Source organism: Balaenoptera musculus, chromosome 3 (assembly GCF_009873245.2).
Source record: "Balaenoptera musculus isolate JJ_BM4_2016_0621 chromosome 3, mBalMus1.pri.v3, whole genome shotgun sequence".
NCBI lineage: Eukaryota > Metazoa > Chordata > Mammalia > Artiodactyla > Balaenopteridae > Balaenoptera > Balaenoptera musculus.
In genome coordinates, this window is record NC_045787.1 from 43,701,272 (window position 1) to 43,773,360 (window position 72,089).

The 72,089-nt window shown below is 38.9% G+C and overlaps 1 long non-coding RNA gene across 2 annotated transcripts; it reads right to left on the reverse strand.

Annotated features, from left to right (window-relative positions):
* Positions 1 to 1,041: 1,041 nt before the first annotated feature.
* LOC118892959 lies at positions 1,042 to 11,675 on the reverse strand. Of its 2 annotated transcripts, none has more exons than XR_005019379.1 (4): positions 11,594 to 11,675; positions 10,251 to 10,392; positions 4,622 to 4,792; positions 1,042 to 1,667 (listed from the first exon to the last, which is right to left on the reverse strand). It is a non-coding gene; the product is annotated as an uncharacterized LOC118892959 (long non-coding RNA). The 2 variants fall into 2 exon arrangements; XR_005019378.1 differs by lacking the exon at positions 1,042 to 1,667 and adding an exon at positions 3,339 to 3,877.
* Between the last annotated feature and the right edge of the window lie 60,414 nt (positions 11,676 to 72,089).

Below are 72,089 nucleotides of genomic sequence, written 5' to 3' on the forward strand. Positions count from 1 at the left end.
ATGTCCAGCCATAGCCTTTCTGGGCTGATCAGCCTCATAGCCTGTTGACTGTTGAACAGGGGCCAATCCCCCTGCAATAGGCCCAGTCAGATATTGTCAAAGCATAAAACAAAGGACATGCCACTGGCATTGGCTCTGGGGCTGGAATTAGATCAGGAAGGGCACTTCCTCTGTGATCTGAGGTAGAATAAGACTTGAGTTTGAGTATACAGTTGTGTCCAGAGGTGATGGTTAACATCGGAGAATGTATCCAAGAGATACGTACGTGTATGGGGCCAAAATTCTGTAATAAATCCAGGGTCCTCAAGTCAGGCGAATGCAAGACCAGTGTAGGTGTGAGGGTCAAGGCAGAAATGAAGCCAAGGCTCCCAGGACACTGACCATGAATCGACCTGTGTTGTCTAGACTTGTTTTTATTTGGCCACAGAATAAGCTGGCCAGAGTTAAAGGCATAGGGTTTGTGTAAATAAATTACAGCTATTACAGTTCTGAGATCCTCTGATCTGCTCCAAGTAGTACCTTATCCTCGGTGCTGGGGGACCAGCTCCATTATGGTAATAGTCTCCTGCAATGAATTTTCTTTCCTTATTGGAAATATGATTTATTCTGAAAATGTTAAGACTTTGGTGATAGGCGATAAGAATGTCTTATCAGGACTTCAAAGGATCCAGACGGCCATTGTTTAATGGTACGATAAATGTAAGGTAAGGTTAAAGAAGAAGACTGCTTTGAAAAGTAGTTAGATGGTCATGAATTGTTTGTGATTGAAGCTGAGGTAGAGTAGGTAGAGAGATTCTTTCCTTTTCCATTAGTATAGAAGCAATTTTTCCCTTCGTGAGCCTTGAACACAGCAAGAAACATCAAGGCATTTCTAGACTGGTAAAGACTAAGAATTATCTTCCTGACTTCCTTCACACCAAAAAACACATCAAAACATAATATATGGTTGTTTCTGTAGGGCCATGCTATCTTAAAAAGCTGCAAAGAGCTGGAATGGTAGGGAATGACAGTGCTATGCAGTCATTTATTGGTGGCGGTAAATACATTTCTACATATTTCTGATATTACAGATATTCTGTGCTAATTCCAAAAGCCATAAGAGAACTCAGTAGTGTGGAAAGACTGGAAAGAAAGTGCACTTCTCCTTCTGATAAGGGCATAGGGAGGCATAAGCACCATCTTTGCTTCACCAGTGGATTTGCAAATAAGACATTTTCCCAAAAGTAGATAATCGAAGAGGAAAATATGAGAATTTAATTCCCCAATTCTTCCAGTGAAGTGCAATAGCAAAGTCATTGTATAAATGGCAGTCCAAAGGTTGTGATAAAGAATTCAGGTATATTAGGGTACTTAAAAATAAATAAACTGAGTCCTTTACTGGTGAAGAAATTGAAGCTCCACAATGTCAAATGGTTTGCCCAAAGCTACTGATGGCCTGAAGTGGTCCCCAATGCTGTAACACTTAATGGGCTGTCAGGCTGATTGTTTCATAGAACAGAGGTCCTTCTAATCAAGAAGGGTCGCGTAGAACAAAGCATCCTCCTCATTCACCGCAGGAAAGCTGTTTCCTTCTGAGGACTATTACTTATTCTTGATTATTCAGGTGATCAGTTATCTCATGGCTCCTCCCATTCACTGCTGGTTTCTTTCCCTGTTCGTAGTCAGTTCTTGGGAGGAGAGAAAAATAAAGGGGGTAAAACACATAGTCATTCTTCTACCTATTAGTGGTTTGGTAGGGAGCTTGTGGGGAGAGAGCGTTGGTGGAAAGATTAAAATAATTTGTGATGATTACCTGTGGATTTTATTTGTTCTTAAATATTAATGACAGAACAGAAAAATTGAGAGTTTAACTAAAAATACATTGGTACTCATGTTGCAAAACCTCCAGTGTTTCATGACTAAAAATTTAAATGTTGAATCTTATTCAATCACATAAATCACTAATTTTTAGTCTGATTTTAGTTCATGATTTATACTCAAGTTGGAAACAGTGTTTTAGACGTTAAGTTTTGTATTTGTAAACGTGTATAGGAGTGTGAGTGAGTGAAAGAAGGTAAGTTCCCAGGCTTTACTAAGCTGAGAATATCAACCTATGTGTGAACAAATGCCTTCCTAGCCGATACTGGGTGTAAACCACTTGAAATTTTGGAGGAAGGCCAACATTTCATCATCTTGGCTGATCTTTCTGCACACAGTATAATGCTCTTGAGTGCCATACCAGGGCAATAAAATGCCAAAGGCTTGTCCAAAATGCCAATGATAATACACCTATTTTCATCTAGCACAGCCACTGTAGTTCACGAAGTTACTTTCCCAGCTGAAAAATGCTGGTGAACCAGCATGGTGAGGCCCAGATAAGTACCTGCTTCCAGTTACTGGCGAACAGCAAAGACAATTAAACTTCAGTATTGAGTCACTTGTCAGCTGGGTAGGCTGACTTCAACTCCTACCACTGCGTTTTCAAGCTGCTTAGGATTTTGCCATATTGAGCTTAACATATTAACTCTATGTTAATAGAGTTGTGCTGTTAAATTCTAGAAAAACTAAATGCTTTTAATAGAGGCTGAATGCCTGTATTCTGGAGCATGTACAATACTTATCATTCTAGTTTCTGAACTGAAATTGGGTTGTCAATGCAAGGAGGGGAGATTATTACATGCATTGATGCATTGTGAGCAGACAAAATGCAATTCCTCCTTGTTGGTTAAGAACCTTTGCAAATACCAAGTCAGTCTCCCACACGCATGAGTCTTCTCCATCACTTCAGTGGGAGTTTTATGTGGGAATTAAGAAGAGAAAAATGTCACTCAGGGTGTGTGTCTGATCATGATTTAATATCTAAGCCAAGAAGTCCTCAGAGAGTGAAAGCTCCTACCCACGTAACAGTAAATCATGAACACATGCAGCAACGGGTCTTAGAAGAAGCCTCTGCAGTGTTTGGATGGAATGAGCTATAAGCTTTGTCATTTTATATTTGATAAACCTAAATGGACATTTACAAGAAAGCTTCATATTAGGATATTTAATTGAGTACAAATGATAGAATGGTCAATCCTTTGTTCTCCCTTTGTAGGAGGACCGTAAAAGTCCCAGTTGATATTTGCTGAGAGAAAAAAAAAAAGCCTAAAATAATTTAAATGCCTTCATGGCCTAAAATAGCAGAGTGGGAGGAAATGAGGGAGACAAGAGGGGCAGAATGTATGTGAGAACTGAAGGCTTCCTTGACTAACCAATTAATTATACCTTTCTGTATGATTAAGATGCATTCATTGAAAATTAGAGTCCATATAATTTTGATTACTGTTAAAACAAATACAAACACTAAACAAGCACAACCGTGTTTTATTAAAATAAATAATGGAGCTTACAGGATCTGTTCATGGTATTTAAATGCAGTACCATCTTCGTGGGGCTGTTTCCCATGGGGTAATTACATGACTCAGTCCACCGGACACCCAGCTGAGCCGAAGCAGATTTACAGGGAGCGAGGAGAGGTTGGCCTGTGATTCCTTCTGCTTGGCTTTTGAGTTGCTGAGTTAGTGTAGACCTGGGTGTGATCTCCAGCCTGCACCACTAAGCAGTCTCCTCAACAGGAAGGGGACGTTTGTAACTAAAGAGGCAGTCATGCTGTGACTCTGGCCCTATTCATGTTTGAAAACTAAAGAAATGAGAGAAACACTAAGAATGAAGCTTTATGTAACTTTATCCAAGAGACCTGGGGAGGCCATATTGACTCTACAAGGGCTGGAGCCAAGGATGCCCCTCTGTAGGGCATGCTGTGGTCCCACCAGGATGGATTCCACCATTGTTCTTTAATGGAAACGCATTCCAACTGTGCCCCTGGCTCCTCACACTACAATATGGTAGGTTTCATCACCTGCAAGGAGAGATATCTTGACTTATAACTTTTAAATATCTTAGCTGTAGCTCCCAGAAGCAGTCCATGCAACATTTTGCAGGTAGAACAGATCATGTTTAAGACTTTACATGAGGGCCCTTAAAATTATATTGGGGTAACTTTTTCAGGCAGATAAATAGAACAGAACATCATGTTTCACATAGGACTTTACCAACACAGCAGCATGCTTGTGCTGATTTTATCTAGCATGGCACTTTTTGGTTTCTTACCATCATAACTGTGGACTGAGTTCTGGCTTTTATATATGCTGCTCTCAACCACTGGATTCTCTAACTTTAAACTGGATAAGTATGCATGCACATGAGTGTGTGTGCATGTGTATGTTTTTAGAGACTTTTGTTTTCTTCAGAAGAGTTTTAGGTTCACAGCAAAATTGAGAGGAAGGTACGGAGATTTTCCATGTACTCCATTCCTCCACACGTGCACCGCCTCCCCTATCATCAATATCCCTCACCAGAGCAGTGCCTACAAATACAACAATGCAACTGATGAACCTACACTGACACATCCTAAGCACCTGAAGTCTGTAGTTTACCTTAGGGTTCAGTATTGGTGGTGTACATTTTATGGGTTTAAAGAAAATGTATATTGACATGTATTCCTCATTATAGTAGCATAGAGAGTATTTTTGCTGCCCTAAAGATCCTCTGTGTTCTGCCTAGTCATCCCTCCCTTCACCCACAAGCCCTGGAAACCACTGACCTTTTTATTGTCTCCATAGTTTTACCTTTTCCAGAATGTCATATGGTTGGAATCATACAGTATATAGCCTTTTAAAATTGGCTTCTTCTGTTTAGTAATATGCGTTTCAGTTCCCTCTTTTTCATGGCTTTATAGCTTATTTCTTTTTAGCACTGAATAATATTCCTTTGTCTAGAATGAAATGTACCACAGTTAATTTATCCATTTACCTATTGAAGGACATATTAATTGCTTCCAAGTTTTGGCAATTATGAATAAAACTGCTATAAACATCTGTGTGTAGGTTTTTGTATAGATATAAGTTTTCAACTCCTTTGGTAAATACCAAGGAGCCATAATTGCTGGCTTGTCTGGTAAGATATATTTAGTTTTACAAGAAACTGCAAAACTGTCTTCCAAAGTGGCTATACCATTTTTTATTCCCATGAGCAGTGAATGAGCATTCCTGTTGCTCCCCATCCTCACTATCATTTGGTGTTGTCAATGTTCCGGATTTTGGCTGTCCTAATAAGTCTTAGTGGTATCTCATTGTTTTAATTTGCATTTCCCTGATGACGTATGATGCAGAGCATCTTTTCATATGCTTATTTGCCATCTGTATATTTTCTTTGGTGAGATGTCTGTTGAGGTATTTGGGCCATTTTTCAATTGGGTTCTCTGTTTTCTTATTGTTGAGTTTTAAAAGTTCTTTGTATATTTTGGATAACAGTTTTCAGATGTGTCTATTGCAAATATTTTCTCCCAGTGTGTGGCTTATTTTCTCACTGTTTTTGCAGAGTAGAAGTTTTTAATTTTAATGAATCCAGCTTATTATTTCTTTCACAAATCATGACTATGATGTTATATCTAAAAAAATCACCACCATACCCAATGTCATCTAGTTTTTCTCCTATAAGTTGTGTTTTTAAATTGGGTCTCTCCACAAGTATAATATTTTTCCTCTGCAGATGTAGGCATTGCCATTCTCCCTTCCCTCACCCCAAGATGGAATTATGAGTGGGAAGGAAATCTAACTGGCGTGGACATTGTTACAGAAAAATCCAAAGCAATGCCAATTGGCAGAGGGAAGGAAGATTCTTAGTGTTTGGCAATTAATTCTTATCCTTTTGGCCAAGAAAATTTATCCATGGAAACATTTTTTTAAAAGCCTACAGTGCTATACCTTTCCTAGGTTCCTGAATATTGTTGGGAAAATCCAAGTCACATGAAGATACTTTTTACTTATCTCCAGGGAAATCAAGCTATTGGATTATTAACTCTGAGTTATATCATAACTACACTGTTTGATGATGTGTCTGGGCATTAGAGGAAGAACTGTTGCAGACTAGTGTGGGTGCTGGTTTATTTTGAAGCTGGGTTTATTTGAAAAGAACTCTTTACAAGTTTCTGTGTGTTGTATTGTTTGGCCCAGAGAGTTGATACAAGTCTTGAAGCTGGAGGTTATGAGATAAATAATGCAGGGTAGAAACTTGCCCCACTAATTAATCAGAATCTTGTGAATCCAAGTGGAGTGAGTCACAGACAGCCAACCAGGTAAAATAGGACTGTAAGACTGTTCTAGATCAAAGACAACAACAATTTTGGATCTAGTTGCTAAACAAAGAAGGGAAAAGAAATGAAAAAAGAAGATTCAGAAGTTTGTAACTGATTCCTGGTGAAAGACATTGCCACTCATCACAATTTTATTCACAGGTTTATTCAATAATAAATGCCAATTAAATCATAATTAAATAGAAGGAATTATAAGAGTTATTATTTGCATCAACTTGCAAGTGTGTAAACACATCCTTAATGTGACAATTTCTTAGACCTTATCAAATCCCTCATCAATTAATTTTTTTCTCAAACAAGTGTGTTTGACCATATTAGAGAAGTTTTTCATATACTGTTTTTCTGATCGGTTTTCAATAAGTTGGCACTTTTTGCTTCCTCTCTTTTTTCATCCATTGTCTTTATAGTTTATGTATTTTCTGAGTCTCTACAGGAAACAATTTACAGTATGCCTTTATTAAAAGAAAGAGCAGGGTGGAATGCCTTAAACGTAAAAATATCACATCAGTGAGAAATACTTGTCCAATATGCAGAAATATCATCAAAGTGTTATTAATAAGCAAAGTGATGGATAAGCAAAGTGATGGATCCTAATTACATAAAAGACTTCTGCTAACAACCCCAGTCAAGTTAACATAAAATAAAAACTGATAATGGCATTTTTGACAGTTGAATGGTCTCAGATATTCTAAGACACTCAAGTCTAATATCAATGGTATTTCTCCCACATTCTATATCTTGTAAGTTTGGGTGAAAATTGTATTTAGGATGTTTATGAAGCCAAAAAGTAGACGTATGTGGAAAGAGAGTTTTAAGATCTGAATTATCTGAGGTGAGTACATACTGATGCTTCCCGAGACTTAGGCTGGAATCAAACATTTTGAAAACTTCCTGATATGAAATAAATGACTTACTAAACATGTTCTAAAGTTCAATCACCCTCTGCAGGAGGCTATTTTTTCCCCAGTGTCCTGAAATGCACCTTAAAAAATAAAACTCCTTTGAAATATGCACCATCAGTGATGGAAATAGAAATTGCAGTAATTAAACAGTGGAATAAGAAGTATGCTTTACAAGGTACTGTTAAACTAGGAGAGACCTACTCAACCTCGCTAAGAACGTCTAAGCATTAATGGAGCTTTTATTTAGATACTGCAGAGGATTCTTTTGTAAGATGCCTTTATCCTCACACTATACCCATTTATTTGAGGAGAGGTAACATCAGACAATTATTAGATACAAAACATCTGAGTTCTAGTCTCAGCCCCCATCTCTAGCAAACTCTTTGACCTGGTCCAGGAAAAGGACAGCCTAAATCCTCCTGCTAGCAATGGACTCGGTGACTTTGGGCAAGCCACTTAGTCACTAAGTCTCCATCTATTCATCTTTAAATTGGACTCCTCTTTGCTGTCTTCCTTATGCGGATTAAGGAGATAATATTGGTAAATTGCTTTGAGTTTCTAAGAAGAAAAGCACACTTCAGCTACAAGCACCATTATATTGTTTTGGAATCAAGCTATATCTTTGTTTCCTTCAAACATCCCTTCTGCTGTTGTGTTTACTTCAACTGTCAGGTGTGTCTACTATAACTGGTCAAGCCAATACTTACCTGTTATGCCTTTCCCTATTCCTGTTAGTTATCCTATTTTGCATATTATTCCCAATTCGATTTCTTTGGGAATAATCTATGAATGAGCAAGTCATATCGACCATAAGAGCATGGTTTTCAGAAACAGGCTTGTGCTATAATATATGTTAAGTGATGGTAAAACAACATCCAATAGCTTCTTGTATTTTGAAATGGTTATATACAATAAAAATAATAATGTCGTAAATTTCAAGTACACCTTTCATCTGATCATCTCACAGTATTTTAGAAACACTAATTAAACTCCACAACACCCCTGTACCATACATATTATTATTTCCATTTTGCAAGTGAAGAAACTGAGGTTCAACAAGGTTATGTGACTAGTGCAGGACACAAAATGAGTCAGTGTCAGGAAGGGGATTTAGTGTTTCCAACGCCCAGTCAATGAGCTAATTATTGCTCTGATTTCAAAGATGGAAGGTATGACTGACTCGCAGGATTCAGGAGTGGCATTTCAGTGCTTAGGTTATCTGGTGCCTTCGTTCTCCCATTGATTTCTGTTCTTAACTTTTGGAAGGTTTTCTGGCTTCTCAAACTCATGCATCAGTGAATAAAATAGAGCTTGGCATAGGCTATAAAGCTCAAATTAGTTAATGTTGTAATATCTTTAGCCTAGCAAAAATATCTAGTGGGAACGAATGTTGAAAGTTAGTACTAACCTGATGGGGTGAATTACCTGTTGGTTTTCTTATCCTGCTGTTCCCCATGCAATGCTGTAGCAGAAAGGTTTAGTACACTAAGTAGCATTTTATCACTAGAGAAAGAATGGTCTGTAGTGTTGATTTAATTTGCTTTAAATAATAAGAATTAGAAATTGACTACCTAGCATTAATAACCTATATCCTATGAACTGGCTCAGAGAGTTGGGGTAGACTGCAGTCCGTAACCTTAGCTAGGTCACATCTGTTTCTCAGTTTGGGTAGGTCAGTCTCACCTCAGAACTGCCTCTCTAGGTTACTTTGGGGTTGTTTTGAAGATTCTAACTCAAATGACTTTTTCTTCAAAGTGTAGCAACATTTTTCTTCTCACGAATAAGTTTCCAAAACTTTTCTTGTCTAATTTATGGAATCATTTAATAAAATCCTTATTAGGAGTGAACAGTTTCAGCCCAGACACTTGAATTTATCCCTGTGGTCAGATCGGCACCATAAGTACAGAAAATCCTGGTGATTTCCATAGGCAAGTGAGGCAAAATAGCTCAGTACTTCAGAGTCCTAGTTTGGATTTAATCCCGGCTAGGTTTCTCACTAGTTGTAGGACCTTGGGCATATTACTAAATCTCTTTGAGCCTGTTTTATCATTTGTAAAATGGAAATACTATTTCTATATCCTGGGTTTATTGTGCAGATAAATTGAGATAGTGTAGGAAAATCCTGAACATGATACCTGGCATATGATGGGCAGTCAGTAAATGGTATTAATATTAATATTAGTACTAGTCTTTTAATTACTCCCTGAATTTACAAGGAAATGATCCTAACAAAGACTGATGATAAATATGGAGATTTGGAAAGAATAAAAAGACAGAGTATGTCCAAAATAAAATAGGTGCTAAGCTGAACCCTCCGGCATTTGTGTCTGGAGAAACAAGGTGAAAAGGTGTTGAGTGTGTGACCAGATGGCTCTTAGGGACTGAAGCAGGAAGGGATGGCACATTAATTACAGAAGAAAGCAGGGTATATAAATTGGCACAGAATATTATCGTGCTCTTTCTCTCACAAAAATGTTATTGTTACTTTGGGGTATTACAATGGAAAATTGTTCTCAGTAAGTCCAGCTTTTCCTTTGATGTTTCCTAGGGAATTGCACTTGGCTAACGCCTCAAGCATTTAACGTTATTTTCAAAGAAGTTTTGAAAATGTTTGTGAAAATAATTAGACCAAAGTTAAAGCTAATGTAAAATAAAGAATCATTCCAGGTGGGGCTGGGAGTGAAATACAAATAGCTTTTCGCTTAATAAAAAAAAAAAGACTGATTCATTCAATACATATTTGCCATTTAGATATAAAAGTACTTGGGAAGGAGAGGGGAAGATGCTTTCCTTTTGGTCTAAGGACAGCAGATAGTTAGGAGACATGAAGCCATTTTCTCTCTTCCTAACCTTGCAGGAAGATCCATACAGTCTGAATTAAGTCCACGAGACAGAAAATCTCATTGAAATTTATAATCCAGGATTCCAGAATAATGCACAAAAATGAAATTTGTGATAGTTACAAGCACTAGAATACTAATTTATCAATCAATACATAGTCTGCAGCTCACATCAAAATCTTTATTTATTTTCAGATGATTATCCCACCTGATTTATCAGTCTGTCCCTTCACTATTTACATGCTTACTGCACTTCAGTACCTGCCTTTAGATGGGTCATTGGAGAATTTTAATTCTTCTCTCACTAATTCTGTAGATTATTTATTTCAGGGTTACCTCTTCACTGGTTTTCCTATTTCTAGTTTCTTCCTTATTCAATCTATTCGTCACAATTGCTGCCCAAAATGATCAAAGATGAAAATCCCAGAATATAATGATATCATTGCTCAAATTAAAAGCCTTCAGAATCTCCTTAGATCTGCAAAGGAAAAAAAAGTTTGAACTTATTACCATGGCCTTCATATCCCTTCAAAATAAGCACCCAACCTAGTTTTCAGATTTGATCACAGATTATCCCCCCCACCTAAAAACACTTTCTACTTCGTGCCATTCAAGCAGTCAACATTAGTATTGATGTGGCAAAACCAAACCAGTTTGAGAGGTGATGAAAGAGAAAAGTCTGTGTGGCACACCAGGTTCTAGAACGTAACAAGAAAAGAGACTGAGGACAAAAATCAAACCCAGAGCCCACATGGCTTGATGAAGAGACTAGGCCAAAAGATGAGGAAGAATACATGGCAGGTTAAGAATTTGCATGGACTTACGATTATTGTTATTATTGTTACTGCCACAATTCTAATTGATTTTTTATTCTATTAGCTGGTCTCAGTAGAATACAAGCCTGAAAGCAACTTTATGCTTTCTCACCCACTCCTTAATGTAGACTGCGTAAAGCCCTTGTTCCCCATGCCTGGATGAAATAGCTTTCCCAGTCACTCTTAAATAATAAAAAGACTCCAGTTAGTTTCAAGAATTAAAGAGTTCAGTCCAGTTTTAAAGGAGGTCTTGGCCATGGAGGTATCAGAAAGGGCAGTTAGCAAGTAGAGGGAAGGTAAGCGAGGCTAGTCTAGTTGTCACCTGTGTTTCAACCCTCTGGATGAGGGACTCATGACTGTTGAATTTTTCTTTGGGGGATACATTTGTGGGATCCTTGGAGTTCCTTTGCTCATGATCTCAGGCTGCAGTAAATTTTATGAGTAATAATTATCAGTTGCTGGTCACTTTCAATTGTCTACCGCATCCCTTGGGCTTCTCAAGGGCCACTTTACTACGGGGAACACGATGTCCTCTTGGAGAGGGTCTGTTTTGGATTGAGTCAGAATGCTTTTTTTTCCCCCCCATGGGATTCACATCTAGAAACAGAGAAGTAAACCCCTTTGCCAAGTTATGGATGAAGAAACACTGCCATCCCACACAGCTCTCCTTTTCTTTGTTATGAAAGAGCAAAGTCTTTCTTCCCTCTTTTTCACTGTCCAGTCTTTCACCTTTAAATGTTTTCTAAACCCCAAACACCAGTCCCTATGTCCCCCAGAATCCTGGAGGTGAATGTCAAGCTCTCCCATTAGTCACTTTTCAACCTGTTACGCTAAGTTTGAAGTGAGGCTGCAGCTCTTCCCTACCTTCATCCAAGGAGAAGTAAAATACTCAGCATTTTTTTCCAAAGAAATTTTCTCTTTTGATTTTTTTCAACCTCAGTCTTTTATATAGCTGGAGGAAGTGATCACCTGATCCTGGTAGCACTGGCTTGGAGCCAGTTCTCTTCTAATCTTTTGGAGATAGTTTAGCACCCTACTTTAGACTTTGCAGATAATGTGGTATCTGCTATTTTGTTCTTGGCCTTTGCATCTCTACCAAAATTCCAGGGCAACAGAAAGAGTTACATTCAACATTCAACATCCCATGACTCTCTGGTGGTAGCTGTGGCAGTTTTTTTTTTTTTTTTCTTATTGAAGTATAGTTGATTTACAATGTTTCAAGTGTACAGCAAAGTGCTTCAGTTATATATGTATATATATATGTATATATATATATATATATATATATATATATTCTTTTTCAGATTCTTTTCCATTATATGTTATTAAAAGATATTGAATATAGTTCCCTGTGCTATATGGTAGGTCCTTGTTATTGATATTTATCTATTTTATATATAGTAGTGTGTATCTGTTAATCCCAAACTCCTAATTTATCTCTCCTTCCACACCGCCCCCCCCTTTCCCCTTTGGTAACCATAAGTTTGTTTTCTATGTCTGTGAATCTGTTTCTGTTTTGTATATAGATTCATTTGTATTATTTTTTAGATTCCACATATAAGTGATATCAATGATACTTGTCTTTCGCTGTCTGAATTACTTCACTCAGTATGATAATCTCTAGATCCATTCATGTTGCTGCAAATGGCATTATTTTATTCTTTTTTATGGTCATTTGGCTGGGGCACTTCTTTTGAAGGCCCATGTTTCTACTCCCTCTGATGGGCCCAGACCTCCACGGCTGGCCCATGCTAAATACGTTCAGGCCTTTGTTAGTTGCTTAGATAGTTCTTTCTGCCTGGAATGCCCTTCCCCACCTTGCAAAGGTCTCCATCCTCTAAGATTCTGCTCAAATACCGTCTCTTTCGTACAACATTTCTGAGCTCCCTTGGTCAGAAGCAATACTAATCCAAGTTGTGTTTACCTACTATTTAGGGATCACATAATGAAAATTCTAGGCTTTAGAGTAAGACAGACCTGGGTTTAAATTTGAGCTCAGCATCTTACTAGCTCTGTGTGACCTCAAACAAGTCCCTTCATCTCTCTGAGTTCATCTGAACACACAAAGGGAAAGTAACCTCTTATTATTTGTGGTTGTAGAAATAATAAATCATTTATATAAAGCACAGAGTACAACATCTCAATATGGTCAGTACTCAATATGATAGGTAAGTACGTAATGTAACAGTTAGACTGTTAATACTAGGAATAGTAAGTACTGCTCCTATGACCACTTCTAGTACTGGTACTTCTGCTCTCACGTCAGAAGTAAAATAATCTGAACACAGCAAAATGGAAGACTGTTGCTACACATCTAGTTTGACTTTTTATTCACTGCCATCTGCCAACCACTAGACCAGGTTCTCTATATATGCTGCACAATTTAATTCTCCCAACCTCCCTATGAGGTAAGTGTAATAATCTCTTTTTGATGGTTGAGGAAACTGAGGTTCAAAGAGAAGACGTAACTTGCCCAAGTTCCCACAGCTAACAAGGGACAGAGCCGAAATGGAAAACCTGGGTCTGCCTCACATCAAAGCTTGTGTGAGTAACGACCACGTTGCACCGTGGAGTCCGAAGGCTCTTCTTGTGTATTTGCTCAATGCCCAGGTTATACAAAGCAGCATCACCTACTTTAGTGCTTTCTGGGCCTGTTAATTCCAGCACAGCTCTACCTCTAATGTGATTTCAATTCTGCAAAAATTTCCTGGTATAAAATGACACCTAGAGGGGTGGGATAGGGAGGGTGAGAGGGAGGCTCAAGAGGGAGGGGATACGGGGATATATGTATGCTTACGGCTGATTCACTTTGTTGTACAACAGAAACTAACACAGTATTGTAAAGCAGTTATACTCCAATAAAGACCTATAAAAAAAATAACACTCAAAATTCCCATGAGTGCCCTTTGAGTGTATGGTGGGAGAATCTTTGTAAGCCTTCCTGATTTTAGGCTGAGAGTTCCTTAAAAGAGCAGCTTGCTCCATCTCCCCTCTTCCCAGAAGCCTTTACAGTGGCTACCTGGGTCTCCCTATCAGATGGACTCTTCCCTACAGTACCTGGAACTTTAAATGAACAGCCGGAGCTCAGCCAGGCTGTGCTGTTAAATTGTGTCATGCTTGCTTAATATGTATGGCGCATCCTCCCAGGAAACTGCAAGTGCCAAGCGTTATTAATTTCCCCTCAGTGTTCCAGTTTTGTCACTGGCATAGCTTTCCTTTCCAACTGTGAAAGATACTGCATTTTCAAGTGCAAAGACTGAGCGAGAACGTGTGAGGGCGGAGGCATCAAACGTCCCATCTCCCCCCTTCTTGCCCTGTACGGTCTTGCTACCAGATTGCCTCCAGAGCCATCCCAAACTCCTTGGTGCTCCATGTGATCTGGCAGATGGGAGACCCTGCTCTTCATCTGAGCCCCCTGTTTCTCCACAAACATGCGAGTTGCACTTTCATGTTGTTGTTTTTCCTTAACGAGGATGTTGCTTGCTGACAGCTTGAAGGGGCCCCCAAATTCCCAAAGACTGCAGTTCAGTTTAATTTCAGGTAGATGAAAATGTTTGGCAAGGACACTTTCCCTCTCCATATGTAGATCAACTGAGGGACTCAGAGGAATGACAAATGGTTCCGCTGAGTTCTCAACAAAACTTTTCTTAAGATTTATTGGTGGATTTCAAATAAATGCAGGGGCTGGCTTTTTGGTGGGTGACCCTGAGATGTACCAACTTAAAAGCTACAAATGCTTTATGCTTCCTGCTAAACATTTTGGTATAGAATACTCCCATTACTAAGGAGCCTATTTATATTTTATTTTTCTCCTCAACTTGGGGTAGGGGTAGATATGGGGAGTAATTAAAAACCTTGAAGAAACTCCACATAGAAATATCTGTAATTGAAGAGAAGATAGTATTATAAAGAATAATTGGATACATATATATGTGTGTGTGTGTGTATGCCAGTTGTATTATATATTTTATATATTTATATCATATATATCAATTGCTCTCTATGTGATATATACTACTGATTTTCTACATAGTATCAAGCTGTTTTCCCTTCTCTCCGTCTCTATAGTAACAGTTCCGGTTATATATATAAAACTGGATAGATATATATAATTGGAGATATATATATATATATGAAATTGTATATGTATATTTTTGATACTCTGTGTAGAAGACTCCATTCCTTTTGCCTATGAAGTTTCTTATCCATTCTTTAAGAAAGACATGGGTGGAAGAGCACGTCTTCTGTACATCTTCTCCATGCTCCCAAGCAGTCCTCCTCACTTCCTGTTTTCTGTTCCTCTGGCACTTTGCCCAGGCAAAAGGCTTCTTCAGCTTGTTACACAGTAATTCGCTACTCACTGTTCTGTGTACTCACCTGAGCCGTGTCTCCTTAAGGGCAGGGACTGTGTTTACACTTGGACTTTCCAACACATGGCAGGTGCTCAATAACTATTATATTAACATGTCCCTTCATAGAGTAATTTGAATTTTAACAGTGATACCATTATAAACATTAAGTTGCAATTATTTATAGTATCATTACAGTTTGGTGCATCTCAGTTCCAAAAATGTTTGGCTTCAAAGAGGAATAGAATTTCAACATAAAATGTGTTTGGTCAGTCCATTCATTTACTACTGATATTGAAGAGTGAATATAATCATAAATCTATGAAACATCTTTGGCTATTCTGTCTCCTTTTTTATCTTGGAAATTTGGAAAAGTAAAAATAATCATACACATTCCTCAAAATTGTGGTGGTGAGTATAATTTTATGAAATTCTTTGACTTCGCATCCTGCATTGAGTTTCTTCCATCTCAGATCAGTCTCATGCCTGTCATGGAGTTAAAGGTCTAGTGGGTGGGTCCCACACGTGCTAATGCAATGTCATTAACTGTGATGAGGGCAGAGGTTATATTGCTTAGTTCAAGGAGATTAAGCAATAGCTCTTTATTCTAGAGAAATAGACTTTGAATGGTGTAACTCCACATATCCTTCCAAGAATTCTGCAAACTTTCTTCCTGAGGATTGGAACATGGAGGCCTACATCACTCAGTCTTCCCTTCAGTTAGTTCGGTCTGTTGTCAGTGCTGTTTAGTTTGCCTTTTCAGATTCCTAATCTTTGGCTTCCCTGCCAAACGTACATACATATACACATACATACACATACACAGATTACATACACACAAACACACATATGCACATACATAAACAAACATGTATACACTCAAATACACTTACCACCACTTATACATACATATATACACACACAAGCACGGGTACCCATATGCAGATACGTAATTACCCAAACACATGATATATGCAAATGCATACACACACAGATGGGAATACACAGGAACACACACACACACTTACGTAAGCACATGTACACGTGCACACATGCCTACATACCCATACGAATCACCTTAGATGCTTTGCCTCATTACTTAAATTTTTTTCCTACTCTTCTCTTAACATCCCTAAGAAATTCTGGGATATGGGGAAGGAACAGAATGCTGTTATTTATTCTCTCCCTTATGAATCTAAGAAAGGTTTGCTGGCATTTCCACACTCACTTGGGGTGAGTTACCTGCAATCTCCAGGCTAGTAGCTGTCAGGAAAGGCCTTTCTCTCCAGCACTGTGTGGTCAGTCCTGACGTGTCTCCTCATGGCTTTGCTAGGCTGGCATTAATATCGGCTAAGACCCAGGCTCATTCATTTGCAGCTCTTAAAATGAAGCCACTGGGGACCAGGGGTCTCAGTGAACACTAGGCAACCCTGAGGCCCAAACCCATTACCTGTCACTGGCAGGATGGTGGACTTTTATTTGTCCCTAGTCTTCCTGCCCAAATAGGTGGAATGGGCTTAGACTGCAACTTTAGTGACATATATATCACTTAATATAAATACCGCATTTCTTCCCAGCAAAGGCTGTTAACTGTTAGAATTGTTTCCCAAGAGAGTTTGCTGAATCTGTATAAAAGTATTTGAAAGTGGGGGCATTTTCTATTTATCTGGGCGAGTATCTAAGTGGGTGAATTATTCAGACAGCCTTTTGATGTCCTAAGCACGAACATTATCTGAAGCTTCCTGGGAAGTCCTTTTTTAGCACTTGGCAAAATATTTTATGATCTCAAACACGAAACCAATGGACATAAAAACCTAGACTTAAGGTGGTTTTCATCTCGTGCTCTTCAATTAGACATTTTATGTCAGTGGCAGAACTGCTCAGCCCCTGTTGGACCGCAATGTTATTTTAAGAGAGAGGTGTACAGTGAGTTAACAGCAAGGAGCCATTTGAAACCTACAGTCTAGTGACGGTTGTAGTATTGATGTCTTTGGCAAGTCCCTCTCTTTCTCTTTATGCTCTTTATTTTTGTTTCTCAACAGGCAGACCTAATGTCTTAAAGGTATTATTTGAAAAATGCATGAAGCCCTGTTCGTATAGAGCTCCAAAGATTGTTCTGCTTTGTGGGAATGAAGTTACAGAATGCCTTTGAAACCACTAGTTGTAACTCTATCACTGAAAAATGATTCACTGTTTATTGTTCACTGCTTAGTACTGTGGTCACTCAGTATTGTTTTAAAAATATAATTTGGGAATTCCCGAGAATTTCTGGGGATTTGAATTTCTCATTGCTGAATCTTGAAGACTAGTATGTGTCAGGAATTTGCGAACACCAGATCTCGTCATATGCTTTTTCCTCTGCCGGAAATACTCTTCCCCATCGCTGCTTCTGGCTAATTCTGATTCATCCTTTCTGTCTTAGTATAAATGTCACTTCATCTGGGGAGCCTTGCCAGATCCTTAGACTATACCGGTCCCCGCGCTGGTCTTCTAAATTGTGTATCTTAACTCACTTCACCCTTTTGGTAATTGTTTGAATAATTGTTTAATTGCTTTCCCCTACTCCAGTCCCTGTGCAATGAGCTCTGTGAGGGGAGGGACTAGGAGTGGCCAGCAGTCTTGTCCATCACTATATCCTCAGTGTCTGGAGAGCGACTGACCTGTACCTGGCCCTTAAGTGGTGAATGAATGAATGAGTGAATGAATGAATTTACTGAGCATGCACTGTTTGCCAGGCACCAAGCAAGGTGCTAGGGGAAGAAATGATAAATGAGACTTGAGGAGCTTGCCTTCTAGTGTAGAAGAGCACAGAGGAACTGAGCATTAAGGTGTGCCAGTTGCCACATGCAGGTATGTACTGAGGCCTGAGGGGGGCCAGGCTTGCCCATCCCCCTAGACATTAGGACACATTTCAGGAAGCTGGGTGAATAACTTTCTAAATTTCAAACTTTGAAAGGCTTTGTAGTATTGAGATAAACTTAGGCATTTAAAAATATATGCATTAAGCAAATGTTTATCATGCACTTGTTGCACAGGAAATAATTCCTAGGTGCTAGGAAAATCACTTTTATGTTCCTTGCCATTTAGGGAATGACTTAAATGTGAAAAACATGCATTTGTTTTCTTCAAAAATTAGTGTCTAGGCTAGGCCTAAGTATGATTTAATAGAATTAAGAAAAAGTGTTCTAATAAATAACTGTGTCTCTCTGTTTAAACTATAGCAATTGCCCTTGAAAAACCTTTGGCTTTTTCTTTTTTTTTTTCAAATAAACGAAAGCTGCTATAAAGAAATCCATCGATAGGAAAATGGCTGATAATTAATCTCAAAGTTCTGTCACTCTGGGTTCCTGTTATCCACCAGAAGCCCTCGAAAGAGGTGAGCTGGTAATATAGATGGTGAAATGCATGCTTTCAAAGAGAAAAGTGACGTTATGTTTTTGAGACTTGTCTGAAAGAAGAGGCCTCGCTGAGAACATGAACACACACTGAGAGTTTTCTCGTTCCTGGCAGGCAGTCTGGTCTGTGGTCTTGCTGCGTCCTTGCCAGGAGAGACACCCTTCTACCTGCAGCAGCCCTACTGCATATCTTCCCTCCTCCAAGAGGGGCCCGAGATGTCACGAGCATGTCCTACCCTCCTGACCCTCGGGCTTGCAGTGGCCGTTCCTGAGAAGCAGGTGTGGACTGGAGAGAAGCTGTGGGGCTCTCTCTGGCCACATGTGGCATCTGTGAGAATGAATCCAGCCAGACAGAATAACTGAGCTCTCTGGAAGAGCCTGAATCTGCTTTGAAGAGAGGAATCGCACAAAGGAAGTTTCTGCAAAGAACACACCTCCCATGCGCCTTCTCATTTGTCCTGGAAGTGTTAGCCTCTGTCTTAAAACCTCCAGGCTCAGAACCGGGGAAGATCGCTGCCTGACTACTGCAACCTGTAGGACAACAAAGGTATAATTCAGCCTCTGTGCCTGCTTCTCTGGACTTGGAGAAGGAAAGATGACAAGTCCCTCTGCATTCCATCTACCTGCTCAGCCAGCATCTCTGAGTACTTGCTATGGGCTGGGCACCGTGTGAGGTACACACCTAATAAAATCGAAACAAGTGCCTGCCCTGATAAGCTTATACCCCAGTAAGGGAGAGAGGTGATATCAAGGTAACTAGTAAACTTCTCACGCTAGGTAGTGATGAGAGCTAAGGAGAAAGCAATAAAGCAGGTAGGAGATTATGAAATGTTCGGGTCAGGGAGAGTGAAGCAGCGTGATGTGTGAGTGCGTGCGATTTTAGTTAGGGTTCCCCAGGAAGGGACCTCTGGGAAGAGAGGGGTTAGCCAAGTGCATATTTGGATAAAGATGTGATGTGTGGGGAAGCTCTAAGAATGGTGAGGAAGCTTGTGTGGCTATGGCAGATCAAGTGTGGAGAGGAGTAGAGGAGATGAGGCAGAGGGGAGCCAGTTCCTGTGAGGCCCTGTAGGTCCTGGCCAGGCCAAGTCTTCTGGTCTGAGAGCTGTAAAGCCTTTGCTTCGTTCCCAGCACATGGGCTCTGACCCAGAGTTATCTGTGGAAGCATCTTCCTTAGAAGGGCAAGTCTGCCTTCAAACAGCACCAGGATATATTTGTAATTATTGTCATGTTTTAACAGGTCTTTGTTCATTTTGGAATTGCTGATTACTGGGATTTGGTGGACCCATCAATAGGTAGTCTCCTAAATATTGAGGCGGTTTCCCACAGGTTTCCGGGATATAGCCAGGGAGATCTTGTATTGAAGCAAAAATTTAGGACAGTTGCCTTCTCTTACACATTCCACTCCATGCTTCTCTTTGCTTGGAACTAGGCCTTCTATTCCCTCACTATTCCATACAACTTTGTTCCACACTTCCATCCCCAACTGTTCTTCCCTGTTAAGAATACATTTGTCAGACTTAGACCATCTCCTCCCCCTCCTGAAATGAAGCCTGATGATTATGTTTGTTATTTGGATTACAGGGACTGGATGAAAGCAGCCCTTGCTTCTTAAAAATCCCTTCACCTTTCCTCTTCTGTGAAGTGGGTGTAATAATAATCTCCCTCTGAGGGCCTCTGGGATGAACAGATGAGATATGACCGTTAAAAGAGTGAGGGCATTTCCTGGAGCTTTTCTTTTTAGTTTCTTTCTCTTTCCATGAAATATTTTGACTCTAACCCATTTTCCTTTTGCTTCTAGCCTTATGTTCCACCAGTGTAAAAACAACATCAATCTAATATAAAAAACTGGTCAAATTTCTTTGGGGCCTATCTATTATAATGAATGGTATCCTTTTTGAAAACAAATCACTGTGTTACATTCATCTATTAATTATGAATGTAATTCGCAAATATTTGATAAGTGTTACACTGTACCAGGCATCCCAGACAAAGGGCTGCCATTCCCACACGTAACAGAGTATACATACTAGCTGGAAATATAGACATTCAATAAGCAATGGCAAGATTTCTTAGCAGCAGAAAAGTAAAGAGCTCCACAGTATTGTAGAGGTGGCTAAGGGGACAGCTTAAAAGAATCTGAACCTTCTGAGGCTTAGAAACGATCCTTAGAGGTATCTGTTGTTGTTGTTACTATAAAAATCTTCCCATTTCACTAATGTTTCCCTTTACCTATTTTAGCATTTTTTTTTTAATTAATTAATTAATTTATTTATTTTTGGCTGTGTTGGGTCTTCGGTTCTGTGCGAGGGCTTTCTCTAGTTGCGGCAAGTGGGGGCCACTCTTCATCGCGGTGCGCGGGCCTCTCGCTATCGCGGCCTCTCTTGCTGCGGAGCACAGGCTCCAGACGCGCAGGCTCAGTAGTTGTGGCTCACGGGCCCAGTTGCTCCGCGGCATGTGGGATCTTCCCAGACCAGGGCTCGAACCCGTGTCCCCTGCATCGGCAGGCAGATTCTCAACCACTGCACCACCAGGGAAGCCCTAGCATATTTTTTGATTTCGTATTTTAAGCTTTAACATATGCTGACTTTGTATTCATCGTTATGATACACCTCAACCTTGCCAATGGACGTGATAAAAACCCACGTCCATACTTTCGGATGCCCACAGCCGTCCACTGTTAGAGGCAGTTGCCTAGAGCAGGTTTTGGATTTGCTGAGCACAGTCGAAACTGGCAAGATCAAACCACCCATTTTCCAAATTACCCCAGCTTTCCTCACTGTGACATTACCAGAAACCTGTGGGGCAAAAGTTTCCAGCTTACATTTTGTACTACAGTAAATCACATTCTATTCCCAAGGATGCAAAACAGAAAGATTCCTAAATTATTCAATAGCACAGAATGTCTTTCCAAACAGCCTGCCTAGGTTTAAAAGCTACCACTGACTATTTATTAGGAGCACCTTTCTCACTGAAATTAAATTGTTGGTCATACAAACATACTAAAAAAATGAAGCCCAATAATGGTTTTCTCTATTCTTGATGATCTCTTCTCTGTGCAAAGAATCATGTAGCTCTCCCCCATGTGAAAAAAGAAGAAAGGAAAAGATCTGAAAACGCTGGGATGCCTGAGAAGGGGACTCTGTAACACTTGGACATCTTGTGTGTGAGGAAAGATTCCCACCCTTATGCTGCTGTCATGGAGCTCGGATATTTACAGACCTCCTGCTCTTGGCAAGTTTGTGCTAATTTACATAGTCTCACACCACTCCCAATGTACGGCAGAATACGTCTCACATTTGTAACATACTCAGGGCTCTTCGGAATTCTAACCTTGCTAACCAGAAACACAGTTTCTAAGCAGGCAAGAAGGAGAAAGAAGCAAAGACTGGCTACATCTTTTGTTCCCTTTTCAAAGTCTGATCCCAATCAGCTCTCGAAATTCTCAAGAATCCTTGAAGTTGGGGACCTGTGGCTGGCGGAACTCTAGCCAACCCATGTACTGTTGCCTTTGGAAAGTGGTGCTGCGATCAGTTCTCCTTGGCCGTGTGCTGGCTCGGGGCCCTCCCAACCTGCCCTGCCTGATGCAAGCTGTGCTTGCTCCGGGTTTCCACTAGAGACCTCTAGCTGCTCGCGGGATGGCTGGGGAGCGTTCTCAGGACCGGGCGTTCCTCCAGCAGCAGCAGAGGTTAAGAGTTTGCCTGTGGCCCCTGGGAGGAGGGGAAGTTCGCCATCAAAGGAAAATCTGTATTATCTCTTTCTTTCCTTCTCATTTTTTTCTTAAACAAATTGAGGCTTATTCAAACAGCTGTGTTGTGACCAAAAAAAAAAAACTGAAGAAGAAAGAATTTCTGTGCCTTAAAGCAATGCCATAGAAATGCCAAAAGAGGGCTTTTTTTTCTAGGTTGAAAAGCCCCTTCTCCAAAGAGTTATCCATACTGACAGTTGGAAGCCAGGTTCAGTGCTCAGCCTTTGAGAGCCTCTCCTGTCAGTGTGAGAGAGAAAGAGCTCTGTTCACAGGTAGTGAGCTACTGGATGTTATTAGGAAGCTGAACTAAATGCCTTCCATATCCCCGCATGCCCCAACCTTTTACTGCAACCCCTGGGTAGGCTTCTCCTGGGCTCTTGCCACCTTCAATGGGAGTCTGTAGCTGTAATCCCATGTAACAGCAACAGATGGGACACCTCTGTAAGGAGAGACTAGCAGATGAAGTTTCACCATTTTTCCAACACATTAATCTCCATTTGCCTTTGAATGGTATGTAATAGAAACAGAGGACCAAAGGGGGAAATAATCTCCCCTCATTTAACCTGTGCCCCTGTGAAAAATTGCTGTAGCTTGTATTTCAGAATCTGAGTGTAACTAATTTTGCTCTCTACCCATGGTCTTTACCATATAGCAGCATTAGAAAGAGAATCAAAATAGGATTAGGTCAATGGGTCTAGAAAGCCTTGCAAGAGTTGATCAAAACTTCTTCAGAGACTCTCGAACATCTGTTTTTCTCTGAGATAATTGTGGATTCTCTGCATCTATTTTTAGGAAAAAATCTTGCCATTCTCTTAGGTAGACTCTTATTTGTTCACTCATTTATTCATTCATTTATCAAGTGCCTACAATGTGCCAGTCACTGTGATTTACAAGGAGAACATAAATAAAGATGCACAAGAACTTGAATGGGAGTTCCTAACACTGGGTTCACAGATTCCTAAGAATGAATGACTCTTTTAAGTTGCCTGTAATCCTCCTAGGGGTTGTATGTGTATGTCTATGTGTGTGTGTGTACACTTTAACTGGTGAGAAAAAGCCAAGATTTAAAACAATCCTTAAAGAGGTTGATGTAAAAAAAAATAGTTAATAACCATTGCAGAGGCTGACGGTTATGTAAGCAGATAATTAGAAGACTACATTAAAATTGCCATATAATAGAGCTGCTTGCAGTATCATATGAGCTCACGGGTAGAGTTATCTCAAGTGTCCCTGACACAGAGGTCAGGGAAAGCTGTAGAGAGAAGGTAGCATTTGTGTTACCTATGGAGGATGGGTAAGAATTTGCCAGGTGGCTGGAAGGGAGAAGAGATGGAAGCCAGTGTGCCCTGAGGGGCAGTTCACCTCCGGAGTCTGAGGCCACCCTACAAGCTGGAGCATGATTGGCATTTTTTTTCACTGTAGCTTGACAAATGGAGCCTGCTTTGCCATTAGTCAACTATTGCAGGGATAGGAATTCCATAGGCATGCCCTGGCTGACCACAGATGGCTGAGAGCACATGTCAGTATGGAAACGCCCCAAGGCTGGTGTGGCATGATCCAAAAGATCTCAAATGCTTGGTGCTGGGCCAGGTTGCAGGGCTGCCTGACCTTAACACAGAGTTGCTGCTCTGCAGCTCTGACCTGCACTGGGGGGGGAGTACCCACTGCGGTGGACAGAGCCCCGCATGGAGGCAGGAGAGCTGGCCCCGATTCTGCACCTGGCCAGCTGCCTGCTACCTCACTACCGCCAGCCACTCCATCCTCTTCCGCGTAGAAGAGTAACCACCTACTGAGAACTTCTAAATTCCAGCTTCTGTGCGAGGTGAATTACCTGCCTTGTTTCACTTAACTCTCCCAACATCCTACAAAGTAAGAGCTAGCTTCCTCATTTTCTAAAGAGGGAAACTGGTCAGGAAATGTAATTAACTCCTTTGAGGTCTTGCAGCTAAAAAGGTGGTGATACCAGCATGAGAACCATAGTCTTTCTGACTCCAAAGCCCATAACCATTTTGGTTCATCTCATTCGTTCTGGATAAGTCTCCATCTTGATAATTCAACTGTGTTTTAAATGTCATCATCTTGAGGCTGTTGACTTATTAGTGAAATAACAGCTGCAAATGTCCTTTGACACTTAGTTCTGCAGAGCCAGAGTAATGTATTAGGTATATAGTGCTTATCTGGGAAGTCACAAAGCTGAATTTTTCTGCAGTTGTGCTAAATTTTGGCAGTAATGACAGAATTTGATGTGAAATTTACAGGATATATTTGAGGCTAAGATTATATTGTCTTCTCTTTGATCTGGATAGTATCACTGAGATCTGATTATACCTTTAAAGGTAAATGAGTGTCACACTGTACAAACAAATCCAGATTTTAATCTGAGAATTATTACTTTATCAGGATCTATCTATAAAGTATACCATTTGACATAATACAATAAATTGTAAGTCACAGGTCTTTTTAAGAGAAGGAGGTTGATTGGCCTAACTGATAAATATTTTAAAATTTATCTAGCATATTGTTGAATGCAATATTTAATATTTTTTCTATATTTAAAGTAGCTTATTCAATATATTTTAATTATGCCTACAGCAAGTGTTATAATCTGAGAAATGAACAGTCAGCAAATGCAGCCCTTTGATAACATCTTTGGCAACTTGAGTTATTTCAAATAAAAAAGGCAGTTCTGTATCACTATTTCCCCCAAATCTTTAAACTGAGCAATTGTTTGTGGGAATTCCACAAATACTAAAGAATTCTGGTTATTGTGTTTTTCCATATTAAAAATTAGACTATAGCCATATTAAAAGAGACTTCCTTCTGCTGTATTTCCTAATCTTAAATTTGAACAGTTTGTACATCCATTATGGTACGTTACAGAAATACCTTTCTAGCAAGAATGCCAGTTATAGAATCCAAGTATGATTTGTGGATATTGTGATGTAGTAACAATGAAGAGCCCTGTTGTAGAGTAAGACTGACAGTCATTCAATTAACTTTAAAATGGGAAACTCCAAAATCCCAGGTAATATTGTTAGGCACTATGCTTTTTTAAGACAAGGCAGTTGACAAGGTATTTTTCTTTCTTGAGATTTGCAAGTCTCTCTAACTTTCAGAAACAAAACAGGTAGGTGGATATAACTCTTACTCCAGCCTTTTAGTTAAAAAGTAAAAAGGCAATTAGTTACCTAGCCAAGCGTCTGGCTCTTCAACAGGATATATATATACTTAGCTCCTATTGGTTCTGTTTCTTGGAGGACCTTGGCAAATCTAGACCCTATTTCATTTTATAAAGGGAAGGCAAGGTAGACTTGGCCATAGATCCCAAGAACAGTATAACTGATGTACCTTTGTTTACATTTGAATTTTTGTTTTTCTCAGAAGGGTGTAAGCTGTCCTACACTTTAGGACAGTGTGCAGACGTGACAGCAAACAAACCAGATGTTGACCCGTGGAGTGAAGTCTTAGAGATTTTACTGACCCAACAGAGTATATAGGATAGTGCTCAGGGAGCTGTTATTATGTCATCAGCAAGGGATTAAATCCTCCCTAGGTATGCAGTGACAAAGCAAAGAAGAATTGAACCACACCTTAGAGGATGAATTTGGGCTCCTGGAAACATTCTCAAGATTTTAGCCAGTTCTCTGTTTGTAATCAGAGCCATTAGAAACACATTTGGAAAAAGTCCTTAACCCTGATGATTCCTTCTTCTTGGGGGAACATATCAGCAAGACTGGGTAAATTTAGGAAAGAAAGCAAAGGGCTTGGTTAAAATCAAGGAGGATCAAATTGTATTTATTAATATGATATCAAATACTGGTTTGCCTTTTTGTGTATGATGAGGTTAACTTTATTTAAATTATGCATGCATTTATTTATTTATATGAAAAATGTATGTAAAGGTACTAAATCTATTAGAGAATGAAACCAAATAATGTCCCTTAATGCTTATTTATATAACCAGTGGAGAAATTCTCTCTGGTATCCTTGAATTTACACTATGCCCACACTGCTATCTTAGAAGCTGTAATGAAATCTGGCATATAGATTCTAGCTGTGTTTATGCAGAACAACTTGAATAGCATTTAATGTCTAAAAAGAGAGTGGGTGTGGAATACTTAAAACACAGAATCAAAGGCCTATTTCCAATAACTTTCAACTCTATTAGGATAATAAGATAGGTTATTTAAATCCATCTTTTATTTCATAGAATATTCTGCCATTGATCTAAAATCAAAATACTCTTTCCATTGGTATGATATCAAAATAAAGTCAAAGATGGAGTATGTTTTAATGATTAATGGAAATTTTTTAAATAGCTACTAATTAGAATAAATGATACAATAACTTTCTTTTAAGGATGAGAGAAAACTTTTGGAGGTAATAGATATATTTATGGCATACATTGTGGTAATGGTTTCACAGGCATATGCTTATTTCTAAACTCATGAAATTATATACATTTAATATGTGCAGCTTTTTGTATATCAAGCATACCTCAATAAGGTGGTTTTAAAAAAAAGAACTTTCTTTTATAACTTAAAATTAACTTTTTTTTTTCTGATTATAAAATTAGTAAAGGTCCATTTCAAAGAATTTGGAAAATACAGCAATTTACATAAATATTTTGTCTTAGAGTATTGCATGTGCTTGTATATTGCATCAAAACTGAAAGGATATCGTATAAATAATTGTTTCCTAATTAAGTAATTTTTAATAAAATTATACTCAGGATAAATAACACTCAATTCTATTAAAAGATTAAAAGTAAAATTCCTCTCTCACTCCAACCTCTATTTTCTTGAGGTAGTTGCTGTTGAGTATTTCTTGTATGTTTGTCCCAAACTGACCAAGAAATATTACAACTGTATCATCCCACAGAACACATTTTCATCATATGCTTGCAGTCATGCATGCTGTCTCATGGAGAATCTTAAAAATCAAAGAGATAAGTGGGCTATATAACATATAATCATGTGCAATGAAGTTCCCCCTTTTTGTAAGACTATCCAAATATGTAATTTTACTTTAAGGTATTAAATCAATGATAACAATCTAACACATTTGCAAGTCGATGCACCAAGTCTGTTTCTATTAATACATCCCTGGCAACTCTCCACCTACCAAGATGAATTAGTCACCTCAAAAGCCACCCTCTTCCATATAGCATTGTTCCCTTAGCTTCTTGACCACTCCTACCACTGAAGAGGTAAGGCACCTTCGTACAGAGGCCATGGTCACTTTGTCTTGGGCTCTCACAGGCTCCAGCCTCTTCTGTTCTCTGTATCTGTGCAGAGAGATGCAATGTCTGACTCTACTCATCTTGCCAGGCTTTAAAAATCTCTTCCATGAATATGTTGATCATCACTAATATTAAGTTCCTTAATATTCCATGTTCCAAGTGATAGAAACTTTCTTCTCCTTAAATTCTTCTTTTCAATTCCTTGCTATAGTCTTAAATACTTAACATCAGAAGAGAGATAACTGCTCATTCTATCCTAATACCTTTGCTTTGTTTGGAAAAACTGTCAAGCACTTCCAAAGAACAACATTCCCTATATATGCTGCAATTTTATGGCTGGGAATTCCTCTATGTATTCAGCTTCCTAATAAGAACACTCAGATTCTTCTTACCATTAAATCTTAGTGCAAATTCGTTCAAAGAAAGTTTTGGCTAATTAAAAAAATTATATCCTTTAATTTAACTCTATACTACCTATCCATCTGTGATGTGGTTGATCATGAACACTTTCCATTGGTATGTATTTTCAACTAGCAACATGCCTATTTTGAGAAGCTGTGTTCCACTCTCTTGAAGTGCCCTGGATTGTGCCAGAAAGATTCTTAGTAAATGCTTGTGATAATACATTGAAATCTTAAATGGAATGCTACTATGTATAGGAACTGCTGTATTACCAACTTCCTTTGGTGGATGGGAATGGTACTTTATATCACCTGCCCACTATCGTGGATAGTTCTTCTGGAAATGCCTAAAATTCCTGAATTTATTCCATCATCTCCATTATATCCCCACGTTCCACCTCTTAGCTCTTTTTGTGGTATATATCATATGGCCTACAGATTCTTTATGTAATTTTGTAGCTTTTTGAATCTCAATTACTCCAGTCAAGCCTCTCAGCTGATGAAAATGTATAAGCAGGAGACCTAATGCTCTCTGGTCCAGGATGGTATGCAAGAATAACCTAGTTCTGCAGCTTAAATTTTCCAAAACAAACAGAAAATAAAGAATAACTCCAGGAGTAGTGAGAGTTGCACAACTTTTATCATGATCCAAAGTGACTTTAATAATTGTGTCCCAGACTACAGGAGCCTTCTACTTATTATTAATTCTGTGAGTATATTTTTAAAAATAATAACTTCAACTAATACATTAAAAATAATAAAATTAAATCACTCAAAGTCAATCCAAGGCTGATAAACTTCATATGAATTTCAATATATCAATCATGTTTTATGGTTCTGGGAGAAGATAACATAAAAATTCACACTGGACCACATTATTTTTTTCAGGTTTCCAAAAGATAAAGCTTGAACCAGATCTGGATTGAGTTCATGGTAAGTAAAAATGGAAACAGCCCATGGATTTCCCCTGATATATTTAGTCATTTAAAAATAGGTGGCCGTACATTTTGAAAATATTACCCTAATGGGAGCTCTGTCCCCTTCCAAATTTGATGGCATCTTGTCCCCTCTCGACTTCATCCAAGTCTAATTTTTCTCTGCACTCTTTCTTCTTCTCTACCTATCACAAGAATCCAGCCCCAGAGGAAAATATCCTCAAATCAATCTATCCCACTGAGAACTTGCCTTAGAAGCTGCACTAAAAAAACAAAGCCATAATATAGAGAATGTATATGAAATTCTCTCTATTCACCAACTTGTTTCTTTCAGGTTTACATGTGAGAGCAAAGCATACTTTACCAGCACACAACCTTGAACTAGTGAAATTTGTTTTCATGATGGGACCTTTTGTCCCTGTTTCCCCCTTGTTAACCTCCTCCTTCTTAATGCTTCCTGCTCTCCTCTCAAGTTGGCAAATTCAATTGAAAACTGCTCTGATGGAAGAATCTGCCATGTACATCACCTCTGCATAAGAGAATGGCAACAGTTTAAAAGTATCAGCTATTCCACAGGCATTTGTGCTTAATAACCCAGTGCCCCTTCAGAGTTTGCAAATTGTTTTATATGCATGGATTTTGAGAAATTCTCACAGCCCTTTGAAGTAGGTATTCATAACCTCATTATGCAGATGAGTTCATCATAGCATAAACAATTCAGTGCACTGTCCCCAGTCACAGAGCTAATAGGTGGCAGAACCTGGGTTTGAGTATATTTCTTTTCTTAATTAATTTTTATTGGAGTGTAGTTGACTTACAATGTTGTATTAGTTTCTGCTGTACAACAAAATCAGTTATACATGTAGATATATCCACTCTTTTTTAGATTCTGTTCCCATATAGGTCATTACAGAGTATTGAGTAGAGTTCCCTGTGCTATACAGTAGGTTCTTGGGTTTGAGTATATTTCTTACTAAAATTCTTCATTAGAACATAGGTGCCTTTAACAGTGCTTAAAGCCTTTGTCTAAGTAGAACAGTTGTGATATGAGAGAAATTCAGGCAGATCAGATTTGGTGAAAAGGGAAAGGCAAACCTTTCTGGAATCTGTCAGACTTGGATACATTGTGTTTAATTTGATTGTTATAAATGTTATAAATTGTTATAAATGTATCTTTACAAATAACCAAATATAATTTCTGATACTAAGGTAATGAGCAAAGGATTCAGATACTCCATTCGATGGATAAAATCAAATTTTATCCACCCCACTCTGTGAGGTGTCTGCTTGAAAAGACTCTTTTAAAGTCTGAGCTTTTAGCTAGCAAGTCATATTGAAGCCTACTGTGTTTCTTAATGTGCAAAAAGTCTCTCTCCTAGCTGTGTTTTTCCCCCTCTCCCTTTTTCAGCGTTGCTTTTTGTCTCCATATCTACCTTTACTTTATTTGCGTAAACTCCTCACGCTTAGCTTAAGGAAATGATGAACAGCTCTTTAGTTTGTTTATTTCACTCTGCTGCTGCCCAGCAGTTGCTACAGAAAAAATTCAGGGAAAAAGTACTTTTCAGCAGATGTAATACGGGCTGAATGTTTGTGTTCCTCCAAAGTTCCTTCATGTTGAAGCCCTAAACCCCAATGTGATGGTATTTGGAGGTGGGGCCTTTGGGAGATAATTAGGTTTAAATGTATCATGAGGGCTCTGGCTTCAAGAAGGAATTAGTGTTTGCTTAAGAAGAATAGCGGCCAGAGCTCACTCGCTTTCTGCCATGTGAGGACACAGTGAGAAAGTGGCCCTCTGTAAGTCACCAAGTTCTTGATCCTCACCAAAAACCACATTTGCCAGCACCTTGATCTTGGACCTCTGTGAGAAATAAATGTCTGTTGTTTAACCCACTCAATCTACAGTGTCCTGTGAAAGCAGCCCAAGGCAACTAACACAGTGTGGCTTGTAGTTTGGTCTGTGAGGTTGTGCCACATCCCTGGTACCTTTCAGAAACTCCTGTTTTAAGTGACACTTTCTGTCCGTACATCCTTACAGTCTTCAACTCACCTGGGCTAAGTTTGCAGCAGCACTTTGAACGTTGTAGTACAAATTCATGTACTAAGATGCTATTTATTAAATTATTATTCCAATAATAATTAATAACATTATTAAGGAAGTATGAAGTAATTCCTATGTTTCCTGATGCATGGTAACTCTACCAAATACTCTCTCTATATATCATTTCATTTAAATGCCTTTGATAATCCTAAGGGGTCAGTACTATTAATATCTTGATTTTATAGATGATAAATCAGATTTGGAAAGAAGTTTCTTACCTATTTCATGTATAATATTCAGCGGAGGCAGGATCTGAACCCCAATGGTCAGACTCCACCATGCAGTTTGTTATAGATCACTTATGGATAACCATTGGCATGGAACACGGCAACTTACACATAGAAAATAACTTATCCTCAAGAACTAATTTATTACCATAAAAGATCCTAGCGTCCAACCTGAACTGTGCAATATTTCTTTAAGTCTGTGTCACCTTAAAATGCTGCATTGTAATTACAATTTTCTACTAAGTTGTCCCCAGCATAATTTAGACAGCTGAAGATTTCATTTTGATCCTGTAAGTAAGCTGAGATGAAGCCTAGCAATACCCTCAGTGATAAGTGTAGGACGTTTGCAGTGGAAAATCCAGAACCATCACGCGGCCCTTGAGCTGAGCTTGGCTTGCTCACCTGTGGTTGGCTCTCACGCTAGGAAAGGAAGTCCTACTTGCTCAAGCATTTGGCAGAAAGCCCAATGAAACTGCTTTTGTTCTGGTGAGAGCGACTGATCTGGGAGGAATGTTTGAATACAGAAGAGATAAATAGGGCATTTTCCAAGGTCCAGGGAGCTGTAGGAACCCATAAGGACAGCATTTTTGGGATAAGTGTGCAGGACCTATGAGATTGGATGCCTGGGTGGGGATGACTGAAGTTTAATTTATAGGCTCTTTCAGGTTCTAAATGGAATCATTGAATAGGATTTTTTTAAGATTAGAATAAGATTACAAAAATATATTGACCTGAACACTGTTTACCTTTTGTATTATGTCTAATGCTGCAAGGTTAAAATAAAATAGTACGAAAAAAATAATAGCTTCTAGGTAATGAACACCTCTAATAGACCAGGCACAGATTTAGGCTTTTGGTATTCTGTCTAATGAACTCCTTACAGAAACCCACAGATTTCTATGCTCATTTTATATATCCAAGAAGAAGTGCCGTCTCAGAGAGGGTAACTTCTGAGGATCACATAGCTGTAAATCGTAGAGTTGAGATTTGGACCTGTATTTGTTTACTCCAAAATCAATCCAAGGACAGAAACATTTGGTGCTAACTAATGTATTGTATTCTCTTTCCCACACAGAGTTCAACCCCTGTAAGCATAATGGTTTTCTCAATAGACCAATTAACTTTTTTTCATTGGTGTCACCTTTCTGATTTGTTTTAGTCCTAGGAGTAATCTAGGGGTTATTTTTATCACCTATTGTAATCATAGTGCTTCAACTCACCACCATTTTTGCCATAAGTCTGGGACATCATACACCTCCCTTATTCAAACTAGAACTGGTTACACTGTTCTCATTTGTAAGGCAGATTTTATGTTCATTATCAATCAAAATATCTGTTAGATTGCAAATATGCAGATGAACAGTTTTAGAAATGTGTTTATATTCCAGTATGTTCTTTTGGACTAGGCTCGTGTTTGGTGGTTGAGTGATAATTACATATTGTTCAGGACATCTCAAAGATCGAACTGAATGTCAAATTTCTCTTCCTTGCATGAACTCTTTAAATCATATTTGATCAAAATGTTCCCATTTCAGGTTTTGGTACCCGGTTTCATTTACATACAGTTTGACACTGTTTCAAACTCACATGAAGCTATATACATTGAAGCGAAACCGCTGGTATTTGTGAAAATTGCTTTGTTGGATTGACCTATTCAAAACCCCTCAGCCCTGAGAGATAGAATTTCAGTCTAAGTAGGTTAGCTCCACAGGATTTATGAGTCCCAAATCCTAGTCTTTGGCAAAATTCCCTTGGATAGGAACTCAATATTGAGCCTTGCCCATAAGCCAGACAAATGAGCCTTGTGTTTGGAATATAGTATATATCTAAAGTAATGCTTCTTAAACATTTTCATCTTTTAGGTTGTGGTCCAGGTTTTGTGGTTACTACTAAAAACACTGCCATTAAACCTTCTTGAGCAGCAAACACAAGAATGTGTCCTTCCATGTTTTTATGGACAAAAAGCAATTTCACCTGGTATTTAAAGAAACAACAATGTTCCAATCAAATAAAGGGGAACATAGAGTAATATCTACTGTTTATTTGATGAATCCTGGGATCGAATCTTATATTTGCCTTCATATCCACCAAGTTAAGGATACTAGGGGTGATGCAAAATGCAAAAGAATATTTAAGAGAAAACTGATATGCTCTAGTTTATAGTAATCCATTTTCACTACTTTTTCTTGATAATCAGTATGTGAAGAAGGAAAAATAACCACTTATTTGAGATAGAAGGTCTTGGCCAGACCTGCCCATAACAAAGTCCTTTGGTAAATGTAAATAAAGCATTCTTGAGCCCTGAGGTATAGGTAAGGGGAGATTGGCTGGTGCTGGCATGGCAAACATTTCAAGCCTTGGAGCCTGGGTATGCAGCCTGGGTAGCATGCTAAGTAGTAGATCTAATACCTTTTAAGTTATGTCTGGATGTTGAAATGCCCAGGATATAAAGGAGAGCAGTGCTGTACTCATCTGACCTTGAGGACAGCCTCCCTCTAGGAGTTCAAGACCACCAGCATCAGACATGCTCCCATGAGAACACAAAGGAAGCAATGGGGCTCATGCCTACTCACATCTTTGCCCTCTGTTCATTCCTTGCACTCTTTATTAGCTACTTTTGGAGTAAACAAGAGTAAAACAACATTGAATTGAGTCCAAGTCATCATTCTTATCCATCACCAAATCATGAGCAGATTTTGAAATGTGACCTCCCTTACTTGTAATGTATAGATTGTTGTATGAGCTAACAAATGGCTTGAAGCCCAACTGATTTAACTTTTAAGAAAAAGATAAATTCACAAATATGATGATACAAAAAGAAATAAACAGGTATTCCTTAGGAAAGAAACACAATGTTTGCTTCCTGACTCTGAAATCCAGATTTTCTAAGCTATACACTACTTCAATTTTTCCAACTTTAGGATGCATATAATGTGGACAAGTAGTAGGAAAAAGATTTTAAAGCATGATTTTTTAAATATAAAACACATTACACAAATAAGAACAATAAAGGTAAAAGCTATGAGTAAATGCAATTCAAATTTAGGAGCATATTTTTTCATGCCCATGGATAATTACTTGAGAAATATACAAGTAACTCTTAAAAGGTGGAAAGTGTATAGTAAAATGTTATTTTTCACAATAACAAGAATCTATGTTTTTATGAGGCTTTGAGGTTGCCAAGGTGCTGAAAATAAGAATTTCCAAAAATATCTTGGCTAGTCTCTTGTCCCAGCTGCTTTCCAATCTACAATTTACCTATAAAACCATTATCCATTATAGCAGGCTGCTCCAACTGTCTTATTATGGATATATTTTTTATTTACCTGATGCTTCAGTATCATGATTGCATTATTGTATTAATCAGGATCCTCATGGTTGCAAGAGTTAGCAACCCAATTCATACTGTCTTAAGCCAAAAGGTATATGTATTTGAGGCCAAATATGTATTTGAAGAGTCAGTAGCTCCAGCTGCTCAAAGCACTATCATGTTTTTGGACTACTTGCTGGAATGAGGAAAGTGATATGTTTGTTACTGGCTATTAGTTTTGCTGTAGCATGGGGTTTAGAGTCAAGCAGACATGGGTTCAAGTCCCAGTTCTCTCACTTACTACCTTTGGGATCTTGGTACATAACTAAACTCTGAGCTTCTGTTTTCTCATGGACAAAACTGGTTTCACAGGACAATTTCATGGGAGGAGAGAAGAAACACTACCACCTACCTTCTCTTTTGGGGTTGCCATAAACCTCTGGAAAAGTCCAGGGCAGATATAAGAGCTTGTGTGGAAACCATCTGAGCAATATACCAAGTAGGGCACAGAGGTATTCCAGAGCATCTTGCTCTGTGGCTTGGGGAGTCTTTAGACAATCTGATGCCAAAGATATAGCTGGAATGAAAAAAAATGGAGAAATGGCGACCAAGGACATAAGCAAAAATACTTCTACTCCCATTTACTGAAATGAAAAGTAACATCAGTTCTACTTAGTGACAGCACAATGAGTTCTGCTGTCTCTAAATCCATAAATAGTCAATGGTAAAATAATGCGTATATCACAAGTGCTAGGAGTATATACTAATATAAACGTTTAGAGACACTTTTAGATTTCAATTGATTTTTTTAAATTTTGACACGTATTTTCAAGTTTGTGAATTACTGAAAGAAGATGCCGAATTTAAAGTTAAAAAATATACACATGATTTAAATTATACAGTGAACATGGGCCACAGATTTAGATCTGTGTCACAGAAATTAGATATGTAGAATTTATTTAGGAACTCTCAAAGCCTAAAGCAGAGTCATGTACAAGGCCCAGATCTATAGGAAGAAAAGGAGCAAAGAGGATTCTTGAGTCTGATCATATACCAAGGAAAGTTCCTAGCTCAACCTTTTAGTACATGATCTAACTCAGGGTCACTCAAGAAGAAAATTGCATATATACATGGCACTTTTTCCCTCTAGTGAATATTAAAAGCAATTCACCTTTCACAGTATGTAAAAGCAATATAGTATACTTTTGAAGGAGTTGCAGCTCTTGAGACATCGCCAAAATATGTTTTAATTTTATTTTCTAATCTATAGCTATTTTGTTTCCTAGTAGTCCAATGGATTAAAAACTATTAAAAAGTTTTAACCTGAGGGGGTACCTTCAAGATGGCAGAGGAGTAAGACGTGGAGATCACCTTCCTCCCCACAAATACATCAGAAATACAACTACAGGTGGAACAACTCTTACAGAACACCTACTGAACGCTGGCAGAAGACATCAGACTTCCCCAAAGGCAAGAAACTCCCCCACAGACCTGGGTAGGGCAAAAGGAAAAAGAAAAAACAGACACAAATGAATAGGGATGGGACCTGCACCTCTGGGAGGGAGCTGTGAAGGAGGAAAATTTCCCACACACTAGGAAGCCCCTTCAGTGGTGGAGACGGGGGGTGGCTGAGGGGAAGCTTCGGAGTCACGGAGGAGAGCGCAGCAACAGGGGTGCAGAGGGCAAAGCGGAGAGATTCCCGCACAGAGGATCGGGGCTGACCAGCCCGAGAGTCTTGTCTGCTCACCCGCCAGGGCAGGCGGGGGCTGGGAACTGAGGCTCGGGCTTCGGAGGTCGGATCCCAGGGAGAGGACTGGGGTTGGCTGCATGAACACAGCCTGAAGGGGGCTAGTGCGTCACGGCTAGCCGGGAGGGAGTCCGGGAAAAAGTCTGGAGCTGGCGAAGAGGCAAGAGACCATTGTTTCAGGGTGCGCGAGGAGAGGGGATTCAGAGCACTGCCTGAATGAGCTCCAGAGATGGGCGCGAGCCATGGCTATCAGCATGGACACCAGAGATGGGCATGAAATGCTAAGCCTGCTGCTGCTGCAGCCACCAAGAAGCCTGTGCACAAGCACAGGTCACTGTCCACAACCCCCCGGGAGCCCGTGCATCCCACCACTGCCAGGGTCCCGTGATCCAGGGATAACTTCCCCAGAAGAACACACGGCACACCTCAGGCTGTTGCAACATCACTCCGGCCTCTGCCGCTGCAGGCTCACCCCGCATTCTGTACCCCTCCCTCCCCCCAGCCTGAGTGAGCCAGAGCCCCGGAATCAGCTGCTACTTTAACCCCGTCCTGTCTGAGCGAAGAACAGAAGCCCTCAGGCGACCTACACGCAGAGGCAGGGCCAAATCCAAAGCTGAACCCCAGGAGCTGTGCGAACAAAAAAGAGAAAGGGAAATCTCTCCCAGCAGCCTCAGGAGCAGCGGATTAAATCTCCACAATCAACTTGATGTACCCTGCATCTGTGGAATACCTGAATAGACAATGAATCATCCCAAAATTGAGGTGGTGGACTTTGGAAGCAACCATAGACTTGGGGTTTGCTGTTTGCAACTGATTTGTTTCTGATTTTTATGTTTATCATGGTATAGTTTTAGTGCCTGTTATCGTTGGTGAATTTGTTTATTGGTTTAGTTGTTCTCCTCTTTTTTTAAACTATTTTTTAAATTTTATTTAGTTTTCTTTCTTTTTTTCTCCCTTTTCTTCTGATCCGTGTGGCTGACAGGGTCTTGGTGCTCCGGCCTGCTGTCAGGTCTGAGCATCTGAGGTCGGAGAGGTGAGTTCAGGACATTGGACTACCAGAGACCTTCCAGTCCCACATAATACCAATTGGCGAGACCTCTCCCAGAGATCTCTGTCTCAATGCTAAGACTCAGCTCCACCCAATGGCCAGCAGACTCCAGTGCTGGATGCCCCATGCCAAACAACTAGGAAGACAGGAACACGACCCCACACATTAGCAGGGAGGCTGCCTATAATCATACTAAGTTCACAGACACACCAAAACACACCACTGGATGTGGCCCTGCCCAACAGAAAGACAAGATCCAGCCCCACCCACCAGAAGACAGGCACCAGTCCCCTCCACCAGGAAGCCTACACAAGCCACTGAACCAACCACACCCACTGGGGGAAGACAGCATAAACAACTGGAACTACGAACCTGCAGCCTGGAAAAAGAAGAGCCCAAACACAGTAAGTTAAACAAAATGGGAAGACAGAGAAATATGCAGCAGATGAAGGAGCAAGGTAAAATCCCACCAAACAAATGAAGATGAAATAGGCAGTCTACCTGAAAGAGAATTCAGAGTAATGATAGTAAAGATGATCCAAAATCTGGGAAATAGAATGGAGAAAGTACAAGAAACGTTTAACAAGGACCTAGAAGAACTAAAGAGTAAACAATGAATGATGAATACACAATAAATCAAATTAAAAATTCTCTAGAAGTAATCAATAGCAGAATAACTGAGGCAGAGGAACGGATAAGTGACCTGGAAGATAAAATAGTGGAAATGACTACCACAGAGCAGACTAAAGAAAAAAGAATGAAAAGAATTGAGGACAGTCTCAGAGATCTCTGGGACAATATTAAAGGCACCAATTTTTGTATTACAGGGGCCCCAGAGAAGAGGAGAACAAGAAAGGGTCTGAGGAAATATTTGAAGAGATTATAGTTGAAAACTTCCCTAACATGGGAAAGGAAATAGTCAATCAAGTCCAGGAAGCTCAGAGAGTCCCATACAGGATAAATCCAAGGAGAAACATGCCAAGACACATATTAATCAAACTATCAAATATTAAATACAAAGAAAAAGTATTAAAAGCAGCAAGGGAAAAGCAGAAAATAACATAGAAGGGAATCCCCATAAGGTTAACAGCTGATCTTTAAGCAGAAAGTCTGCAAGCCAGAAGGGAGTGGCAGGACATATTTAAAGTGATGAAAGGGAAAAACCTACAACCAAGATTACTCTACCCAGCAAGGATCTCATTCAGATTTGACGGAGAAATTAAAACCTTTACAGACAAACAAAAGTTAAGATTATTCAGCACCACCAAACCAGCTTTACAACAAATGCTAAAGGAGCTTCTCTAGGCAGGAAGCATAAGAGAAGGAAAGACCTATAAAAACAAACCCAAAACAATTAAGAAAAATGGTAATAGGAACATACATATTGATAATTACGTTAAATATAAATGGATTAAATGCTCCAATCAAAAGACATAGACTGGCTGAATGGGTACAAAAACAAGACCTGTGTATATGCTGTCTACAAGAGACCCACCTCAGACCTAGAGACATGTACAGACTGAAAGTGAGGGGATGGAAAAAGATATTCCATGCAAATGGAAATCAAAAGAAAGCTGGAGTAGCAATTCTCATATCAGACAAAATGGACTTTAAAATAAAGACTATTACAAGAGACAAAGAAGGACACTACATAATGATCAAGGGATCAATCCAAGAAGAAGATATAACAATTGTAAATATTTATACGCCCAACATAGGAGTACCTCAATACATAAGGCAAATGCTAACAGCCATACAAGGGGATATTGACAGTAACACAATCATAGTAGGGGATGATAACACCCCACTTTTACCAATGGACAGATCATGCAAATGAAAATAAATAAGGAAACACAAGCTTTAAATCATACATTAAACAAGATGGACTTAATTGATATTTTATAGGACATTCCATCCAAAAACAACAGAATACACTTTCTTCTCAAGTGCTCATGGAACATTCTCCAGGATAGATCATATCTTGAGTCACAAATCAAGCCTTGGTATTTTTAGGAAAATTGAAATCATATCAAGTATCTTTTCCAAGCACAACGGTGTGAGACTAGAAGTCAATTACAGGAAAAAAAAATGTAAAAAATACAAACACATGGAGGCTAAACAATACACTACTAAATAGCCAAGAGATCACTGAAGAAATCAAACAGGAAATCAAAAAACACCTAGAAACAAATGACGATGAAAACACGACAACCCAAAACCTATGGGATGCAGCAAAAGCAGTTCTAAGAGGGAAGTTTATAGCAGTACAAGCCTACCTCAAGAAACAAGAAACATCTCAAATAACCTAACTTTACACCTAAAGCAATTAGAGAAAGAAGAACAAAAAACCACAAAGTTAGCAGAAGGAAAGAAATCATAAAGATCAGATCACAAATAAATGAAAAAGAAATGAAGGAAATGATAGCAAAGATCAATAAAACTAAAAGCTGATTCTTTGAGAAGATAAACAAAATTGACAAACCATCAGGCAGACTCATCAAGAAAAAAAGGGAGACGACTCAAATCAACAGAATTAGAAATGAAAACGGAGAAGTAACAACTGACACTGCAGAAATACAAATGATCATGAGAGATTACTACAAGCAACTATATGCCAATAAAATGGACAACCTGGAAGAAATGGACAAATTCTTAGAAAAGCACAACCTTCTGAGACTGAACCAGGAAGAAAGAAAAAATATAAACAGACCAATCACAAGCCCTGAAATTGAAACTGTGATTAAAAGTCTTCCAACAAACAAAAGTCCAGGACCAGATGGCTTCACAGGCGAATTCTATCAAACATTTAGAGAAGAGCTAACCCCTATCCTTCTCAAACTCTTCCAAAATATAGCAGAGGGAGGAACACTCCCATACTCATTCTACGAGGCCAACATCAATCTGATATTGAAACAAAAGATGACACACAAAAAGAAAACTACAGGCCAATATCACTTATGAACATAGATGCCAAAATCCTCAACAAAATACTAGCAAACAGAATCCAACAGCACATTAAAGGAACACACACCATGATCAAGAAGGGTTTATCCCAGGAATGCAAGGATTCTTCAATATACGCAAATCAATCAATGTGAAACACCATATTAACAAAATGAAGGATTAAAAACCATATGATCATCTCAATAGATGCAGAGAAAGCTTTTGACAAAATTCAACACCCATTTATGATAAAAACTCTCCAGAAAGTAGGCATAGAGGGAACCTACCTCAACATAATAGAGGCCATATATGATAAACCCACAGCCAACATCATTCTCAATGGTGAAAAACTGAAACCATTTCCACTAAGATCAGAAACAAGACAAGGTTGCCCACTCTCACCACTATTATTCAACATAGTTTTGGAAGTTTTAGCCACAGCAATCAGAGAAGAAAAAGAAATAAAAGGAATCCAAATTGGAAAAGAAGAAGTAAAGCTGTCACTGTTTGCAGATGACATTGTACTATACATAGAGAATCCTAAAGATGCTACCAGAAAACTACTAGAGCTAATCATTGAATTCGGTAAAGTTGCAGGATACAAAATTAATGCACAGAAATCTCTTTCATTCCTACACACTAATGATGAAAAATCTGAAAGAGAAATTAAGGAAACACTCCCGTTTACCATTGCAACAAAACGAATAAAATACCTAGGAATAACCCTACCTAAGGAGACAAAAGATCTGTACGCAGAAAACTATAAGACACTGATGAAAGAAATTAAAGATGATACCAACAGATGGAGAGATGTACCATGTTCTTGGATTGGAGGAATCAATATTGTGAAAATGGCTATAGTACCCAAAGCAGTCTACAGATTCAGTGCAATCCTTATCAAACTACCTATGGCATTTTTCACAGAAGTAGAATAAAAAATTTCACAATTTGTATGGAAACACAAAAGACCCCGAATAGCCAAAGCAATCTTGAGAACGAAAAATGGAGCTGGGGAAATCAGGCTCCCTGACTTCAGACTATACTACAAAGCTACAGTAATCAAAATAGTATGATACTGGCACAAAAACAGAAATATAGTTCAATGGAACAGTATAGAAAGCCCAGAGATAAACCCTTGCACATATGGTCACCTTATCTTTGATAAAGGAGGCAAGAGTGTACAATGGAGAAAAGACAGCCTCTTCAATAGGTGATGCTGGGGAAACTGGACAGCTACATGTAAAAGAAGGAAATTACAACACTCCCCAACACCATACACAAAAATAAACTCAAAATGGATTAAAGACCTGAATTTGGCCAGACACTATAAAACTCTTAGAGGAAAATGTAGGCAGAACACTCTATGACATAAATCACAGCAAGATTCTTTTTGACCCACCTCCTAGAGAAATGGAAATAAAAACAAAAATAAACAAATGGGACCTAATGAAACTTAAAACTTTTGCACAGCAAAGGAAATCATAAACAAGATGAAAAGACAACCCTCAGAATGGGAGAAAATATTTGCAAATGAAGCAACTGACAAAGGATTAGTCTCTAAAATATACAAGCAGCTCATGCAGCTTAATATAAAAAAAACAAACAACCCAATCCAAAAATGGGCAGAAGACCTAAATAGACATTTCTCCAAAGAAGATGTATAGATTGCCAAGAAACACATGAAAGAATGCTCAACATCACTAATCATTAGAGAAATGCAAATCAAAACTACAATGCAGTATCACCTCACACCAGTCAGAATGGCCATCATCAAAAAATCTACAAACAATAAATGCTGGAGAGGGTGTGGAGAAAAGAGAACCCTCTTGCACTATTGGTGGGAATATAAATTGATACAGTCACTATGGAGAACAGTATGGAGGTTCCTTAAAAAACTAAAAATAGAACTACCGTACAACCCAGCAAACCCACTACTGGGCATATACCCCTGAGAAAACCATAATTGAAAACGAGTCATGTACCACAATGTTCATTGTAGCTCTATTTACAATAGCCAGGACATGGAAGCAACCTAAGTGTCCATCGACAGATGAATGGATAAAGAAGATGTGGCACATATATACAATGGAATATTACTCAGCCATAAAAAGAAATGAAATTGAGTTATTTGTAGTGAAGTGGATGGATCTAGAGTCTGTCATACAGAGTGAAGTATGTCAGAAAGAGAAAAACAAATACCATATGCTAACACATATATATGGAATCTAAAAAAAAAAAAAAAGGAATGGTTCTGAAGAACCTAGGGGCAGGACAGGAATAAAGATGCAGTTGTAGAGAATGGACTTGAGGACACATGGAGCGAGAAGGGTAAGCTGGGACGAAGTGAGAGAGTAGCCTTGACATATATACACTACCAAATGTAAAATAGATAGCTAGTGGGAAGCAGCCGCATAGCACAGGGAGATCAGCTTGGTGCTTTGTGACCACCTAGAGGGGTGGGATAGGGAGGGTGGGATGGAGATGCAGGAGGGAGGGGATATGGGGATAATTTTATACATATAGCTGATTCACTTTGTTATACAGCAGAAACTAACACAACGTTGTAAATTATACTCCAATAAAGATGTTAAAAAAGTAAACAAAATGGTTCTCTTATGAGAAAAAATAAAATTAAATTAAATGTGATAATTGAACTTATAAATTATTATTTGAAGAAAAGTTGAAAGAAAGAGAACAAATATTAGTTTTCAATAATCAAAAAAAAAATTTTAGCCCAAAATTGTCCTTTTGCAAACTTAGGTCAAGATTAATAAACAAAATACAATGTAAGAAAAATAATCAACAACAAAAGGGCTTACTGGTGAGACATTCAGGTTCTTCAAACTCTGAGGAAATATTGGACCCATGACTTATTTGTCTTTGGCCTTGTCATTTATGATGTTGAACAATTCATTTTAATGATTTCAGTAGTATGTCCATGCAAGGGAAGAAAGATGTTTTTCAGAGATGCTACTTCTCTATTTCAGTTATCTTTTGCTCTGTAAAAAGCCATCCCCAAACTCTGTTGCTTAAAACAATGAGAGACTTTTTTTTCTGCTAGTCTTGTTTGGAACTGCTCATGTTGCTGCAGTAAGATGGCAACTAAGCCTGGAATGTCTAAATGGCTCGCTCCCAAGTCTGCTGAATGGCAGGGACATCTGGGTGGTGATGACATTTCTTTCTCCACATGGGCTCTCCATGTGACGAGATTGGGCTTCTGTGAATGATGGTCAGATTTGTCACAAACTATCCCAGATTCAAGAGGAGGGGAAATAAATGCCATCTCTCAATGCGGGGGGTGTCAGGAATTTGTGGCCATCACACCTAGCCTTGAATGTTGTTATTCAAAACTGTGTCTTTTTCCTCTTTTTTTTTCTTTCTTTTCCTCAAATCATGTCATTTGTAGTCTGTCTTCAGTGAATACAGAGATTCATAGAGAGTTGCCTCTTTCCTTGAAGTGTGCCAGAACTTTGGCATTTCTAGGGGGCCCATTGGAGCCCAGAAGCATGATTTCAACCCTGAGCAGAGATTCAGCAAATGAGGGTGAGCTCAGTGAGGATGGTCCAGCCTGTGAGATTGCTTGAAAGCTGTCAGGGCAAGTTGGTCCAAAAGATTCCCCAAATTTGGGCAGGATCCAGCCTGAGTCCTGCATTTGTCACTAGGTGCCTGGGCCCTGCCAGGTCCACAATGAAGATGTCCAGTAAACAGGCACACTACTTACTGCTGACTCTGCTTGCCAGGACAAAGCAGTAGGCAATTCTGCTCTTCCCTCCCCACACCCACAGTGCAGCACATCCCTGGATAATGATAGGTTTCATCTTTATTAAGTAAATCACATTGGCATTACAGCACTTCCATAAACTCCTTGACCTTACCAAATGGGCAAAAACCAAGCATTATGAGCACTTATCCATGAAGTTTATACCAATTGCTTAGGGTGTTTATTAAATGTCCACGTCTATAGATACACCCTGATCTTAACTATTGCATAATAAATAACATGAATTTTCATCAAAGAGCAGCATTGATTTTTTCTTTCTTTTGAGATAGGTATGTGGTAATGCTTTCCTCAGGTATGTGGTAATGCTTTCCTTTTTGTTTTGAGAAGTCAGACAAATAGAGATCCTGGAAATTATGGGTCCAATTAGTCTTCTTAGGTATAAAGCCCACATTTTTTTGTAAAACATTGGACCTCAACAATTACAAATCCAGTAATAAGGTTCTAGATTTGGGGAGGCCTTGTGACTATAAAATGCATATGGAGCGTTTTAGTCTTTTTTTTAAACAGTTTTTAGCCCTATCAGCATAAATAAAACCAGTTGCAATAGAAATTAGGTAGTAAAAAGTAATGCAGTGGTTAGGAGGGTCTTTCCGTATTCACTTGTTTAAGTGAATGACCACAGTTTAGGGATTTTTACTGATTCTCCAAAGAAGAGAGAAATGAGGTGGGAGGAATAAACAGATTTCTTTCCTTGTAATGGAGACAGTAAGTTCCAACAGAACCAGCCTAAACAAAATCACATCCAAGTCCATATCCAATGGTGAAATTAAGGGCAGAATTTTGGTTACATAATGTTGTTGACTCTTCTTTGGTACTGGAATTACAACAATGGAGAATGATAAGTACCAAAATGAGTGGTAAGTTTTGATAAGAGCCTCTTAACAAAAGGTGAGTGGAGGGTGAAGGGGATAGAGAGGCATATTAACAAAAAAAACTCCCATTCTTTTCTTTCTTCATCTCATCAGAATGTCTTTGTGACTTCATGATGGAAAGCTTTTGTATTTTTTTGTATTAGAGATTCAGGAATAAGCACCAAGGCTTCATGCAGAAGTTGAAAGAATTAAAGCAGGAATCAAGAGGAAATAAAGGCTATTTTATTTTATTTTTTAAAATTTTATTGAAGTATAGTTGATTTACAATGTGTTAATTTCTTTTGTACAGCAAAGTGACTCAGTTATACATATATATATACTTTTTCATAATCTTTTCCCTTATGGTTTGTCACAGGATATTGAATATAATTCCCTGTGTTGTTTTTCCATCCTATAAATAATAGTTTGCCTCTGCTAATCCCAAACTCCCAATCCTCACCACCTGCCCTGCTCCTGGCAACCACAAGTCTGTTCTCTAAATCTGTGAGTCTGTTTTCATTTCGTAGATATGTTGATTTTTATTGTATTTAGATTCCATATATAAGTGATATCATATGGTATTTGTCTTTCTCTTCCTGACTTACTTCGCTTAGTATGATAATCTCTAGGTCCATCCATGTTGCTGCAAATGGCATTATTTCATTCTTTTTGATGGCTGAGTAATATTCCATTGTATATATATACCACATATTCTTTATCCATTAATCTATTAAAGGCTGTTTTATAAAGAAGAGCTTTATTGGTCTTCCTTGATTTTAGTCCCCCTGATGATTCTGGTATCTTCTTTCTTTATTCTTCTTAGGGTCTTGGTATTTTTATCATCATTTTCCTGTTTCTCTCACTGGTAATTAAATGCATGTATTTATGCTGGTCCTTACTTCTTTTTCTGACTGTATTGTGAGCACTTAAAAAACAACAAATCCACATCTTCTATTCCCACTGTAACTTTTTCCTGCCTAACACAGTGCTCTGGGTTCCTTGGGACTTAGTTCATACTCTTGGTTGATAAGGGGAAATTACCATATTCTAAATTAACACCAAGGGTGTGAGCTTGTTCACTATTTCACAATGACCACCAAAGGAAAGATAATTACTGATACCTTGTGAGCCACAGTTTGTATGTGTGATGGCTAAGCAAGGAAATAGATCTGCTTTTGAGTGCAGGTTTCAGTGGAAACTAACTAACTAACTATGGGCAACCTACGTAATCACTTTAGGCCCAGGGGTCATCACCAATACCACAGGGGTAGTAATAGTATATATCTCATTAGAGGGTTACAAGAGTTAATTGAGATAATGTATGTAAGGCATTTAGAGTATCTGGCATATAGTTAGATTCAATAAGTGTTGTCTGTGTCATCATCATCATCATCATCATCATGATTGTACCGTGCCCATATTTTTTTAAGTGCTTCAGTTCTTGAAATTGACGGATGTTGGCCTATTTTTTTTTTTTAATAAATGTATTTATTTATTATTTATTTTGGGCTGCATTGGGTCTTTGTTGCTGCACGTGGCTTTCTCTAGTTGTGGCGAGCGGGGGCTACTCTTTGTTGCGGTGCACGGGATTCTCATTGTGGTGGCTTCTCTTGTTGCGGAGCTTGGGCTTCAGTAGTTGTGGCTCGTGGGCTCTAGAGCGCAGGCTCAGTAGTTGTGGTGCATGGGCTTAGTTGCTCCGAGGCATGTGGGATCTTCCCAGACCACGGCTCGAACCCGTGTCCCCTACATTGGCAGGCGGATTCTTAACAACTGCGCCACCAGGGAAGCCCGGCCTATTTTTTTTTTTTTTGTAAAAGTTCCTGCTAGCATGATCCTGGACCAAATAAATATGTATTTCAAAGTATTTACCTATTTTGAAGAATTCTGTCATTTTACTTATAGTCATTGCTATGAAGGCTTTTAGGAAGCTTAAATTGTGTGCCTGCTCAGTCTTTCACATTGAACATATCACCATTTGAAGACACCAACTTTCACGGATTTCAGTCTGTAAATAACTGTTTTACTCTCGCGATTGCACTTTTGTCACAGTACCTGATTGGAATTTTATCAGACTGGGTGACATATTTACTGCCTATTGTCCTTTTTTAGGGTTGTTCTTAACCATGCCCAAGCCACAGGGTCATTTGGTGGTGACATGTTATAAATAACATTATTACCATAATTAAAGGTTGGATCAGAGTAGCTTGGGAGGATAATCTATTCACCTTTGGCTTGCAATCAAGCCTGAGTCACTGGGGTCATTAGCACAATTTACTGTAGCTGACCAAATACTCTTCTTTGGGTAGGTGATGTTTTTCACAGTAGACATACCTGACACTCGACTGGTGTGATGTGACCTAATTCCAAGTAAATTGTAAAATCAAAAATATTCGTTGATGGCCTACTGTGTCCTTTTATTGTGTTTTTATGCAGATTCTTCAAACTTCATAAGACTCTATTAAACTATGTAGGTCTTCCAAACCTAACCTTGTCAATATGTAAAGTAAAATGTTTACTTACTGAAGAAATAACAAAATATGATCAAAATGAAATTTATTGTTTAATTACTTGGGAACATATTGTTTTGTGCCATCAGTGGGTAAGATGATGACCATTAATCTGAATTTCTTTCCAGCATCTCTCTCTCTCTTGCCTCAGCAGCAGCTCATCTGCCATAGTTCAGGATGGAACAGTCAGAGCCAGAATGTTCTTGGGGTTGGGTATGTGTGCTGGTCTTTGTAATTTTCCAAAGTTCTCCAGGGAAATCTGGTACTCTACTACCTTCCTTCCCCGGTGCCTCTGGGAACTACAGAGGAGCTCTCTCTTTCTCCCTGCTTCTTCTCCTTCTCTTTTTTGTTAGTCAGGTATCTTCTCCATAGGAATAGAGATCATTGCATTAAAAAAAAAATAGGAAGATTAAAATAAAAAGGGCTCTTATACTCTTATAAAACCTAATTGTAAAATGTTCATTCACTTTACGTTTTATTTCTTCTTTCTTTTATTTTCCTATTGATTCAAAGTTAAAAAGAATAGAATCCTGTAATGAGCACTAGTTTGCATACAGAATGAATAAAAGATTGTTTTTGCATTCTCTGAGTAAAATATTTAAAATGGCCAAGATACAGGAATATTTGCCAGGCTCTGAAACAATTTCAGTGGTACAGTGCATGTTCTCAGTGGCAACATAATCAAGGGCCTGTCTGAGGCCCTCCTGGGGATTATCATCTTCATATCTGCTTTTGGCAACCTGACCTCACTGACTGGATTTAGCCATCTTTAAATAAGGGTGTTTGAGATTTAATTTGCACAAGTAGAGAGATATTCTGAAGATAAAAGTGTATGTACACGTATATAGAATCTAGCATGTATGTATTCGGTCAATTTTAGGTGAGCTGGTATATTTGTATATTCTCGTAACAGTTAATATTCCCTCACTGGCAGTTTATAATGCAATATAATATTGTACTTTGTGGATATTATAAATAGAATAAACTTTAACCATTAATAATAAAACATCTATGGCACTCATTTATTCTTGACTTCTTCACTTAGATCATCAACATTTATTAGAACTGCACGCAATACTTCTCTAATAGGTTTAAGGCAGAACTGTAATGATTTCAAGCAGAACTGTAATGATTTCAATAGTTACTTACCAAAGGAGTTGAAGATTTCCATGTAATTTCTTCCTAGTCAGGTCTGGATATGAATGAAAGGAACAAGAAAAGATATAATCTGGGAGCTATGAAAATAATTTGGGAAAACTATTAAAGCAAAGTATTATAATGTGTCATTGATCAAAAAATTGTTAACTTGTACACCAATTTTAGTTTAATTGCATAACTATTTAGCAACCATATCAATTAAAATGCTCTAAAATGAAATAAGGAAAATGAAGTTAAAAATAGAGCGAATTACTTTAATACCTTATTTAAATTTTTATTTTTATTTGCCTTTAAGACAATTTATTTCAGGTTCAGGAAATATTCTATTTTTTGGCTCTGTCAATTAAGATCAATCCCCCAAAAGAACTTGTTTGTAAAGACCAACATTTCCACTGTGGCATCTAGACCAGCATGCAAATTATTAATAAAGTAATATAGTGCAAATGACCCAACAAAAGCATATTTTCATTTCATATTTCAATTCGTGCAGGCTATTTGATGACACATTAACAAATTAGAATAAATTTCTCTCATGAGAATTTGGCCCAATGTCAGTCTGACTTTGAAAAAAAGATCAAAGCTGCCCTGTCAAATTAATTCTGACTTGACATACTTGTCTTTGGCTATTGAAATTTGACCTCTTAACACTTCATATATTTATTGCTTTTCATTGCTCCTCGGATTGTACACCAATGGATTTTACTGAGGAAAAACTCATCGTATCTATACCAGCTGAATATTTAGAAATGTGAAAGAAATTTGGTATTTCTACATGGCGCTCTAGTACACTGTTCTCTTTATGTCTCATACATTCTTTTGTTCTGGCAAAGAACAGGACAGTGAAAGAAGGGAAAAAGAAGGCATTCTGGTATGTCTTTTGCTGACTCCTCAGTAGTTGGGGTTTGTAAGAGAATACAGATCAGAAAGGATTTTAAACTCTAGTGCATTTGAGCTTCCAACTGCTGCTTGAGCAATGTGACAACAGTTTGAGATCCCCTTCCAAATGTGCCTGGCTTAAGTTACAAAAAATGTTAATAGCTTTGACCTCTTCAACTATTACATGAAGAAAAGGCTCAACTCACTTAAGGGCCACCCTATTGTAATCTCTATCTTTGAAGTGAGTCACGTACTAATTTCCTCTCAGGAAAGTTTAAACCAAAATATGTTTAGTCAGAAGGATTACTTTTTACTTTAAGAACCCCAAACAGCTGAGATTTGGGCAATATGATTAAAAGATAGCAAATTAATGCATTAATTTGAAAAATGTGTGCAAAGTACTGAACTAAATTACAACCCACAGAGCCTTCATTTACTTTCGTATGTTTATGTAAATGGACATTCTGTTACTAACTTGAATGCAAGTGAATAAAATAAAATTTAGTATCTGTCATAACTACATGAGACAGTAACTTATACAGTCAGAAAAATAAGAGATCTCTACTACAATTAAACAGGCTTATGTAGATCCCAGATACTATGTGACCAATGAAAGCCTTGTTTATTATACTCACCACTGGTGCATTAAGATTTAGGAATATTTGAAATGAGGACATCTCAGGATTGTTCACTGTGATACCAGGATTTACAGTATTTTAGAAGCACCCTGGAGTTCTAACTATTCTTTGATTAACAGAACCTAGTCCTAAATCATGCTTCTGATTGTCTTATAGTCCCTTTTCACTAAATATTAAGTGATGATTATAATGAAACCTTTATTAAATTTTTACTCCATTAAGGAGTTTTGGTGAGCCCGTAAGATTTAGCCACAGCTGTTGTTCTCTGAGAAAGCTTAAAAACTGACAGAATCATCTCTAAGGTTATTCTAGAGCCTAGGTATTCCTTTATGATCTGTGGCAATGTATGTTCGGTGGGTGATAGATTCAAAATAAGGACAGATGGAAATGTATGTTTATTCTTCTACTGTATTTAAATCTCTAAAATCAGAATGTAACTTACATGGTGTTACATAGTTAAATTGCAGTGTTTTTTTTCTTTGTTTATACATACTCTAATGGTACATCTTGCAATTGATAGAGTGGTGGATATAATGAAATGTGGTAGCTCCTATTTTCTGATTCTATCAAATACATAGGACACACAAAAGGCTAAAAAGCTACTATCAGTGAAGATCCATGACTTCCTATCAGTCTCTGTGTACAGCTAAGAAATCCTTCCTACATTTCTCCATTTTCAGATTCTGGGCTGGTAACATTGCCTGTAATAATTTTTATTAATTTGTGTGTGTGTGTGTGTGTGTGTGTGTGTGTGTGTGTGTGTATGTTTAGTGTCTGATAAAACTCTTCAGGGATTGTTCTCAGTGAGGATAGTGGAATAGCACTCAATTTTTTTTTTTATTACCAGAAGCTAGTGAGCCTAACCAAGAAGACATTTGTTTAGACAGATTGATCCAACTGATTCTTTCAATATTGAATTAAAATCAATGGAAAGGCAGGTTTACCAGAGAAGCTGAGAAACATCTTGGGCGAAATACTGAGACCCTGAATTTCAGAGCTTGAGCTATATGGTTAATGGAATTGAGTTTAACTAACCGATTGCTTTTCTCCCCATAAGAATCCCTGGATGCATGCTAGCATAGAGCTAGTCCTTAGCAGTCGACATATCCTGTTTTCCTCACACACAGTGTTTATTTCTATGGGCTGACATGCTCAGGCAGATAGGACTAGGATTCCCTAGAAAAGTGGATTTAAACATTTTTGACCACAGTGCTAAATACAGTCTGTTCTACATCCTGACATAATACATAATGCACACACATAACTGAAAGTCCCACACAACTGAAGTGAGAACATTACAAACAATAATTACTACTAAGACTTTTTGCTTATGATTTACTCTAATATGTTCTATTCTGTTTTCTCTTCTTTCCCCATGTCATTTTTAATGCTAACTTCTATTTTTTCCTTTTAGTATGAAAAAGCTTATGTATCACTTGATAGGTTCAAAAGAATACATATAATGTAAACACATTGTGAAGCATAGCAATGAAACAAACTCCATTGCTCCCATATAGAATATTATGAACATAATGAAAGCCCTCTGTGTACTTCTTGGTATCAACCCCTGCCTTGTACACAGAGATTACTACTTTCCTGAATTTCTTTTAATTGTACCCTTGCTTTTATTTTTAGATTTACCACATAAATTTGTATTCTCAAACAACATATTTAGTTTTATTTGATTATAATTATTTGATATTCTTCCTTGACTTGCTTTTTTATTCTTTTTGCTAAATGTTACATTTCAAAGATCAACCCATATTAATTAATTAATTCATTCATTCATTCAACAAATATTTATTGAATGCAGACTATATGCCAGCTCCTCTGCGATGTGCTTGGTGTGCATCACAGAAACCAAATAAGGATTCCTACTCTCATAGAGCTTACATTCTACTGGGAGGAGACAGGCGATAAACAATAGATGTAATAAATAAGTAAATTAAATCAAATGTTAGAAGATAAGACCTGATAAGGAAACATAGAGCAGGATTAGAAGAATCCAGAGTGCTAAGGTAAAGGTAGATGGCAGTCTTAGAAGGATTGTTCCTGAAGGGCCTTGTAAAGAAGGTAGCAGTTGAGCAAAACAACCAACCAACCCATGGATGAGTGTAGTTGTAGTTTATTTACTTTCACTGCTGTATAGTATTCAATGGTGTAGATATACCATTGAATCCTTTCTCTTCTTTATTTAATTATGATATTACAAACATTCTTGCATTATCTCCTGGGACATGTGCAAGAGTTTCTCTAGAAGTAGAATTTCTAGAAGCTTATGAAGAATTTCTAGAAGCGTATGCAATATTTAAGATACAGACAACTTTTTTAAAAATTATTATTTTTTTTTGGTTGCACCACGTGGCATGCGGAATCTCAGTTTCCCCCACCAGGTATCAAACCCGCGCCCCCTGTAGCGGAAACGCAGAGTCTTAACCACTGGACCGCCAGGCAAGTCCCAAGATACAGCCAAAGTATTTTCCAGTGGTTTACCAATTTATACTCCCACCAACAGAGTATAAGATTTTCTACGGTCCACATTTGGCTAATGTTCAAAATTATGAGACTTTAGAATTGTGCCATATTTAATTTTGCCATATAATTATCTTTGCATTTATCTTATTTCTATTGAAGTGAGTACTTTTTAATATAACTATTGGCCTTCCTTGTATCTCTTCCATTTATGAGTTTTGCCTATTTTTCTGCCAGGTTATTTCTATTTTTTCTCATTGGTTTGTATAATCCAGATGATCTCATCTCAAGATTTTTGACTTAATTACATCTTTTTCAAATAAGGTAATACTCACAGGTTCTGAGAATTAGGACATGGACATATCTTTTTGAAGGCCACCATTCAACCCACTAGAGGAGGTTTGGGTATAGTCCTCATACCCCAGCTTTGCTTTCAAGCCAGTGTGTTCCTTTAGTTCTGTACAAAACCTCTACTAATTTGAAACTGATGCCATCTTGTTATGTGATTTTTATGCCCCTCCTCTTTGCTTTAATTTGCAGTATTCCTCCTCTTCCAAACTTGTATCTAAGTGGATAACTCGATCAATATACAGTTTCTCAGTCTCTTCCTGACGTCACTACTATCTCACCTCCTCCTCATTTGAGCCAACCCACACCTGTGACTATCCTGGGGGCTTGTTATGGCTCCAGGTTTGCTTTTTAACTTCTTTACCTTTAACTGTCATCTTTAAATTCAACACATCAAGTTGTCCTTCCAGATCTCGTGTTCACTTACCTTTCCCCACATGTGTTCTTCAGCAACATTGAGACCTAGAGTCTCTCAATCCCTCATTTTTACCGTTTGTAAGCCCTCTAAAGTGCTCAGTAATTGCTATCTGGTAGTGGTAGCAGAAGGATTCGTATTCAGATTCATAGTCCATCAGCTTAACCACTTCCTTGCCAATATTCTCAATTCTCTTTTTTTTCCCATGCCAAATGTATGCAGCTTTTTAAATGATACTTTTCATAAACAATCGTGGTATTTCAGGCAGGACATGGGCAGGCTATCATTAACAGTATACAACAACTTTCAAACTTTCTTTTTCAATGGACTACCAAAATCAGAAAACCACTATAAAACCCAGTGAAGTCTTCATGTGATGCTCTGAACAGGGAAAGTGTTGAGTGAGGGTTGACATTTCACAGTTAGCATGTTGTTTAACAACTTTTTACAAGCCAACCCTAACTTTCAGGAAATGTAAATGTAAATGGCAGAATTATCAATTTGAAGATCCACAATCTAAAAAAGGAACCGCTGCTTTTTCATTCTCTTAACTGCCCAACCCCAAACCTAAATAATTTACAACAAAATAAATGTAGTTCTTACCCTCATGCATCTCCAGGCTGATTGCAGAGAGAGACTTGAAGAGATAATGAAAAGTGTCAGTAGTGTTCTAAAAGTGAAAGTACAAGAAGCTAGTTTAGGAGAATAATTATCCCCTGGAAAAATGACATTTAAACTGGGTCAATGAAGAGTGAAGAGAAGAGAGTGCTGGCAGTTGGAGAAACATGCGCAAAGGCCAGATTATCAGGTGATTCTGGTCTCAATTTAGATTACTTTCTCTGTGAAACCTTCCCTGGTTTCCCGTGTCTAAGTCAGATCTCCCTTCTTTACACCTCCCCAGGAATCATCAGTTCTCCTTACTTAGCACTTAGAATCAGTAGTTTCTCCTTTCTCAAATATGTTGTATTTGCCTGTTTTCTTTTTTTTTTTTTTTCAATTATTAATTTATTTATTTTTGGCTCTGTCGGGTCTTCGTTTCTGTGCTAGGGCTTTCTCTAGTTGCGGCAAGCGGGGGCCACTCTTCATCGCGGTGCGCGGGCCTCTCACTATCGCGGCCTCTCTTGTTGCGGAGCACAGGCTCCAGACGCGCAGGCTCAGTAGTTGTGGCTCACGGGCCTAGTTGCTCCGCGGCATGTGGGATCTTCCCAGACCAGGGCTCGAACCCGTGTCCCCTGCATTGGCAGGCAGATTCTTAACCACTGTGCCACCAGGGAAGCCCCTTGCCTGTTTTCTTGACTTTTTTTCCCAGTGGCTCTGGAAAGAGTTTGGTATTTGACTCATTCCCCATAATATCTCCATGCCAGGCAGTATCTGACATATAATACAGGCTTAATAAAATTTGTCAATTAATTTAATAGATCAATGAGAGTAAAGTACTCCAAGGGCAATAACTCTATGGATACAAATGGAGGCCAAGTGATTTGCTTTGCCTTTGTGGTGATCATATTGATGAGACCTATTCAAATCAGTTGAATTCAAGGCAATGTATATTTATCGTAGAGTATGGATATTACTGTAGGCATTGTTGAAATGTCACGTATTCTTCACTCACATGGTATAGTGATATTGCTCTTACCTTCTGAGGAAATGCCATACAAAATAAATAATGTACAGAGTATGTTTGGGCAGACTGAGTACTCAGTCCAGTAAAGCAAGAGTGTTGTTTTTATATATGTGTATCAAAGCACTTTTTTTTTTTTTTTTGTAGGACTCACTGAGTCACTGCATAGGTTTCAGGCTCTGTAGCCATGAGAGATTTGGAAATCCATTCCCAGGACCACAGTTCTCAACAATACCTCAGTGTGTCACAGTCGGCTCTGAGGTAATGTCACCAAAAGATGGTGCTAATGTTTTCAGAGCTCTTAGAGCTTTATCATGATTTTGTAAGAAAAGGTGGGTAGAATGGTAATTTGAATGAAGACAAACCATTAGCACATTACCTCTGGGACTGATGATAGGTCAAGGGTGTTACCCCTTTCAGACAGATTAATGTAGTTGTAGGCTTAAACAAGAGCCCTTTAGAGGAAAGAGGTTGGGAGAGGTGTGCTGGCAGACACTGTTTTCTTGTTTAGATTGTGTCTGATGAAAATCTTTACTTTGAAGTTACGGCATTAGTAGGAATTTCACTTCCAAGAGTTAACATCCTAAGTATTATCAAAGCAAATCTCATAATTTTGCTATAAAGACACCAAATTTCTAGTCACCTTAGGGGACAAAAAGGTAGACCAACCCACTTCCTGCACTAAAAAAAGGAAACGCCCATCTCTGAAAGGTGCTGATTTTTAGACATTATGTCATATCAGTGGAGAAAGAAGATTGGATGTAGGCCTTTTGGCATATTTCTTCTGAAAGGTAAGTTAGTACAGGCTACTCTCAGCACTGGTGCTTTCATGTCAGCATTTGTAACTGATGCCAAAATATTGGCTCTTTGTGCACCAATGCTGAACAGAAATACGCAGACAGAGTTTTGGAGGAAAGAGAAAGTAGCTTTATTTCTTTGCCAGGCGAGGAGGAAATACAGCAGGCTAGCACCTCCAAAAACTGTGCCCCTTGTAGAGGGCAGTGAGAAGTTTTTATAGTAATGGTTCAAAGAGATCGTGATCAGCTCATGGACATTTTTCTGACTGGTTGGTGGTGAGGTAAGTGGGAGTCAGCATCATCAAGCTTCTGATTCCAACTGGTCTGGGGTCTACACGCTTGTGGGCAGAATACTATAGTTAATCGTTAACTTTTTCTACCTGGAGAGGGTTTCAGTATCTGCAAAACAGCTCAAAGATATTGTTGTGTGTGCCCCTTGATGAGGAATGAGGACCTTGCCCCAAGGCTGCACTATTGTTTCTCTTGACTGTTTGTTTCTCCCTTGTCTCACATCCCCTCCATTCCCTAATTAACAACAGCTTGAATTTGCCTTTTGGAACTCAGGGAAGGTCAGGGAACTCAGGGAGGCTGAATGAAGTCTATTTCCTATAATCAAAGAAATGGGGGACACAGAAAGACTTTGTGCTCAGGAGCCCCACTGGGCTCTGCTCGGTAACATAACTTTGGCTTTAGTTATCTTCATTTATAATAATATTATTTATAGTAAAACTGAGATTGTAATAGTAATAAATTTCTGTAATAATTAAGGGGCAATGGAGTAGGATGAACACTAGACTGAGAGTTTGAAAATCTGAATTCTTAGGTAGGGAGGAGCCACTAAATAACTAGAGATTTTAGATGAGCTACTGTAGGTCTTAAGTATTACAACTCAAAAATGAGAAGAATGGACTAGATCAGCTGATCTAAACTGTGTCCCTCAGAAACCTTAGGGATCCCTGGTAACCCTCAAAGACCACTCAGTAGGGAACAGACAAAATATTTAGGTGGGGGTCTATATTTCTACTTCTACTTTAACTAGAATCTCCACTTTGATCTCCTTTATATATTGGACTTTCTTAGAACATTTTCATGAAATGGTTCTTCTCTTCATTTCTTTTTAAGCAGTGTACTAGCTGACTTCCAAGTGTCCTTGCTGCACTAATATGCAACTACTCTGTCCTAATAGAGCTTTCATAAATTCACATATTAAATACCTTAGAAATTTAGCTTAAGATGGTTCCAGAATAAGACTTAAAAATTTTGTCCAGGAAGAGCATTTTAAATTATGTCATAGATGCCCCAATCTGGAGTTTATCTTAAGAATAAAAGTGTTTTGCTTATTTTAGAGCATATCATGAATATTCATCTGAAGATACATGTTATCCTCAGAATAGAGTACCAAAAAGCACAAGAAGTACCTTCTCCTTATTCTGAGAATAATTTCCTGAAGGTTAATTAAAAACATTTATTTTTCAACCAACATTGTTTGAATATCTAGTATATACTAGCCAGGTACTGTTAGGCTTTAAAAATAAAAGAACCAAAAATGTCCCTCCTGACCTTAAGAATGTAGTCTAGTGGGGAAGACAGACACATGGACAATTAACTGCAAAGTGATGAGGTATATGTAGGGATAGACGTATATAGTGTATATTTTAAAAGAGTTAAGCATGGCGATTAGAAGCATAGGGTTTGTTTGTGTTCAAATTCTAGTTCCCTTGTTTAGTAATATTATGGCTTCTAGTTTCATGACTTACTTGAGTTATGGCTTCATTTTCTACATTTGAAAAATGAGGATAGGAGAAGTAGCTGCCTCTTAGCAATTTTTTGTGCCAATTAAATGTTACAATCAGTATCAGACACCTAGCACAATGTCTGCAGTTAGTACTAACTTAAATGGCAGCTGTTATTGTTATACTGCTTAGTAGATTTTTTAATCTTTATTTTGCATATACGAAGGGTTTGGAGACAGTATGTTCCTGTGTGGCTTGCAAGCAGAGGCCTTTGCTTCAGACTAGCTTTTCAAATGTGTTGTAGAGCAAATAGCCTTGGTAGATAGGGATGGTGTCTCCTGCTGGAGCAAAGCACAGGTGTGTTCACAGCCCATTGAAACGAAGACCTTGCCTCCCTCTGGGGCAAAAGTCAGGTGAGCTTACTGCCTGCTAGAAGAGAGTCAGGTTCCCGAGCTTGGGCTTCCTCTGCTGTAGCATAGCCCGCAGCCTGGGCAGGCATCACCTGGCCCTGTTTGTGTCATCCTGTGGTCAGTGGGTCTTGGGGAGCTGGTACACCTGCTGGTACTCTGTGGGTGATAAAGTCTTTTGTCTCTGAGTCAGGAGTCTTATGTCTTCTTACAACCTCCAGGGGACAGTTAGCACCTGCTCTGTTAGCTTGCAGGAAAGTAAAAACTCAGAACCTTCATAGTTCTTGATACTAGAGATACTCCGAGGTAGAGATCTTACCCCAGCCAGAGGATCACAGCTTTTTAAACCATATTTTCTCTCTTTCCCAACAGCTTATCATGAAAATTTTTAATCATATGCCAAGGTGAACACCCCTATTCCCACGACCTATATTATGCCAATAACAACTTATTATATTGTAAAATTTTTTATGAAAATAAAGATTAACATTTTTATTTTTGTTACAACTGTAACCGGCATCTGTACTTCACAAAACTTTGAGCCTCATAATTAGAAGTCAGAATGCCTAGGCTCAGAAAGCTTAAGGGTCTTGCCTGAAGCCCTGTTGCTAGGACTCCTCGCAGCTGCTCAGTCCTCTGACTCCATATTTCTGGCTTTCAGTAAAAGGGTACGTGTTCATTTCACAAGGTCAGGGAAGAATTACATTCTCCCCACCTTTCGTGTGTTGAGGCAAAGAGTGTTTATACCTGGGATGGGCCTGAACATAGAGTCTGGCTCATTGCCCAGTTTAATCTGGATTGTCTCTCACTGAAAATATATACACCCCATTTAGGAACATCCTGAACTTGGCAATAGATGCTCCTTCGGGATGTCTCTACATCTGCTTTAACTGACACCTCCAGATTTACCTGCACGAGAAACTCTGCTGTTACTCTGATAAGCATCAGTGTGGATCCCTAGAGCTTCTCCAAGATGTTCACAAGCAACTGGGAGGCGTTTTGGCCATCACCACTCGGAGGAGGATATGAGGGGACTACAGATGCTCTGGGATGGTGAGGACGGAGAAGCTGTCCTGTGTCAGAGGGGTCTATGGTGGTGTGAAATGAAACTAGAGTACGAATGATAATTTACCTAGTTGTGAATTAAATGGCATTTATGACCTGGCCTGAGCCCCATCCAAAAGTTGTCATACTGCTTTATAGGAAACACATTAATTTATAAGTAAACTTTTGGCTGATAATATGTAAGTTGGAGATAAATGATAAGTACATATGAACCTTAGGCTTTGACACTGACATTTATAACTTGAAAAATATGTTATTCTTATTACATGCAAGTGTATCATGACACACCAGCCAGAAACATGCTTTATTGAGTTACTTGCATAATGTGTTCATTTTGAACCCCAGGATCTTTTTCACAGTTGTCAGGGGGTCCACTCAATGAGATTCTTCTCTCGGGCTTCATAAAAACAACAATACTATTGACCAATAATATAAAATTGGCACTTTGCACAGGTAGCTGGCACATTGGAAGTACTAAAAATATTCATTGACTAAGTAAATGAATGAATGAACTAACTTATACAAGAATGGTTACAGATGAATGCAGTGATATATACCATGTTTCATCACTTCTAAGATATAATTTTCCACACTGTAATTAATATATCTGATATTAAGATATTTTAAATTGATACAGCTAGCAGTATTTTTTCATATAAAAGTAATGATACATCTTAAAATAATTTTTTTATGCTCAGTGAAATGTACTTTATATCTCTACTTTACCTGTATATTGTGTACTCCTGGTAGGTAGGCCTGTCCCTTCATTATGTTAAGAGGTACTATATTCATTTCTAATAATTTTACAATTTAAAATAGAACATTTTTGTTAGCTCTTCTTTTAATAGCTTGGAATATGTGTTCTACCTACCAACGACTATTCATTTACATGATGGGTAGGGCCTAAAACTTTCTCTCTCCTCTGATAAGCACTCTGCAAAATTGTCAACTGCGACTGCTTGCTGACATAGGAATGACAATTTAGTCTTCACTAGCCTAGGTAGAGTATAGGCATTCATGAACCATCTGGATTTTAGCAGACTGAGCTCTACCTCAAGAAAATTTCCCGTTACACAGTGGTCACTTCCTATGTCACTCTACTAAGGGTTCCATCACCTCTACAGTATCTGCAGTTTAACTTCTTAGCTTTTGACGCCCACATCTGTGTGGGCTCCACTATCTGTCTTTATGTTCATTATTTAAGTGTTGCTGTCGGAGTGGGTGGTAGTACGCTGTCTGAATTGTCATGGCAACCAGAAAATCATTTTTCTAATCTTGTCGTTGGCTATTAATTGTTACTTTACAAATCTATTATATAAAAAGTCTCCACATGCCAGAGTGAATCAATCTTGTATGGATTACTTTTTTTTCAAATATTTCACGATCAGATTCCAAACTAATTTCTTCGTTGATTAGTGTGTCAATAGTCTAAAGGCAATGACTGTTTAGTGAGGTTGGGGACAGTAACATGTCAATTCAAAACCCAGATTCCCTGGCTATTTGTCTGGGTTTTTTTTCCCCCTTTTACTTTTCTGTGATAATTAAACATAATTCCAGAGGATTAGTAAAAGTAGAGTACTTATATCCTAGATGCAATACTTTAATATGTCAGCCTGGGGAAATTCACTGGCTTATTCTTTGTAGACTGAAATGAGTTCTTTTAATTTTGTGCAGAATTATATAGCTTTCCCTGCCGATGGTGTTAACGATACCTTAAAAGAGGTACTAAGTGCTATCTCTTCTTTAATTCCTGAATAGAGAGCAGCTGAGGAGATGGAAGACTATGGCTAAATACCTTAATAGAATCTAAGTGGAAAGTAGAAATGTTTGTGCTTTAATAAAGGATTTAATTTACAGTGGTTCAAACTACTGAAATATTTGTGTTTAAATTATTGCCTTTGCGTTTGATGGTACTGGATTTATATAAAAGCAGAATGATTATTGATTGTTTACTTTGATCTGATTCATGATAACCTCATTGGATGTCAGATTGATGGTGGGCATACTTGTCTGAGATTTCCATTGCATCTCAGCAGACTCTTAGCATGGGGGGAACAAGATTAGGATTTTTGCACTTGTAGCTCAGTGGATGGGACAGTACAGAGATACTTTGTGCCATGTGCTATGTACTTTGGAATGTGCATTCTATAAATATTTTATGAGCCATCAACTTACTGAGTAATATCCTAATGATTTTGTTTAATGGAGAACATAGCATCTTCTTTAGTTTTTTATTATTTTTTATGCCATATGTTTTCATTTGAAGCTCTCTGGATAATTCAGGCAAAAAAAGAAGTGAGTGTGGCTTAAAAATACCTGAATTAGCTGCTAGGCTTAAATTCTCTAAGCTTGTGATGCTCAAACAGAGGTGCACACCAAAGAAAACCCAAGGACCTTTATAAATAAGAATGTTGGGCTTCCCTGGTGGTGCAGTGGTTGAGAATCTGCCTGCCAATGCAGGGGACACGGGTTCGAGCCCTGGTCTGAGAAGATCCCACATGCCACGGAGCAGCTGGGCCCGCAAGCCACAATTACTGAGCCTGCTCGTCTGGAGCCTGTGCTCCGCAACAAGAGAGGCCGCGATAGTGAGAGGCCCGTGCACCGCGATGAAGAGTGGCCCCCACTCGCCGCAACTAGAGAAAGCCCTCGCACAGAAACGAAGACCCAACACAGCCATAAATAAATAAATAAATTAAAAAAAAAAAAAAAAAAGAATGTTAAGACTCTCAGACCTCCTGATTCAGAAGCCTCCAGAGGTAGGACCCTGGATCTGTCTGTTTAAATAGATTTCAGGTGCCTCTGGTTCTTCATTCTGGCTAAGAACCACAGACCTGCCAAATACTCCGTTCCTCATTTATATGGTGCATACCTTATAATTTGTGTCTCTTGATTTAAATTTTTGAGAAATCCTCATGCATGGAATCTTTCTAAATTTCTGGTTTGAAAGCCAACTTTTGATTACATTTAAGCCTATGCATTCTCTTACATTTATGGTGCACTTTACATTTAGCAAAGTACTTTCATTTCATCCTCACCATCATCTTGTGAGATAGGCCATAGCCAAGGTGCATGAATGTGCAAGTTGGCTCGCAGCACATGAGCCCCTGGTTGAGGGGACATGTGGGTCCTCCAACCTGGTCCATACAATGAGCACTAAATTGTGAGCCTGCACCGGGCTGGATTAGCTCAGAGGGGACATCTTCTTCTAACTCTCACAGAGGTGTGCCATGGGCCAGAGGCCCCCCTGAGGTAAACAAACCAGGGCTTATTATCCCCTTTAAGAGCTTGAGAGGCTCCGACAGGATCAATAGCTCTTCCAAGGTTTCACAGGTAATGAGTGGCCAGCTGAGATGATGTTACTTGGCTTTATCCAGTGCTTTCCTGTCATACTGGAAATTATTCTTGTATATTCTTTGAGATACCCATGTAATTCCACCAAAGTAATTTACAAATGCTCTGGTTGTTCATTAAAACTGGTTCCTGGCCATATAACTATGTAGAATGAGTTTCTTTTTCTTTTTGATCAGGAGCAATTTAGTCAACGTTGGTTGTGACTTGTATTTGAAAACAAACACTCATACAAACAAAACAAAACAACGGTCTGATAACCTTTGAAATTCCAGACTATGCTGAACATCTAGATTAAAATATGGAAAATCAATAAAACTTCTGGGAGTTTTCATAAAGATGATAATGTATGTAAGATCCTCCTTCAGGACGTGATTGTCTTGTGATATACTGGAAACAGTAGGAGCCTGGAGATGGGGAAACTCAACGTCTAGTCCTGATATTTTCCCTGATTTCATGCATGCCTAACCCAATTCATGATGAAATGATAAACCTCTGGCTTTTTTTTTTTTTTTTTGCTGGAAATTAGTCTTGCACAAATACATTCCTTGGCTAGTCTGCATGGTTCCAAAGGTGGGCCTTTGTATTCTTCTAGCCATGTCCCTGTGTCTTCATCAGCTGCCGCTGTGCTCACCAGGTCACTCTCAGTGGGACATGGCTCTTCTCTCCTGACCCTTGCTGCTGCCAACATCACTCTTGCCTCTTCTTTCCCAACCCTGGATGTAAAACCTTCCTCCCAACTCCTCATGTAAGACAGAGATCAGGCTGTAAGTATTGGCGTGTCTTGATTAAAGGCTTGCAGTAACGGAAAGGAAGTTCAACACCAAGAATAACTCATAATGCTCTCTTTCTGGGCTGGTGCGCTATCTCACTACCAGCCTGTCTCTGTGTTCCACGCACAGCTCACTCAGAAAGACTGGCAGAGCCCCAGGCCTCTCCAGACGTGGGAGTCCAAGCATAATGACTCATCTACAAAAAGAGGAGGAGGGATTTTTTCCCCCCCTCATCTCAAGACCTGCCTCCCTAGTTTTTAATTTCTCCTCTACGTTTCAGATTTTCCTAGGATTATTAAGAGTGGCAGCATCTGCTTACTTTAGGAGAAACCTCATTTCTGCCCAGAAGGATGTGGTATCTCCCTAGAGTCCCTATAAGACAGTTCAAAGTCATTAGTCAAGTCAGACTCCAGTAAATTAATCAAAGTCTAAATTATTTCACCTTTAATGCTAGTCCCTGTGGGACACTGATGCTCTATCAGTGTGTATCTGTGCTTCGACTGGTTGAGTTCTATCTTATTCTCTCCTCTGAGGATTTCAAGTAATCTGGGTTCCAGGATCGAGGGTCTCTTTTTATACCTCTCTGTTCTTCTCATTTTCCAATATGTCAAATGGAGATGAAAAATCCTTTATAGGGTTTTTAAAGGATCATATGTAAAGCATGAAATCACGCTATTTATGTGGTAGATTTTGTACAAATACTAAGTTTTACATTTTGTATATATATATTAATTTTAATTTAACAAATACTAAATACTAATTGCCAGGTGCCATGCACTTCTATAAATGCATTTAAGAATAACTCATTTTATAACATCCCTTTGAAGTACTATGATTATCTTCATTTTATCTTTACTCTGAGACTCAGAGAAGTTAAGCGATCTGCCCAAGATCACACAGGTAGCAGTGGACGAGTCAGTCTGGTTCTAGAATCTATGTTCTTAGCCATTTTGCATAGGCTTAGAAGTTTGGTATCTGAAGACATGACCAGAGTAAGCAAAAAAATAAATATTTACTTGCTATATGAAGGAAGCCTTAAATTCGGATTTTAGTGGAAACAGTTATCCAAGTATATAAATCACCAAAAAAATACGGATCTGTGTTCTTTCAGATGCCAGTTTTTGTGTGGCTTGTTATTGAATTTTTTGTTGTTGTTGTTATTGAATTTTTATGTGTAACAGGTGTTGATAGAAAACAACAACTAAGGACCCTATCCTTAATCTAGGGCCTTGCTATTTAAAGTGGGGTCCTGGGACTTCCCTGGTGGCGCAGTGGTTAAGAATCCGCCTGCCAGTGCAGGGGACATGGGTTCGAGCCCTGGTCTGGGAAGATCCCACATGCCGTGGAGCACCTAAGCCCGTGCGCCACAACTACTGAGCCTGCGCTCTAGAGCCCTCGAGCCACAACTACTGAGCCCACGTGCCACAACTACTGAAGCCCGTGCGCCTAGAGCCCGTGCTCCGCAACAAGAGAAGCTACTGCAATGAGAAGCCCGCACACCTCAACGAAGGGCAGCCCCCGCTCGCCGCAACAAGAGAAAGCCTGTGTGCAGTAACGAAGACCCAATGCAGCCAAAAATAAAAATTAAAAAAATATATATATGAAAGAATAAAAACATTAAAATAAATAAATAAATAAAGTGTGGTCCCAGGGCTAGCGACATCAGCATCACTTGAGAGTTTGTTGGAGATGAGGATTCTCAGGTCCACCCAGACCTGTTGAATCAGAATCCGGATTTTACCAAGAACCTCAAATGATTTCTGTGCACATTGAAGTTTGAGAAGCTCTGGTCCAGAGCAGCTTATGTTCCAGCATTGACATAAAATAATATGACACAGGTGTAAGCAGCTGTTTACCAGATGTGCCCAGGGAGGACATCAATATGTTGGTATTTCTAGAATGTACTTGCAACACGTCACTCTTCAGCAGCGGGAGAACCCTGTGTTAGTAAAGCATGATTACCACTAGGAAACATCCCTCTTTAAAGTTTCTTCTATTTGATACAGACCTCCCAGAGCACCATTGCCAAGCTCCATTTGAAGGCTCTAAGGTGATGAGGGACCATGTTATCCATTCCAGATCATAACTGGTGGATCTGTTTGAACAGGCACACAAGTTGATCAGTGTTATCTGGGTGATAGAGGCTATTCTGTGACATCATTCATGTCTTTGAGATTCTCAGTGGTGATTTCTGCTCTCCTGGTTTATGCTTTGACCCTTCTCCTCCAGCACAGGGGCTTTCTGACTCCTGCCTCTTCACATGGCTCCTCCTGTCTGGCCCAGAGCTCAGTGTGCTGGGATCTGGTCTGAATACTCTTATCCTGTTTCTCTCATGCCTTCCTCTCCTGCTTGGACATCTTGATATCCATCTGAGCGCCTCTCTCCAGATTCTGAAAATTGTTGGTATCCCCTAGCTGTACCCAACGGTGGATTCTCCTCCATGCTGGAGTGACTGCATGTGTGTTGTCTGTGGGACTAATCAGACACGGGGTTGAACCCAGCTTCTGATCTTTCTCTTCCAGGCTTGCTCTGCCTTGTGTCCCTTCACAACTCTACAGCATCCCTTGCCCTGCAGAGAGGTCTAAGGCCCGTAGGCACTATTTCTTGTGGATGAGCATGAGAGTGCAAATGCACTATAAAAAAGGTAAGGCTGTGAATGCATTCAATCATGGGGGAACTGAATTCTGTTTCAATTTCTGCTGTCAGAACAGCCTATTCTTCTAAATAAAAACATGAGCCAAACACAGTTTAATTTAGTTAATTAATTTAGTTAATAGAATATCATGATCAAATCAGATTGGATATTTTATAACCTAAATCAGTTGTGGAAATGAAATAACGTGCCTTGAGCTCCTAGCAGGATGCTTCTTCTATGATGTGAAAAGGTGTGTTAATAACTGCTAGTTCTCTTTTTCCTGGCAATCAGTTCAAATAAAATAGAAAAGGTCTGTTTTGATGTGGTGGGTAAACCTGGCTTTAGTGTCTGTATTCTAAGTCTGTCTTCCTAAAGGCATGTATTAAGCATCATAAGAAGGGTCTGAGGCCATTAAATTCTACTGGACAGTCCAACCATTACGGCCAGAAGCACATCATCAAGAAAAGCCGTTATTTTTTGACAGTGGTTTTTCCATAATTGATAAAAGCTACAGAATAGTCTTTGCAAAACCCAGGGTCTCTGTAGGAGTGTGAGGCCAGCTTGGGAATGAACAGTGTGTGTTTTGTTCAACTTGGTTCAAATCATTGAGCATCTGATTTATGCAGATAATAGGGAGCATTTGTCCAGACACCTGGCATGTGCAAATTGCTTCTCATTTTTATACTTGCAAATTAGGAATCCAAGACCCCTGCAAGGTTATGAATAAATAACAGGGCTAAGGGCTTACAGACCAAAGTCATTGTTAAAATAAACAAGCTTTAGCTCAAGATTTAAGAAGCCAGTCACCCTGCACGTAGTGCATTCCCAGCTCTGCACTGTCATCTTTGTGGCTTATATTCACCAGTCGTTTCTTTTTCTTTTCCTTTTTAAAGAGATTGTCTCCATTTCGCCATTTTGATGGCCTTTGACAGATGTCAAAGGCCATCAAAGGAAATATGGTTTTATATAGTGAGCTTGGTTGGTATGAGGATGAGGTTAGAGGTCTTTGCTTTTCTACCCTTGGTAAAGTCTCAGAAAAGAGTTGGCTCTGGACAGAATTGTGAGGAAGTACACCCTTCCATTCCATGACATTCCTCTTTCTCTACCCTGACTTTGCCCTGTGATGCATTGCCTCCCCTGAGTGTTCTTTTTCTTCTTACCCCATCTGAAAACTTGTTTTCAGGAGATATATGCAGAAAAACTCATACTCGTGAGCAGGCAGCTGTTAAAGTTGTAATATATTCCTTTTACAAAGTATATTGGTATTTTAAACTGGAGACAAGAAACCACATGTCAGAGGAAAAAAATAGGAATCTGTTAATTGCAAAATGTTAGGCATTAGTGAGCAGATGGAGAAAATATTTCAGTGGGGGAAGGAGATCCTGAGTTTCATTAATCCACACAGGCTACTTGCCCTGCCTACGCATACGATAGGCTGTTCTTCAGAGTCGGAAAGTCAGGACTGAAGTGGAAGGGTGGGGGAGAGGAGGGGATATATATGAGGATCAGTGGAGGAGAAGAGCAAGAAGAAATATGTATGTGATGCTAAGGGGTTGGAGTTATCTTTTTATTAAGAAATTGAGGCTTTGGACTAAGAGATGGAAAACAAGGGTGCTTACAATTCCTACTTAATACCGTGGAGTGGAGGCTATCCTGACAATCTGGTGTGCTTTCAACGTAAAAACATACTTTTGAAGAGTGATAAGTCCTTATGTAAAAGCTTGACGTCATTATTCATTTTGTTAATATTTTCACTTGTTTCGTGTTTGATTTGCTTAAAGTAATGCACTTTTGCACAGAAAATAAACCCTAGGCAGTAAAATTTAATCAGATACGGTGTGGTGACCCCCAGGATGGCCCCCAGTAACTCTTGCCTCCTGGTATCCATGCTCTTGTGTAGTCTTTTCCCATACTGGGTATTATTGATCTATGAGACAAGTAGGATATTATGGAAGTGACACTGTGACTTCTGCAAGGTTAGGTCACAAATGTGTGATAGCTTCTGTCTTTTACTATCTGCATCACTTGCTCTGGAGGAATCCAGATGCCATGTGATAAGAACATACAAGTAGCCCCACAGAAATCTCATGAGGGAGGAAGTAAGGTCTTCTGACATTAACCAGCTCCAACTTGCCAGCCAAATGAATGCCTCCTGTTGGAAGCAGATACTCCAACCTCAGTCAACCCTTCAGATGAAAATCCAGCCAACATTTTGATTGTATCCTCATGAAAGGCCCTGAGCCAGAACCATGTAGCTAAGCTGCTCCCAACTTCCTGACTCACAGAAGCTATGAGAGATAACCAATGTTTATTGTTATTTTAAGCCAGTATATTTGAGGTAATTTTTTATGCAGTAGTAGATAACTAATACATATGGATAAGGCAGGGATCTAGGCTGGAAGTATGCACAGAGAAAGAGTGCCTATGTTTTGCAGATATTATACATTGTAGAAAGGAGAAGGGCAGTGTAGGGTAGACCAAACAGTTAATGACTTGTGGAGGAAGTGACACAGTAGATGTCCCACAAAAGACATAGGACCACCTGAATGAATGGTCCCAAGAGAAATTTTTCTGGTGGGAAGAATGTGATTAGAAGGCAGAGTGATATGGGGAGGGGGAAGGGTAAGCTGGGACGAAGTGAGAGAGTGGCATGGACATATACACACTACCAAATGTAAAATAGCTAGCTAGTGGGAAGCAGCCGCATAGCACAGGGAGATCAGCTCGGTGCTTTGTGACCACCTAGAGGGGTGGGATAGGGAGGGTGGGAGGGAGGCACAAGAGGGAGGAGATATGGGGATATATGTATATGTATAGCTGATTCACTTTGTTATAAAGCAGAAACTAACACACCATTGTAAAGCAATTATACTCCAATAAAGATGTAAAAACAAACAAAGAAGGCAGAGTGATAGAAATGAGCAAGCTCTTTGGGGGAGGTCTAGTGTGTGTGTGTGTGTGTGTGTGTGTGTGTGTGTGTGCGTGCATGCATGTAGAAGGGTCTTAAATGCTAGTTTCTGATTTTTTTGATCTTGGAATATTATCTGAGAAGTAGGAAAAATATTTAAAATTCTTAAGCATTAGAAATCGTCTTGGAATCAGATTTTAAGAAACCTATTCTGGTTTTAGACCACAGGATGAGTTAGGAGAGAGTAAAGATCACTGAGAGGATCCCACGGTGATATAGGTTTGTGAGAGATTTAGTTGAGGGCAATGAGAGTGGAGAGGAAGGGCAAATCTATGAGAAGACAAAAAGGCCAAGTGACAACCTCTCTTCCCTTGGACAGCAAACACCATGGTGTCAGGAACTATTCTCGTTGCCAAGCACATAACCGGCATTGGTAAATGCTCAATATGTATTTATTGAATGAATGAATGAAAATGGGCCAGTCCTTGGCAGAGATGTCAATAAATAAATGGTTAATCAACAGTTGGCAAAATTAAGACCTCAGGAAGTGTGAACAACTCCCTTCCAAGTCCATCCTCCTGTTTACTATTCTTTTGTTCACTGGCCTTCTTTCAGGTGTAGAATAGGACCATGTTACTTGCCACCCCCGGGTCTTTCCTCATGGTGCTGTTTGTTCTTCCTGGGCAGACTACTCCTGGGTCAGTAAGGTAATGAGAGATGTGAAGATCATTTGATTAGTATCTGGCTGTCCTATTAAAATGCAAATAAGCTCCACAAGGAGAGGGAGCTGTCTGCTGGAATCACTATTATATCTCCAGGTCATTTTATTGTACCTATTTTTAAGTTAAGGATGAGATACCAAGTAAATCTCTTCTTCTCCATCACATCTCTCACTGCCTAGAATACCCCCATGCTCTCCATTTCTCTTCCTGAACAGCTCTTTATCTCACATCTCATATTCTACCTGTGCATAAAAGAATTAACATAGCCTTCCTGTGACTGCTATCCTTCAAAGGTTAGCTTTCATGGTTAGCCGTTGGCTGGTGTCAGTAACATGAATTTCTGGAGGTTTTCCACCATTCCCTAACTGATAAGAGTGGTTCATTGTACCTAAATTATTTGTACAAATAGTATTCATATTGGACACTTTGCTTTTCTCTGGGAGTAGGCAGATGGTGCCTATGTGGCCAGACCCCAGTAACAACTTAGAGTACTGAGTCTCTAATGACCTTCCTGATAGACAACATTTCACACACATTGTCACAGTTCAATGCTGGAAGAATTAAACACCTTCCACGTGAGTCCACGGGGAAAGGACTCTGGAAGCTTGCGCCAGGTTTCCTCCATTCTTCTCATGTGCCTTTTTCCTTTGCTGATTTTGTTTTGTATCCTTTTGCTGTAATAACTCACAGCTGCAAGTACAACTATCTGCTGAGTTCTATGAGTCCTAGCAAATCATAGAAACTGGGGGTGGTCTTGAGGAACCCTGACCCCATCATCCATTGGCAAATTCTGTCAGCATTGCTTTCAAAATCTATCCTGAATATAACCATTGCTCATTTCCTCTACTTCTTCCACCCTTCTCAGAACCATTACTATCTCTCTCCTAGTTGGTACTCTTAACCACTCTCCCTATTTCCACTCCTCTTTGTTTTTGAGCAGAGCAAACTGATTAAAACAAAAACATGACCTGTCACTCCTCTGCTCAAACCCTCCAATGACCAGACCTCCCACTCCAAGAAAAAGCAAAGAAGTACTTACATGACCACTGTACCCTGGCTGCCCATTGCCCCCTAGCTTGCATACCCTCCTGCTTCCACCTCGTTCCCATTCCTCCACAAGCCCGTTCTCCCCACAGAGCCTTTACACACACAGTCCTTTTGACCTGGAATGTTCTGCCCAGATGGATTTGTGTGGCTAAATCCTTCACTTCCTTTAGACTTTTTATCAAATGTGGCCTTAATATGAGGCCTTCCCTGGACACCCTACCTGAAATGTCAACCTCTCCATACTCCTCATCCTTCTTTACTTTTCCCCCTTAACAATTATTATCAACCCATTATAGGTGCGTTGCTTATTTACATTATTTATTGTAGGGATTTTTGTCTGTGTTCACTGATGTAACTCCGGTGCCTACAATAGCTCCTAACATACGGAAGGAACTCAAGAAATGCTTGCTTAATGAATGCACAAATGAATGAATAAATAACACACAACCCAGCCCCAAATCTTACCTTTTCTGTATAGTTTCTCCAATTCCCTAGAACCTTTTGTATATAACTTTTTTTTTTAGTAATTTTTTCCTCATTCTTGTTGTTTGCTACTTCTGATTGACAATTATTTCCTAATTCTCTTTGTAGTCCATACACCTGGAACAGTTTCTGGCATGTTGTAATTCAACAACAACAACAAAGTTTTGAAAGAGTGAATGAATAAATGAACTTTTCTTGTGATGCAAAATATCTTTCCAAATGATTATTCCAAATTACACTGATGGTAGCAGTATATGAGTGTACTCCTTTCACTAAAGATAAGGTAGGGAGTTTGTTTTTGCTCCTTCAGTCATGCTAAGTGGCTATATTGTATTTTTGTTTGTTTCTTTGATTGCTACTGTTTAACTATTTTCAATTCTTTTTGTTAAATCTATAAATCTGTTCTGCTTGTACTAATTTGTAATTTATTTTAGAAACAATGAAAACACAAAGTTTCCAAAGAGTATGGAAATTGGTTGTTTCTTTGCATCAGCAAGATTGGAGAGTGTGTGAGTCAGGGCCCCAGATGCCTCAAGGGCCAGACAGGCAGCAAAAATGAGTGAACTGGAAGTGAATGTTCTGTTGGTGGAGATGGGATGTACATTCTCCGCTGCCCCTTGCTGCTAGTATTCGGTACCACTAATGAGTGCCGTGAGGGGAAGTGGGCTCAGTGTTGCCAAAGTTTCTTTTTCAAAATTAAGTCTTTTATCTCTTAGGTCTAAAGGTGAAATCCTGGAGGTGAAAATACAGAGTAACTTTAGCAGTAAAAATATTCACCTTAAGAGATAATGAAATGGTAAAAGTACTAAAAAGTAATCAACAACATGTGATAACATGAGAAGCTGTGATACAGATTCACTACCCTTGAGAGTGTTGAACATAGTATGTGCTTCATATTCACGTCTCTGGGAAGTATTGGTCCGGCTTATGATTAAGAAATCATTTGTTTTTATTCTTTTTCTCCCTCTATCCAATTTCCAAATTGTAACGATTGAACCAGAGTTGGCAGAAGGCTACTCCTCCATTTGGTTTCAAATTTGATAATTCATTTACAGCAGCTATTAAATTCCTGACTGATAGGTCAGGGAAGCTTCTGGCCAGCAGAAAGCATGTGTTGTACATATTTTATCAACCACACAACACAGCAGAATTCCTCATTTTCATTGCCAGCTGCCCTATGCCAACACTCTCCTGGAGTTATGTGCCATAGAACTAGGGTTATATTATTAAAATCTGTAGTCTTGAAGAAATTGCTTTGTTTTCAAAGAGTTGCTTGCTAGAAAAGGGGAATGACATTAATAATACAGGCTGGCCCATCATTTGGACAGTTCCCTT